The sequence below is a fragment of the Lynx rufus genome, unplaced genomic scaffold (assembly GCF_022079265.1).
Source record: "Lynx rufus isolate CCGP_SWC_20201006 ecotype Redwood Valley unplaced genomic scaffold, mLynRuf1.p SCAF_3, whole genome shotgun sequence".
NCBI classification, from domain to species: domain Eukaryota; kingdom Metazoa; phylum Chordata; class Mammalia; order Carnivora; family Felidae; genus Lynx; species Lynx rufus.
Genome location: NW_025814845.1, coordinates 151,113,967 through 151,185,801, shown reverse-complemented (window position 1 = coordinate 151,185,801; position 71,835 = coordinate 151,113,967). Strand labels below are relative to the sequence as shown.

At 46.8% G+C, this 71,835-nt stretch overlaps 1 protein-coding gene across 1 annotated transcript; it reads right to left on the bottom strand.

Moving 5' to 3' along the window:
- Positions 1 to 33,637: 33,637 nt before the first annotated feature.
- On the bottom strand, positions 33,638 to 51,188 carry RP1L1 (RP1 like 1). Its single transcript, XM_047092304.1, has 5 exons — positions 50,580 to 51,188; positions 44,526 to 44,667; positions 38,674 to 43,286; positions 38,260 to 38,430; positions 33,638 to 33,790 (listed from the first exon to the last, which is right to left on the bottom strand). The coding sequence occupies exons 1-5, from the start codon at positions 51,186 to 51,188 to the stop codon at positions 33,638 to 33,640; spliced, it is 5,688 nt and encodes a 1,895-aa protein (XP_046948260.1).
- Positions 51,189 to 71,835: the final 20,647 nt, after the last annotated feature.

Genomic DNA, 71,835 nt, shown 5'->3' with positions numbered 1-71,835 from the left:
ATAGCCCCAGGAGTGGTTCCCACAGGAGGAGGAAGTAAGCGCTCACAAAAGCCTGGGCCTTTCCCTGAGGAAGTAGCAGTGGCTTTTCAGTGACAGACTCTTGCAAGGATGAGGGACAGGGCAGGCTGGGGGCCCAGGGGACCAGGGCCAGGAGAGGAGCTGGCTCTTGGAGGAAAGGAGGGCATTGTGAGCCCTTGTTTACGGTGCCTGGCGGGGGCCCTGACCTTGCTGCTTGTCAACAGACCCGCAGCTCCCCCCAACCCCACATCTTCAGTATTGTTGTGGAGGCAGCCCATTCATAATTTTATTTGGGGGCGGTTGTTTTTGCCTCCAGCCCCTCCCCCCAACTGGCTCACTTTCAGCATTGTAACCCGGATAAAAAGGCAAGATATCCTTCCCCTTTCCTGGAGCCCGCTTCCTATCCTGACCTTGTTGGCTGGGGACTCTGTTAACCCTTAGGAGAGCAGGAGAAGGGGGCTCTCCTGCAACAACGGGCCTCCCAAGCAGGACTGACACCCCCCACCCCATCACCCCAGTATTGTTGGAGACATAAACACATGGTTCCAGGAAAGGCCAGGGAGAGAAGCAGTTTGGGATCACGCATTTAGACACTGAAGTGCCAGAATGCTGGGACATGAGGATGGGATATTAGGGACTGGGGCTATCCTGAAAAAGGGCTGACATGTCACCCATCACAGGACTCATGAGGAGAGCACACACACTTTCAAAGGAACACTGACTAAACAGGGCAATGCAGGAAGGCGCTGCAAACTAAGAAAGGCCTGGAAGTTGTGTCAAGGGCAAGGCAATTGAGTGGATATGGGACTTCCAACCTGGAGAAGACTAGGGAGCCATTTCAGGGTTCTCTGGCATATTGGGGGCTGTCACAAAGCAGAGGGGAGAATTTACTCTAAGGAAAGGGCAGAATTTGGGTTAGGGAGGGAACTACTGGAGGTCTACTTTCTGTGAATAAAGGACACTCCCCAATGTTGGAAGTGAGCCCTGGGAAAGCAGTGAACCTCATCACTAAAAGCACAGCCTAGGCCAGGGAAAGACAGAGGGTGCTGTGTACCATCGAGACCAGGCATCATGGGGCCAAGAAGCAGAGGCTCACCCTGTACATGGGCCACACGGGGAGCACAGGGCACAGGGCACACAGGGAGCTCAGGGCCACACGGGGAGCACAGGGCAGAGTCAGGACCCAAAGTGAAGGCTCTGGACTCCTGGAGCAGAGCTCTGCCTCACACATGTTCAGACTGAGGCTGGCTGCCCTTGTGAGGTGCAAGCCTGCAGATGAAAGAGAGTCCCAAGGGAGCTTAGGGCTCCTTCCATACTACGATCTGTAGCTTCAATGACTCTTTGGCTTCACCCTTTTACTCTGCTTGCTCTTCCTTCCTAACACCCTGCACATTTATATCCATTCTTCTCTGACCTGGTCACTCATCCCTCATACCTTCTCTCCTTGCATCTTGGCACCAGCTCAGAAAATGCACGGGCTTTGGACTCACAGCCCACTTGTTCCACTTTCCACCTGCCAACACTCACACCCCCCAACCCCCTGTCTGAAAGGCTCTGAGAATTTCTTACCTCTGTGCTCTGTGACAATACAACCCCCTTTTGCAATGTATTATTTCTCCTGACTGAGATTGTGTCCCTGGTGCTCCTGAGCAGTTTCTGACATTTAGGTCTCAACTCTGCAGTTGAAGAGAAAGTTTTCAGAAGATAGAGCCTCACTTCCAATCATGCATTTGGGGGCTGTGACAGGACACAAGAAAGACAATGGCCCTACCTTTATGGAGTCCACAGATCAACAGCATCCTCTGTGCTCCCCATAGAAGCCTGCACAGTGCTGAGCACACACCTCAACAGCTTTGTTCCTCACATGATGGAGTGCACATCCTGAGTCGTCCATGCATTCCGGGGTGTACTGATCTGCTTGGGCAGCCATAACAAAGTACCACTGTGGGGCTTAAACAACAGACATTTATTTCCTCACAGTTCTGGAGGCTGGACATCTGAGGGTCAGCAGGGTTGGGTTTTTCTGAGGCCTCTCTCCTTACAGGTGGCTGGGTTCACTCTGGGTCCCCACATGGTCTCCTTTCTGTGTGAGTCTGTCCTGTGTGTGTCCTGATCTCCTCTTCTTATAAGGACACCAGTCATCTTGGATTAGGGCCCGTCCACATGGCCTTATCTTAATGTAATCACTTCTTGAAATGCCCTATTTCCACATATTGTCACATTCCGAGGTGTTGGGAGTTAGGACTTCAACATACAAATTTTCGGGAAACACAGCTCAGCCCATAACAGTGGGATTTGGAGTGCCCTTTTTCTTTAAGATCATCTCCAGGAGCTCACTGTTTCTGTGAATAGTCAAGTGGCAAGAGAAATAGAACAATAAATAGAAAGAAAGGACAGTGGGATCTGAAATTGAAGAACAGAACCCTCAGAGAAGCATGTCTCACCACCTCAGCTGTCTCTTCAAGCATATAGCCCATTGGCATCATGGGAGCCCAACATGGCCATCCACAGACTCTCGGTTAAGGTCTCTTAAGGTCTCTTAACATTCATGTAAGTCAGTAAGGCCTGGGTGCAAGGATAATGATATTTGTGACTGTGATAGAAACAGGCTGAATGGAGGTCAGGGCCACTTTTGGGAAATGGATAGTACATTGAGAAAAGTAGCCTAGCTGGTGGCAGGGAGGGACATATGGGGTTGGTACATTTAGGGATTAATGATACCCAGAAAGTCTGCTAATTCTGACCCATAGAGGCCACACAAACCATAGGGTAAGCAAGATTTCCCATGAATGCCCAGATGCCTGATGGGGAGCCAGCCTCTCCCCCAAAACCCTTGCCATGGGTGTGCATGTATATGCCCACATATGTGTTTGTGTGTGAATGTGTGTTTGTGTGTGCATGTGTGTGTGCATGTGTGTGTGTGCACATATATGCGTGTGTGTGTGTGTGTGTGTGTGTGTGTGTGTGCCTTTGTGCACTACGAGTGGCCAAGTGCCCTGGATGAGGTGAGGAAGGGACTTGGGCCCAGCCAGAATTGGGAGGCTGTAATTCGGGACACAGGAGTCTTTGCCACTGAGTGGCCATGGCACACCAAGTACCTAGTTTTACCCAGGAACAGGTAAGGGCACCCAACTCCCCACATTCCATTCTTTCAAAGGTTTCCTCTGGCTCCTTGTTGGCCTGTTTGATTTTCTCCAGAAAGCCCCTGTTTTACAGTGACCGAGACCATCTGTATTTGAAAGAAGGACTGCATTCTTCTCAGGCTCAACATGAGGGATTCTGAGAAGCCCTTACACACAGCACATTGCTCTAGAGCTCAAAGACTCACTCTTATGAATTCCTTCATGTGATTTTCACAATGGTACTGAAAGTGGACTACAAAATCATCCCCATTTTGCAGCTGGGCTGGGGAGATGTTGGTCTAGGACTTGGGATCCAGGGGAACCCAGGCTAGGATCCTGCTCAGTCACTTAGGACATGTGACTTAGGACAAAGCCAAATTTCCTGAAATTCAAAGTAGGGATATTAATACTCACTGGAGAACTTTTGTGGTGGTTGATGAGTTAAAGCATGCAAAACACAAAGCACAACTCATAGTAGGTAGAGTAACCCCTCCTCTCCTCCTTTCCCCATCAAAGGTGGCACAGGGCTGGCTCAGGGTCACTGAGAACACAGCTGGACTTGACTCAGCAGCATGTATTTTCCACTGTCCCTCTGTCTGTCCTTAGAAATCTCTTTGCCCAGCTGTCCTACCTCAAGGCTGCTTCCTTTCTGATCTTCCAAAGGCTGAGAAGTTGGGTTGACCAGCATATTGTTTCCAACTTTTCTTCACTTCCAGTGATCCCCAAACTAATAAAATCCCAGATCAGAACTAAGAAGACAAGACAGTGTAACTTGGATCCATTTCAGAACCCATGGTGGGCCGAGGGTCTCTCAGCCTCATAGAACTTCACCTCCCCAGGGGTGGGCCAAACAGTGGCTCAGAGGCCATGAATGGCCCACCACCCTGTTTCGCCCTCAACTTTATCTCTGTATGTGGGTCCCTCACATATTCACATATTCACAGATGCATTCACATACTGCTCACTGAGCCCCTACATGGGTAAGCAGCAAGGTCCTGGCACACAGCAGAGAACAAGCCCCACGGCCTCCCAGGCTCCCTGGAGCTAACAGTCCATGTGGTTCCCCACCCAGCCACAAGCAATTAAGTGAGAAGAAAACGATGAAGAACAGCAGCAAAGGTCAAGTTACCCCCGCGCTGCCCTGAACGGAGGGAGGAAACCCAGCAGCCCTATATATGTCATTCCCATGGCACTTCTCCAATTCTGGACTCAGGATCAAAAGGCAATTGAGTCAGGATGTAGACTAACTCCCACTCAATGCAGGGCCTCTGTCCAACCAAGAAATAACAAGGAGAGAAGTCATGGATAGTGGGCCCTGGGAGTCAGGGTCAGTGAGACCCCAAAGAGGAAGACATGATTTGCCCTTGGCAAATCCATGTCCCATGTGCGAGGTACGGTATGATAAAGAATGTCTCCTTGACCAAACTTTAGACAGGTCCTCTGAGCCCTTTTTTCAAGTAGCCCTCATCCTTGTTCATTCTTTCAGAGTCCAGTTTTTGTTAAGAGTCCTTGTAAGTCAGTTTACAAATAATCCTGTATCCTTGGTATCTGATGACCCTCAATATCTGATCAATTCCTTCATTCCCCTCACCCCACCCCAGGTGAAATCTGAGTACCCTGACCTGCCTTCTTCAAGAGTCTTCTTAGGTCTTTTTAGCAATAATCCCCTACCTTGATGTCTCCTCTTAGTAATTTCCATCTACTTATGCCACAGACTGCTCCTTGGCTATTAATCCCCACTTGTTCCAATTGTATTTGGAGCTGAACCCCATCTCTGTCATCTCAATAATCTTGACACCTATCATGGTAGTCCTGAATAAAGTCTTTCTTACCATTTTAACAAGTGTAAGAATAATTTTTCTTAGTTAGTTAGAAGTATGGAGGGACAGAGAGAGAGAGAGAGAGAGAGAGAGAATCTTAAGCAGGCTCCAGTGCCCATGCCCAGCATGGAGCCCAATGCAGGGCTTGATCTCACAACCATGAGATCATGACCTGAACCAAAATCAAGAGTCGGATGCTTAACCGACTGATAATTTTTTCCTTTAACAGGAAATATTAAAAGCAAGCAAACAGATATCTGCTTTTTTCAGGTTTTATGCATATGAGTTTTACAAGCTGCCTAGCTGACCAACTTTTACAGAATAATCGTGAGGATTATTGGCAATACACAGAATCGTGATCAGATGGAAGATTCCAGGCTATTGGATTTATCTTTCATAGAGAAGAACTTAGGGACACGGGCAGAAGTGTCAGCAGCTCCAGGCACCATCCCTGGAGCCAGTCCCTTGGCGGAGTGGGGCCACCATTTGTTGGTGACTGCTGAAGCCAGAGCCTGAGCTCATGGCCACCCTCTGACAGTCTCCCATCATTATGTGGTGCTAGCCAAGTGACTTTTGGAACCTGTGATATCTATAGTTCTGGCTGCCTCTTGCATGGGGAGGAGCAACCACCTAAAGTCTAGTCTTTTCTTCTCTAAACAGAGATTCCCCTCCATGGGCCACGTCCAAGAGGAATGTACACTATTTGTATTCACAACACCTGATTCTAAAAGAATCCTAGATACCTGGCTCACTTTCTCACTAGGCAGTTGGGACTCAAACCATTGGGTAAAATCCCTCACCCACCACCAACCAGTGTGGGCACAGCTGGGGTTTGAATCTAGAACTAGAGATAAGGAGACATTCTTTCTAGTTAGCGGGATCCCACATGATCCATGCCAAGTGAGTCTGAACAGATTTCAGTTATTTTTCACCCTTGAAGTTGGGAGAAAACTACCTTCTAAAGTTTTCTTTGTGGGAGGAGGAAAAAATAAGAACCTGTAATTCAACAGGGAATACAATTTTAAAAATAAGCCTTTGGGCCAGTGTATTTAATGCCCGCCCCTTGGGGATCTTCAGCCCATAACTCAGGAGCACAATGGCTTTTCTTGTTATGAATGAGTGTGAAGTGCCAGCAGAGGAAATAGGAAGCCCCCAATGTAGTCTGAATGGACCTGTGAACAGGGATAATAAAAGTTGTCCTGGATTTCCGTTACCACCAGGTGTTTCCGCTGGGGGCTTCTATTCATTCAGGCTTTGGGATGGCCACGGTGCCAAATCTTCCCGGCCGACCCCGGCCCCTTGTCCATGCCCCTGACCTCACCACAATAACTAGGGGCCACCCAGGCCTGGACTCCTGGGACTTCTTGATGAGCATGTTCTCACTCCTGGGGCACCAACACTGGGATTTATTCTAGAGTAAAGGTGAGGGGTGAGAGAGAAGAAGGGACACCAAATTACAGCCCCCAGACATTTTGATAAAAGAAGCTCATGAGAGGGAATGCAGGTGCACATGGAGACAGGTGATCATGAGCTATGGGTGACAGAGACACAGTGAGGGACTTGGGCCAGGAGCCAGGAGGGCCCCAGCAATGGCGAGGACTGGGGTTAGATGCCGAAAAGGATACCCATCTGTAAGGAAGGGCTAAGAGAGGTACACATCAGAACAGCTGGAGGCAGACCCTGGAAGCCTGCCTTGAAGTCTAACCCTAACTTACCCTGTGACCTTGAGCATATCACTGCCTCACTGAGCCTGTTCCTTAGTTCCCAAACAAGAAGATTGGAACATGCTGCTCATCTAGTGCTACCTTCTGTGATCTGACATCAGACTGTGAGACAGAAATGCTTCCAATTGAAAGGGAAAAGCAGGCTCCAGTCTCAAATGCCCACATGAACTAGATAAGAGTGCAGATGAGTGAGGTCAGCCTGGTGCAAGAAGAGGGACCTGGGAGGGTGGGCTGGAGTCACTTGCCTGTCACATATTCCAACAGGACACAGGCCACAGAACACACACCTGCCCCCTGCCAGATGAGAGACCCTGTCAAGGCAGCCTTCTTGTCTCCAAATGCTGAGGAAGCCATTGGGATGGGCAATGCTTCCCTTTAACCATTTTAATTAAACAGATTCATAGATATGCTGCCATGGCAGGGGGTGGGGGCCTTGTCATTCTAAAGTGGAGAGAAGTATTTATTCTGTTGGGGTAGAGAATATATGATAAATGACTTAGCTTTTTACATGGGAGATGGTTTACAACACACACCAGCTGGGTGAATGAGAGCTCTTGGACCGACCATAACCCTGACCCCATCACAAGTAGGAAGAAGGCCCACCTCCTCCAGAAAGCCTGTCATGGTTTCCCAATCCTGGGGGACACTGTCTGGAACCCATGGATAGCTGACTACATGGTCACTGGAACATATTAACTGGGATTGTTCCTCTTTGGCAATCTCACTATGACAGGTGGAAAAGCTTCCAACTGGGAACCCCAAATCCTACCATTTCTAGTCTTTCTTCATTCCGTCTTCAGGGCAGGTGGGTGAGCCAAACAATAAACATGTACTAAGAACCCGGGAACCTGGGTGGCTCAGTCGGTTGAGCATCCGACTTAAGCTCAGGTCACAGTCTCATGGTTCTTGAGTCTACACCTTGCATTGGGCTCTCTGCTGTCAGCACAGAGCCTGCATCAGATCCTCTGTCCCCTTCTTTCTCTGCCTCTCCCCTGCTTGTGTCCTCTCTCTCTCTCTCTCTCTGCCTCTCTCTCAAAAATAAATAAACATCAAAAAACATGTACTAAGAACCTACTTGGGCAAGAGCAGCCCTCTGGTTGCCATTGTTTGGAGAGCAAGTTCTGACTATGGACAGTCCAGGTGTTTGACTGATATCTTTATTAGTCGCCTAAGGCCTTTGGTAATTAGTAATTAAAGTGTGCATCATGACATCCAAGATAATGTATATCTTCAGTTCCTCAGGCAAGATGATGGTGATAGTGGTGATGTTGATGGTACATAGATAAACAGCTTCAGACTAAATACTCAACTATATACGTTTTGTATCCCAGTTTGCATTTTTGGGTCTAGTAACTAAATGATGCAAGAAGGGTGTATATTATAATACAAGTAAGAGCATTGAAGCTCATCAATGTCAGAGATCTTGTAACTAGTAAGTGGCAGAGAAAATCTTGTTTTCTCAGCTAAGAAAGCCAGGTCTGCAAAGCACAGTCTGCCACAATGGCATCACCCAGAAGATGCTGAGTGGGCTGAATATTGCTGTCCACACTGGGGAAACACCCCTGGGACTAGATGACTTTAGTTTTTCTTACAGCAGACATGAGAACCCTGGTCCTGCTCCAACTCCTAGGGAAGCCAAGTGGACCCACAGCTTCAGCTGGACCTTGAAAAATGGTGATATCCATCCTTTAGTCTGTACACACATGCTGGGCACAGGACTGCCAGGCACAGAGCAGATGAGAGGTGTGGGTAGTAAAATGATCACCAAGCTAGAATCCAGAAATCTACATTAAATTACAAGGCATTCACCTGCTAGCTGTGTGATCTTAGGTAAGCACCTTCCCCTCTGACCTTCAGTGTCCTCATCTACAAAATGAGGGAATTAAATTAGATGCTCTTTTGTAAATCCCCTGTTGTATTATTGAACAATTCTACAATGGCTCCCATGCCCTTTGGGACCCACTAGCACCTTCCAGAAGCCCACCCAATGGAGGCTGCTAGGAACCCATAACTTTACCTGGAAGAAGAGAAAATTGAGAGCAGGAAGCAGGTGCTTCTCTGAGTGGAGGTTTTTTCCATTTGCTCTAGCCATCCAAATCCCAGCCACCCTTCAGGTCAAGACTCAGGTGTGAAACAGCAAACGCAGCAGCCACTGCCTGTCTTTTCCCACCCCCACGTCCCTACTGGCCCCAGCTCTCCCTCCTACTTCAAGGGCACCCCCTCTCTGAACCTACTACTAAACCATATCACTTGCAGTTTTGCAATTTCCAAACTGAGCTCAGACTCTCACTTTCCAGAAATCCCCACATGCAGAAACTTTCACCCCTTCAGGCTCCCCTTGGCCTAGAACTTACCACCCTACTTTGGGCCTAGCTATGTTGGTCATGGATTTATTTATGATGCTCATGCTTCCTGGAAGGGTGCAGGAATGGAGGTGGGGGAAACTGGAGGGTTAGGATCGCTGTGGGTTCATGCAGATTTTAAAGTTTTGCACCTGGTCTCTGACTTGGCTCACAGTTACTGCCAGGGCTGGGAGGTGGCTGAACCAGCAACATAGCAACCATGCCCAGGGCTAAAAATCCAGCTATGGAATCCCCTTGGAAGGAGGGCAAGAATATGACCACCAGCAAGACCACCATTTACATGCCTTTGGGGCAGGGGGCAGCAGGCAAACAGAAGAAATGCAAAGTCTCAGTCATTTCAGGCTGCTATAACAAATTACTACAGATCTAGTGTCTTAAACACTAAAATTTCTTTCTCACGGATATGGAAGCTGGAAAGTCCAAGATCAAGGTGTCGGCAGATCTCATGTCTGGTGAGAGACTGCTTCCTGGTTTTCAGATAGCCTCTTCTTACTGTGTGCTCACATGGTGGAGAACAGAGAGAGGAAGCCAGCTCTCTTGTGTCTCTTCTTATAAGGGCACAAATCCTATCATGAGGACTCCACTCTCATGACTTCATCACCTCCTAAAGGCCCCATTTCTTTTTTTCTTTTAATTTTTTTTGTTTTTACTTATTTTTTGAGAGATAAAGACAGAGCTATGAGCGGGGAAGGAGCAGAGAGAGAGGGAGACACAAAATCTGAAGCAGGCTCCAGGCTCTGAGCTGTCAGCATAGAGCCCGACGTGGGACTCGAACTCACAGACCATGAGATCATGACCTGAGCTGAAGTCAGACACTTAACTGACTAAGCCACCCGGGTGCCCTAAGGCCCCACTTCTAATAGCATCCCATTGGAGGTTAGAATGTTAGCATATGAATTTGGTGGGGGGACATGAGGAGGCAAATAATGGTACAGTTATGGAAGAGTGCTCTCCTGGCTCCTGCCAAGGCAGAGGATAGAGTCAGTAGAGACAGACCCCTTCATTCCTCTCTCTTTTTTTCTCTACCTTGTTCATATTCTCCATAACAGTTATCAAGTTATCACCACCTGAAAGGATCTTGTGTATTATATCTTCACTGTTTCACTTTCTGCTTTTTCTCATGAGACAGAAAGTTCCTTGAGAGTAGTCCCTTGGTTGTCACGTCTGCTGCTGTGTTTTCAGAGCCCAGAAGGGTACCAGTTGGTACTCAGTAAATGAGTTAGTGAACAAAGAAATAAACACTTGTTATTATTAGCATTATCCCCAAATTATAGTTAAAGGAAATGGAGGTCCAGGGAGGTTAAATTACTTGCTCATGACACACAGCTAATAAAAGAGGTGAGAACCCACCCTAGGTCTTAGAAATTTCTAGTTGGTTAACAGTCTCATACATTATATGAATTGTTTCATTGTCCCTGAAAGCAGTCACAAGCCCAAGTCAGATGTCTAGAGGCTTTCTCAGCTCTCAAGTCCAGAAGAGTCAAGGAGGTTGCAATACCTTTAGGGCTTGATATATACCACTGATGCCATACATCTTAGTTGGGGGAGCACCACCATATTTTTATCTCTACTTAGGAGTCTAGTTCAGTAAATATTTTTTGAGGTTACCACACATACGTGGTATCAGATAGATGTTATTCAACTGAGCCCAGCTGTGGTTGACTTACTGACCCTTCCTGAGAGTTAGCACCCTATGGCAGGTTCTGAGTCTCTCTCATTCCTCAACCACCATGGTTTCCAGAACAGGCTCAGTGTGGAATTGTGTGTGTGGAATTGAACCAAATTATCTTCATCCTTTATTGGTGCCCCTCTTGTCTAGTAGGCTCCTTATGCAGGGGATCCCAGCCTGAGCCTGTTTCCTTGACAACAAAGTTCCCACTTTCTTGCAGGCCCTAGGCACAGTTAACACCTGCTCTAAGAAAGGTGTAGAGAGAAGACTCCCTTTCTCCAGGAGTCTTTTCCTTTGCTTCCCAAGAAGTAGAGGCTAGAGATCGGCTACTGGTGTCCAGTCAAGGCCCTAACTTTTACATGCCAAGCCTGAGAGCACACTTGGTGAAATTTCCCATCTGAGGGAATGTTCCCTTCTCCACCAGCCTCCTCCAGCCTACTCCATATCTCCGAGCACCAGAGCCTCAGTCCCTGGGCCCACACAAACTCATCTTTACCTACTGCTCCACATGAGATCTTTCCCCAGAATTCTCTGTTCTCTAAATGGGCACTGCACCTGCCCTCACCTTTCTCATCCTTCCTCTACTCCATTAAACAGTGGGAACCACATTCAAGCCATACGAAGGTCATAGTTACTGATGAGCATCCAGTCAGAGCTCCTGCCTGGAGGGTCTCCATCTCATCCTCCATCCACGGGGGCTGAACTGCCCCAGTTCCCCAGTGGGACAGTTATCAGACCTGGGCTTTAACCCAGCTCTGCCATGTTCAATGGCCAGTGGCTGGAACTCTTTGAGCTCCAATTATGCCAACTGTAACACAGAAGTAAACACACTTCACACAGTTGTTATAAAAACTAGTGGGAGGGGCGCCTGGGTGGCGCGGTCGGTTAAGCGTCCGACTTCAGCCAGGTCACGATCTCGCGGTCCGGGAGTTCGAGCCCCGCGTCAGGCTCTGGGCTGATGGCTCAGAGCCTGGAGCCTGTTTCCGATTCTGTGTCTCCCTCTCTCTCTGCCCCTCCCCCGTTCATGCTCTGTCTCTCTCTGTCCCAAAAATAAATAAACGTTGAAAAAAAAAAAAACTAGTGGGAAAAATGCCTAGCTTAGGTGGGTTTTCTAAACACCATCTCCTTAAGAAAGTGGAATAATAATACCTAACTTAGGGGGGTGGTGAGGATTAAATGAAGTGCCATATTTAAAGTTAGCAGAGTGTACCATACATAGTTGTGTCTCAATAAATGACAGCTAATGTCATCAATATTGTGGTCTCTAACAAATGGACTGCCTTAACACCCAACCTGGGCTTGACCTTATTTGCATCTTGTGCTTCCTGACTTCCAGCAGAACCTGTAAAGCTTTGGCACCTCATTCTTGGCAGTGCATTAAGTATGTTATCCCATGTGTTCCTCCCAGGAAGATAGGATTCAGTAGAAAGACCCTTGATTTTGGAGTCTGACAGGCCTGGCTTGAAATCTGTATTTCACCACTCACTGGCTGTGTAAACTTGGGCAATTAATTTAATTCTACTGATCTCCTATTTCCTCTTTTGCAAAATAGGATCATTAGGAAAGGCTTTGCAAAGAAGCCATCATTTGAAATGTGCCTGGAAGGACAGGTAAGATTTGGAGTAATGGAGGGGAGGGGAGAGCCCATGATGGGACAGATGCAGATGAGTGGGGGAAACAGAAGGAGGGGGACAACAACTCTGTGTCACAGGGCACAGGGGAGCCAAATCATGAAGGCCTTGACTATCAGGCAGGCGGGACTTTACTCTGTAGGCAAAGAGGAACCACGGAAGTTTTGCAGGACAATGAGGCCACCTGCACTGCATCTCTTGGCCTGTGTTAGAAGTGAGCTCATGCTACTGGTTTCTGGGAATATGGAGATCCCACTTGTAGCACCTGCAATGGGGGATCCATTCTTGGCAGAATGAGTAAGGACCCCGGGCTTGTCTCATGTTCTTTCATGTCTCTCTACAAGTATGTGTAGTTTGGACACATGCTTGCTAAATGGGATTTTGTTCTCATTACTCCTACCATGTGGATGATGCCCAGAAAAGTAGAGGAAGGGATATGAAGTCACCAAAAGTTGTACCCGTGAGAATATGCAAAGAGTGACTACGAGGAGTGAGTGAGTGGAGTCTCTAGTCCAGGTGGAGATATGCGATTTGGCCATTCTGAAAGGTGGGTACCAAAGCTCATGAGAGAAGAAGAAGGCCAGGCCAGAGGTCTGGCTGAGCTGGAAGGATCAAGAGCTTCCTTGGGCCAATACCAGGATGGACCAAAAACCATGGAATCAGGCCACATGGTGTGCTAGAAAGAGCACCAAACCTAGAGTCCAACAATTCGGAGTTCAGCTTCTGTTCCAGCCATTGATTAGCTATGGAATCAGCGTGCAAAGTGAAGTCTTTATGAGCTTTAACTTGCTGCTCTACATAATAACAACATTGCCCTCTCAGGGCTGTTATGAGAAGCACATGAACACACCTAGGTGGTTGCCATAGGAGGCACTGGATTTAAACGCCTGATATGAACAACACAGAAGAAAACATAGGCCAGTTGTAAAACTGGAATCTGATGTCTGTGATTAGCAAAATCAAGGAGCAGCACACACATGTGGTGTCCAGGCCCTGTCCCATCCAGGAACCCTACAAAGAAAGAATAAGACTGTGACACCCATTTCTACAGCAGAAGCTACTTGCTCTGTCTTCCAAGTCACAGAGCTGATTGTGGCTAATAAAAGATCAGAAGCTAGGGTCCAGCAAATGACCTGCTTGGATGGGAGGGAGGCATGGACAGAAGTGCTTCTTTTTCCTCTGGTCCCTTGCTCAGGGACGACATCTTTATTATTCTATATAGTTGAAGGTAGCTGGCTTCTCCACCATGGAGAAAAGTGGACTAGAGTGGGTCATGTCAATTCACCTTGTTTGGGAATGAAAACAGCACAGATTTTTATTTTAGGACTCTTAAGGACTTTAAATTAATAGGACCACAGATTTGAGTCTGAACCCACAGCAGTTGAGCAATGGTATCTAATATAGGTTCGAAAGTTACCAATTGTAATGAACATAGGCAAACAAACGCTCATCCCTGCATCATTGGATACTATGTTGTGTTTAAGCAGAAGTTTTGTGGATTCAGGGCCAGGGAGATTTGGTGGAACAAGCATTGGGCTTAGAGTCAAAGGACCTGAAAGGATCCTGAGTACAGGACTCACCACTGGGTCCTTGATTGTAGGGAAGTTACTTAGCCTGTGGGCATTCACTTTTCTCATTTGTAAATGGAATAATGGGATACTTTATGCACAGGGAAGTTGTCGCAGTTGAATGGGATGTAGACGTGAATGTGCTTTATATACCTTGAAGTGCTATAGAAGTGGGAAATGTTTGCTTGTTGGGTTCTAGAATTGATTTACTTGGCCTGAAGATTTTCTTGCTCAAAGTGGTCATCCATTGGCCTTGGCTGTCATCTTCCCACTCTCCTTGGGTGTAGGGAAGGCAGAGCTGCCTAGAATGATGTGCAGGAGTAGGTCAGAGGCTTCTCCACCCTGGTCAGGTCTTGCTCTTAGGGATTGGAGAGAGTGCCCAGGGAGCCTGGCTCCCCTCCTTCCCACTTAGAGGCAGATAGTGCCAGGTGAATGCAAGATTCCTGAGCAGGACCCTCAGTCAGGCCTTCCCCGCTCTTGAAAAGCCCTGTGGATCACAGGGCATCTACTACCATGGTGGTCTCTATGGGATGAGGCAGTGAGGTGTGGTGGGAAGGATAGACTTAGGAAGTTGAGCTTCTCACTCCTGCATTTCAACTCTTCTGCAGCCTGGGTGAGTCACACCCTCCCTCTGAGCTATGTTTTTGTCTTAGAATGATCTCTAAGATCTTTGCCATCTCTGAAAAGTAAATTCCTGTTCTTCAAAACTGTAAATGTATTACAATGCCTTTGCTCTTAGATCTTGGAGTTTATTGATCACTTTTTGTCCTGCCCTCTGTCCCACTGAACATTTCCAAAAGTCCGCATCGTCATAAGTTAGCCTTCTTTGTACCTTCTGACACTAGAACGTCCCATCCAGGCCCTGACAGTACTTCATACCACCCTCCAACCTCCCAGGCCTGTCTTTCCTGCCCTCTCTTCCCAGATAAAGAAATTCAGGCACAGAGAAAGCCATGGGATACTCCAGTGGCCCTCGATCTCCTTCTCAGGATATGTCCTCACTGACATGGGTCTCCTGACACAATGTCCCCACTCACAATGCACCCCAACTTTTAGATTAACCCAACGAACTTAAACAAATGACGGACACTTCCTTTCAGATAGAAACCGGGTGATAAGTGAAAGATTTCGGAGTCAGGAAGACCTTCCAGGGTCCTCCATGTCAGAACACATGGGGTCATGATCACCCAGCCTACCTAGTTGGAGGGTGATACCTAATTGTATCATGACCAGAGCAGGTTAATATGGGCATGTGTTGAGTAAGGATTGATAGAAGGCCAGGATGCCTGTGCTGATAGAGCAGTTTGGAGGGCAGAAGATAGGTCTCACTGCAAACAGTTTTGCAATTGCCCAGTGCTCAGATACTTTATAAAACAAAGCCATTTCTGCTACTTCTTCTGTAATCTAAAAGCACTGCCATCTATATAGCCCTCAGAGGAAACAGAGCAGAGTAGTCAGAATTCATTATTAGGATGGCCTTTTATAGATGGGGAAACTGTAAAATTTTCCAGAATTCCAGGACTGGCTTGGATGAGCTTACTTTTATGAGTGGTAAGACCTGGAGTGTGACACCAATCTCAGTGTTGGCAAAGACAGGACACCTGTCCTAGCACAGTGCCCCAGGCCTCCGGAAGGTCACCCAGGGAACCAGACACACAGCTCCCAGCAAGCCACCTAAAAATAACATCGAGATCTGTACCTGCACACTCCCAGCCACCATGTGCAGGGCGGTGTGCACAAGCCCAGGGCACAATGAATGGGGATTGTTAAGCAGGAGATGGCTTGTATTCATCTGCATTGCTTGGGTCTGCGCCAGCCCCTTTTCTCCAAGTAATCCCATTTTGGCTATTGTGCCCATTATGGCTGATCATTATCTTGGTTGTTTATCCAGTTGCTGTATAGATTGACTTTCTGAATGTTAGGGTTTGGCTGTTTCCATAACAGGAAGCTGCTTGCTGTCTTACTGTGTTAAGAGACTCCAGTCTACACAATAGAATCCCAGCAAAACCCTAAACACTCCATTTGCTGGGGAAACCTCATTGAATCTAGCTTATTGTTTCTTTTATAGGCTGAATCCTGTATTTACAGTCAGAGTGCTGTGTGTGTGTGTGTGTGTGTGTGTGTACGCATGCACAGGATATTCAGTATTCAGCCTGGCTTTTCACTTTCCACCTGAGCCTCAGCACAGATTAGGGTGTGAAGATTCCCCAGCGCAGACCTACTAAAGTTGAGGGTGTGGGGAACACAGGCAGGTCCTGTTCCTGCAGAGTTTCTCCTGCTTCTCCTCAGGTTGCCTTGTACCCAGAAGGAAGTTGGCGTTTGTGTTGTCATATCAAGACACAAACAGAACAAAACACTCAAGTCTGCGTTGAACCCAGGCGCCAAGACCCCTATGGAGGAAATAGAAGATCAAAAGGGAGACATTTGGTCCTTGTTGCTGTGTGTCACTATTATTTATTATTTTCTGAGATGGTTCCCATGCCCATGAAAGTTTTCAACAACTCCACTCTGGGCATCTGGTTAAATATAATGAATTCATTTTTTATTTGACCAGGTTCCCTCCTCTCATCTCACCTATCAAGGAGCTTAGAGAAGAAATCAGGTGGAGCACAGCTGGAAGAATCTAGATTTCCATGGAGAGCTGCCTCCTTCAGAACAGAGACTTGGCACATCAGAGAATCAGGTGTATAGAGCTTGGCTGGACACTCCCTGAGAACACAGTCCTCAGCCTGCTACCTGGTGGGGTAAGCCTGCCAACTTGACGTTTTAAGGACCTTTATGAGCTTGCAGTTCTTTGGGATGCAGTTCTAGGTAGAAAATAAGCCTAGATCCCTTAGGGTACCTTTAAACCTTGTAGATCCCATAAATACAGATGATTTTAGCATTTTACCTGATGCAACCAGTGAAGCTAGTGAAAAAGCCTGTCAAATCATCCATAATGGTTAAGTGAGTATGCAAACTGTAAAGAGAGTAGTAAGTATCACAGATTACAGAGGCTACCTGCAGTCAAACACTGCCAGGACCCTTTCTCTGCTTCATCAGTAGAGTGCAACTGGTTTACCCATAATGAGCCAGGCAGAAGCTTGAGGTAAAATGAAGTGAGATTACTGGGTCTCAGAGGAAGCTGGCAGATAATGCAGACATCACCTAGTTCAATCCACTTCTTCACTTTGTAGTAGAGAAGAGTGAGGTCAAGGAAGTCAAATACTTGAGGTCAAGTGACTAGTTAATGGCACAGTATCAGGGGAGGATGCCCTGCTCCCCAGTCCACAGTGAGGGGCAACAGAGAGAGTGATCATTCCCCTCAAAAACCCAGGTGGGAAGGGATGGCAGCCACACAACCCAGAAAGCCAAGGCACCAAGAGAATGTGGATACAGGGCTTTGTCTCAAATGATTGGGCCTGGGTTACTTTATTTTTTTTTAATTTTTTAATGTTTATTTATTCTTGAGAGAGACAGAGAGAGAGAGAGAGAGCACAGGTGGGAGAGAGGCAGAGAGAAAGAGAGAGAGAGAGAGAGAGAGAGAGAGAGAGAATCTGAAGCAGGCTCCAGGCTCCAAGCTGTCAGCACAGAGCCCAATGTGGGCTCGAACTCACGAACTGTGAGCCTAAGTCAGCTTAGATGACTGACCTGAGCTTAAGTCAGATGCTTAACCGACTGAGCCACCTAGGCGCCCTGAGCCTGGGTTACTTTAAATCACTACATATATTGTAGCTTCCAAATGTCTTTAGAAGAAAATGCAAGAGAAGGAGAAGGAGAAAGAGGAAAAGGAGGAGGAGGGGCAGAGGAAGGGAAAGAGAAGACAAAAGGAGAAGAAAACTCAAGTTTCCTGGGGAGATATTTCAAGTTACATAAAGTATGGGAGTCATGGTTTTAGCAACTTTTTAAAAAAATTTTTTTAACATATATTCATTTTTGAGAGACAGAGAGAGACAAAGTGTGAGTAGAGGAGGGGCAGAGAGAGGGAGACACAGAATCTGAAGTAGGCTCCAGGCTCTGTGCTGACAGGCTGACAGCAGTGAGCACAATGTGGGGCTCGAACCCACAAACTGTGAGATCATGACCTGAGCTGAAGTCGGACGCCCAACCAACTGAGACACCCAGGCGCTCCTAACCACTCTTAAATAAAATTGGAGGCCCCAGTGGCAGAGGCCTCCAGTGGGGAGGGGTGGGGGGTTGGGCAGGGAGGGGGAGGAGAGAAGTGCTTTAAACTCTTGACTCTTAGAATAAGTTCTGAATTTCCAAAGCCTTCTGTTCTGCTTGCAAAGAACTGATCTGGTGAGATAGCTATAAACACTAACCAATCCATCTGATCCAAAGAGGTAGAAAAAGTGTTTGTGTGTGTGTGTGTGTGTGTGTGTGTGTGTGTGTCTACTCTTTCAAACAAATGTGAAAATGTGAATATTCTTGTATCTGGGTGCTTATAGAATTCTAAGGGCCCCATAATCTAACCTCCACTGGATGCCTGAATCTAGATATTAATCAGAAACCTCTCTTTTAGTTGAAGGCTCTTGGTGTCCCATGGATCTAACACTATTTCCACCTTGTTCCACTCCTCTTTGGGGGTTCCTGTAGACAAAGCCTCCTCGGGAAAGCCATCACCCAGAGAGCTGTCATGAGAGCTGTTTAGCAGTAGAGGGCGTTGTTTACCTAAAATCCAAGCATGAACTTGTCCTACAAGACAAACTTCGAATTCTGATGCATTAAGCATGGTCCTCTACTCATCTAACTGGTTCTCTTGTCTCCTCCAAACCATGTACAAACCAGCCCAACAGATGAGAAGGTCGTAAGTTCACAAAATGCTCCCTTGTCTTACTCAGGAGTTCAGTCCTGTGGTAGCAATTCTCCTTGTCTGCCTGCACCCATTGTGTTACATTTCCTTTTGTTCTGTTCCACTGACTTTGAACCTTTTGTTCATATTGCCACGGATCGAATTACTTCCCCAAGATGCCTTCCCTCTATTATTCTTGTTTAGCTAGCATTCAGTACCATGTTAACATCCTTGGGGTGGGACACAGGGTAGGGTTGGGCAGTGCAAAGTGGGCCTAATCTGAACATGAGCAGATTAAATCTAACATTGTCTGAGAGTCTAGGATAAAGCTAGATCTTGTAAACAGTAAACAAAGAGCATTTGCTTATTTACTGGGCTCCCATGTCAGAAGCCTGGTTTCTGTAAAACACATATAAAAACCAGAATCATTCTTACAGGACTATGCTTCTTGGAAAAAAAAAATGCCCCCAAGACATTCGGAACACTGGAAATAACCAGACATCCACAGTGTTTTTCTCTAAATATTAGCCATATTTCTGTGGATAACATTAACTTTACTTGTGTTGAGATTTGGCCTTGGTATGTATAAGGTTAAGCCTTGGGGCCCCCCATTCTAACCAAAGTGACTTAATACAGCCATGTCCTTTGTGAAATTTGCAAACGTGAGACATTTTAGTCACAAATTGGTTAAGACTATTGATTTTTTCCACTCTGCCTTCTCCTCTGTCATACTTGCCATGTATATACATACGTCAGTCACTTCTGTGTAGTTAATCATTGCTAACCATCCAGGTATAGAAATGGCTTCCAGGCAACACCCAAGGGACCCAACAGTGCCATGAGGTGAAGGTGCAAGGCCAGAAGTCTTGCTTCAGTGAGCACATGTCTTAGGGCTCCCAGCACTGAAAGTATGTACCAAGCAGAAGAGACCCAAGATTTGAAGTACACAAAGCCAGAAGCTTGTGTACTTTTCTGGTTTTGTGATACTTGTTGAGTTTTTTTTTTTTTCTTTTAGAACTATGCTATTTGGACAAAACTATGGAGGACATAAAAAGATCTGTGATTACCAGGGGTTAAGGAATAAGGAGGGTTGAGTAGGTGAAGCACAGAGGATTTTTAGGGTAGTTAAACCACTCCATATGGCTCTGTAAGAGGAGATGCATGCCACTATACATTTTTCTAAATCCACAGAATGTACAATACGAGGAGTGAACCCTAATATAAACTATGGACTTTGGGTGATTATAAGGTGTCAGTGCAGGTTCATTGATTGTAACAATGTACCTCTCTAAAGGGGATGTTGATAGTGGGGGAGGCTGTGCATGTTAGTGGGCAAGGGGTCCATTGGAAATCTCTGTACCTTTTGCTTTATTTTACTGTAAATATAAACTTGCTCTAAAAAAATAAAGTCTATCTTTTAAAAAAAATAGATAATTTTTTGTGATTCATTTACTCATTCCAAATAAATATTCACTTTTGAGCTTAGATATGCATTCACAATCTTGTATTCTATTTCTTTAAGAGGCTTCCAAATTGTTGAGTCCCCTAAAAAACCTGCTGCTGCTCTGGTTATAGATAGCAAATCTTTGCAGCTGTATTAGCTCACACTTAATAACTATGTCATTTTCCACTCAGATTATAAATATCTTTTTAAAATTTTTTCACACTTTTATTATTTATTTATTTATTTATTTTTAATTTACATCCAAGTTAGTTAGCATATATATAGTGCAACAATGATTTCAGGAGTAGATTCCTTAATGCCCCTTACCCATTTAGCCCATCCCCCCTCCCATAACCCCTCCAGTAACTCTCTGTTATGGTATACCGTATTTAAGAGTCTTTTATGTTTTGTCTCCCTTCCTGTTTTTATATTTTTGCTTATGTTTATCTGTATTGTATCTTAAAGTCCTCATATGAGTGAAGTTTTTAATGTTTATTTATTTTTGAAAGAGACAGAGACAGAGAGTGAGTGGGGGTGGGGGGGGGCAGAGAGAGAGGGAGACACAGAATCCAAAGCAGGCTCCAGGCTCTGAGCTGTCAGCACAGAACCCGATGTGGGGCTCAAACTCACGAACTGTGAAATCATGACCTGAGCTGAAGTCAGATGCTTAACTGACTGAGCCATGCAGGCGCTCCCAGATTATAAATACCTTGATGGTGAAAAAGTACTATTTCTTGCATTCCATACATGAAGTAAAGCTATTCATTGGCTGGAGTTAATAGGCCCCTCTTAGTATACTCCACTGGCTGTTATCTGTAGGAATTGTGTTACTGGCCTGTTGAGTACAGCATAGGAAATTTTGTCCTGAGATTTCTGGTCTCTTGGAAGTATCTTGAGCTAAAACAGAAGAAGTATCACAGGAAGCATCTAATTATCCATGTCAATAGAAAGGAACAGAAAATTGTGAACTCCACAAGCCAGTGACTTTAGAACTGAGTTCGTGGTACAGTGAATGTGATAATGGCATCCTGCCCTGGTGAGCTAGGTCAAGAGGAGATACAAGCCCCTTCAGTGTGATCATCCCATACTCCTATTCTCACCGCTGTTAATGACACTGAGAGACATTACTTCGCAGAATGTTGCATACTTTTTTGTTTCTAGAATTTTCCAAGTTCACTCCTTATGGGAGACAAAACTAGTGAAACTTTAGTTTGTTTTCTCCAAGTTCCTTCTTGGCTAGAGTGGGAAAAATTTTCTTCAACAATAGAGATTTTTTCAACAATCAAGATTCACAAGGGTGAATTTTTCTTCACAGGAAAGCCACAATTCAGATTCTCCCAGAGCAGATAAAGAACTGAAGATAAGCTGTAAATTTGGCTTATCTGGTTAATTCTCCCAGAGACCAACTCTGAAGGAAAAATCCTGTCATATCTGCATGTGCCAGCAGAGGGCGGGACATCCCTGCAGGTGGGAACAAAGTTGGCTCACCAGCTAGGGGTCTTCGCTTGGTCCATCTCCATTACTGGGCCAGTTCTGCAGACTTCCCCTTATGCACCCACACCCCCTGATGAGATGCCCCCACCTGAGGAGGTTGCACAGAGTCCTGGGCCTGAACATCTGGCCGGGGCTGTTCTAGGGGTCATAGACTTGGAAGATCTGTCCTGGAGATCCACCTGCAGGCTACAGGTCTCCTCTGGAAAACGTGCTCCAGAGAAAATTTAGGGAATGAGACAGATATGGGAAAACCCTCCCCCATCTTCCCAATCCTGTCTAAACTTTCCAAAGAATGCCATACAGCATTCTAGACCCCACACTGGGGGTCTTAAGTAGCATTGCTAGATAAAATACAGGACATCCAATTCAATTTGAATTTCAGATTTAAAAAAAGAATAGTTTGGGGCACCTGGGTGGCTCAGTCACCGACTTCAGCTCGGTGTCATGATCTCACAGTTCGTGGGTTCAAGCCGAGCATCAGGCTCTGTGCTGACAGCTCAGAGCCTGGAAACTGCTTTAGATTCTGTGTCTCCCTCTCTCTCTGCCCCTCCCCCACTCTGTCTCTCTTTGTCAAAAAAATGAATAAACGTTAAAAAAAATTTTTTTTTAATAATTTGTTTAGTATAGTTATGTCCCAAATATTGCATGGGACATACTTATATTTTACAAATCATTTTTTTATCTGAAATTCAAATTGAATTGGGTGTCCTATGTTTTTACTTGCTAAATTTGTACCACCCAGCTCTCCTGAGATTCCTAGAATATTCTACCCTGGTGCAGACCAAAAGTAGAAGTTTTTTCTCCTTTCCCCCAGCCCCATCTCCCCCAAAACTCTAGATAGGAGCTGCTTTATTGGTCCTGCTCTAATCTAAACCCCTCACTTCAGAAAGGGCCCAGGTACTGTGGGCAAGGTGTGCCCTTCACACTTCCATTTCCTGGGCCTCATTTGATCCTGTTAATAGAACAGGCAGGCCTGCGCTTAACAGAGTAGGAAACAGAGACACAAGGAGAGAACAAACAGGTTCTGACAGATGCGGGACATTGATACTGATGGAAAGAGATAGAGAGACTGCATGTACCTCCTGACATCACAGCTGAGCCCAGGGTCTCCTGCCCCCTACCTCAAGCACAGAGAACCAAGATAACCATAGAGAGCACAGCACGTGCCATGTTCTCCAGCAGGCCAGGACTCTGGCAGCCCCCGCCAACAGGACACCTGGGCCCTGTCAGCCGGCCTCAGCAGCAGCCTCAGCGGCAGCCACGCTTTCCTGTGCAGCCGCTGCAGCGTGTAGGATGCTGATAACGGGAACAATGCGGCAGAGGAAAAGTGGCAGGAGTGGGACAATGAGCCGGCCATGGGGACTCTCCCAGGCCAGGCGGGATCAAGGAAGGATCTGCAGGTCCCAGGGGCCCAGCTGGAGACTGCTATATGGCGGGGTGGTTAGGGGGGTGCCCAGTGCCCTAGGAAGGAAGACTGGGGGCAGCTGTCCCTCCTCGGGGCAGCCCTGGCATTGCTCCAACCCCCAGGAGACCCCTCTCTCTTTGTGGGTGGGCCAGGTGCAGATAAGGAATCATTAACTCCAGACTACCCCAGGGAGAAGGGCAAGCATCGTCCAGCTGGAACAAGGAGAGAGAGGCTCCCAGGATGACCACAGCTCTGATGACTAACTTACTCTCCGGCTCTCCTGCCTGTTTTATGCCCAGCAGCAGGGGCTCTTCAATACCCCCTAGCCCATGCAGAGAGGCTGGGTACACACACAGGACACCCAGACAGACCTGCCAATAGCTCAGGAAGACCAGCCACCAGGGACAGCAGGCAGACATTTGCTGCGGGGCTGGCCGAACAAAGCAAGTTGTCTTGGTGGCTGAGTGCCTAAAGGTGCTGGCGAAGTCATCCTAAGAGCTGTTGCTGAGATGTCTCAAGTGCCACCATCACTTTGTCTATGGCTCATGGCATATGTGGTAGGTATGGAGCTAATGTGTATAGAATATATACTCGGATCTCCCCAGGCCAGAATTGGAGACCACAGGAGGCAGGCCCAGGAGATCAATAATGAGCTTTGAGAAATATTTGCCTCTTTCCTATACAAAATCTAGACCACAGGTACTGAGGCTGTGTCATTGCTTAGTCCACCTTATACGGTAAAGGACTTACAGCAATCTGTTAGATGCAACAATATAACAGGATAGAAAGAAAACAAAGGAAGGGAGGTAAAATGGAGCCAGGACTGGGGCTAAGCCCCAATGGTGCTTGTGGCCAAAGGGAGCCCTGAATGCAGCAGTCCCCATGACCTGTCACAAGTTACCTTTTGAGAGGAGCAAAAACAAAACAAAATACCAGAATATTATTTCTGATACTAAAACCAAAGACCAATTCTTGCCCAAAGTCCTCATGGAGAGAGCTCAGAGCAAGGCAATGGACACCTTCCCCTGCATGGGGAGCTTGCTTCTCAAAGCTTCTCTTGGTGTTGGGCAGGGATCAGTCAAGAAAGGCCCCACCTAAGCGGTTCAGTCAGTTGAATGTCCCACTCTTGGTTTCGGCCCAGCTCATGAGCTCATGAGCTCATGAGCTCATGACCCTTTGTGAGATCAAGCCCCATGATGGGCTCTGCACTGACAGTAAGGACCTGCTGGAAATTCTCTCTCTCCCTCTCTCTCTGACCCTCCCCCACTCTTGCTCTGTCTCTCTCAAAATAAAGGAACTTAAAGAAGGAAGGAAGGAAGGAAGGAAGGAAGGAAGGAAGGAAGGAAAAGAAAGAAAGAAAAGAAAAGAAAAGAAAAGAAAAGAAAAGAAAAGAAAAGAAAAGAAAAGAAAGGAAAAGAGGAAAGAAATGCCCCAGAAAGGAGACCACTGTGGTATGGCCCATGTATCCAGCTATCTGCTGTTTCTGTTTAATTTTAAGGCAAGGGTTCAGGGGCAAATTTTAGTGTATCAATAGAAGTGGATGGATGTTTCTCCAGTCCCCAGCCAATCCTCAACTAACACTGTTGACTGTTTGTCTCGGTGGAACTCTGGTTAGGGATTGGATCACATGGAGCAGGAGGTGTTCCTCTCTGGCAACACACGCGAGGGCCCTTATATGTGTTCCTGGTTCTGTGCAGCCCTCTCTGCTAGCTGTGTGCCAGGGGTGGGGCTGTCACCCTCTTGTGAAAGAGGAGATGTTTGAGAGGCCACTCTGCCCTCTCCACCCTGGAGGTCAGAAAGGCCAGCATGGCCAGATTGGGCCTGATCTAATGCAAGTTCTCCCTGGTCACGAGCAGGTGACCTGGCTTTTTCCCACCTAAGCTCAGCCCTCTCCCAGACCCTGTTCTGGCCACCACTTCAATCTGTATTTATAGATGAAACTCATTTAACCTTAGGTGTGTCATCTGTACAGGTAAAGGATAGCAGCTTTGCTGGCAGGAGCCGGTGGACCTCTCGAGGGTCTCCACCTCTACATCACCAGGATGCTGAGCAGCCATGGACTGCACTGACCAGAGACATGTGTGTCAGGCCCCAGGTATAGACTTGGAGGTGAGTCATGGATCCCAAACACCAAGCTACATCAGTTTAGAAAGTTTCTAGCACATTCTCCAGGTTGGAGCCAGGATACTTTTGCACATGCTCCCATCTAGTCCAGCTGGGCCAGCTGCCTGTCTCTGGTTACCCCCAGAGAGTTTGGGGGCCACACAGGGTCAGCTCCTGGCAATTCCCCCACCCACACAATCAAGGGCAGCCACTGGAGCTCTCTATTATGGACTGTTTTGTCAGCACTTGGCATGCAATCAACAGAGGTGACACCAATTACTTGTGTCACAGCTTCTGGGGAAGACGGAGATGTATGAAATCCAGCACAGGAGCCATCCATCAAGGCCTGAGAGGGGGCCGAGGGTCTGTCACCATGACAGGAAGTTGAGGGAAGCCAGAGTCTCTCAGGACAGCTGGTTGGCAAAGTGCATTCTATCATCAGAATTGACACCCCAGCAGTGGAGCGGAGCCCAGTGTGAGGCACTGGGCCTTTCAGAGCCAGGCATCTGGGCCAGAGTGCCCACCCCTCCCCCACCCACCTGTATTTGGTCAAGCTGGGCCCTCCCTGCCTGATAAACCTCTGAACTTTTGACTATTTGTCCCCTGCCCTGGAATCTCCCCTACCCCAACTCCCAAATCCTCAAGTTAAAACCCTGCTCTTTCTTCAAAGCACTGATCAAACGCAAACTCTCTTGTGAAACCTTCCCAAATTTATGCTCCTCCAGTTTGAATGTGCTCTCTCTCCCTGGGCTGATCTGCGGTAGCTTTCAAGTCTTCTCAAGACAATTTCCCACCCACCAGGGTAGTAAGTAATCTATGAAATATTTACTATGGCATGTCCACATTTATTACACCACTTCATTCTCTCAAACACTTAGTCAGCTAGGTGTTGGGCCTATTTTGATACAATGGTAAACTGAGGCTCAGAGACATTGATAACTTGCCCCAAATCACACTGTTGGTAAGCAGAGTGTGGCAGCTGAACAATCTGTAGGTACAAAGGAAGGTACGACAGTGGGGGTCTGTGAGCAGAGGCTTCAAGGGCTACTGATGTGCCATTGGAGACCCTGAACCAGAGGGAGGCTGAGAAGGGGAAGCCAGCCTCAGGAGGGCACTGGGCTTTAAGGAATGCCTGCCAGCAGAGAAAGAAGCCAGACCATGTTTGTTGATTGTGGGGCTCAGGCTCCTTTCTGGCTGCTGGGCCCCTGCTGCACGTCACCCCTGCAGAGTCAACCTAGGATGGTACTCATAGGCCTAGGGAATGTGAGTCTGTCTTGCAAAGCATGATGTCTTTAGGCTCTCTGAAACCCCCCACTGGCTATCACAACCTGAGGCTCTCGCCACGTGAGATCTTTTACCAGAGGATTTCTCCAGTCCTCCTGTTCATTCTTCCATATCAGTTTCCCCCACCATCAAACAGGTAAAGCAGACTTTGCCTTTCTTCTTCACTGGGTTGTTCTGAGGGTCAAAGGAAACCAGGCTGTGCTTTGTAAAATGCACAGTGCCACTCACATGTGAGGTGCAGGCTGGGGGATTACTACTGTCTGCTTTGTGCAATTGCTGGGGACAGGAACAGAACTCTGAGCTATGGAGAACTTTATTGTCCTAGCCAAGGTTGGAAACATTTGAGGCTGGTGGATCCCAGGACCTAACCCAGGACTACCCAAGAGATTTTACAGAACCACCAGCATGTGGCTCTGGGTCTGGATGGGAAATTCAGGGAGGTGACTCAGCCCCATAGTTCAGAGCTGGAAGGGACTCTAGGAATGTCGTAGATGAGGAAACAGGCCCAGAAGAGTGAAAGGGCTGACCTGAGGTCACCCAGCTCAAGAAAGGAGAGCTGAGGCTCAGACTCCTTCCCCCTTCCCCACACTGCCAGGACAGTCCCCCTTCTTCCTAGGAGGCAACAGTTAGCTAGCCCAGACTTCAGTGTAGATCTTGCATCCAAAAAACCACTTAATTGTGGCAGCTTTAGAAGCTGCTCAATCCACGTGGCCTTCAAAGAATTCATGGACAGTGGCATGTGACTATTCCCCAGTCTGTCTTTTCTAACTTCTGCTTCCCAGCTGAGGAAGCTGACGTCAAATATAGGTGACTGGGCCAATGTCTGGCACTCAGGCCTGGGAGGAGACTCCCCTGGCTCTCTGCCTCATTGTCACCATATCCCTGTGCTGTCCCATGTCACAGGCCACTAGTCAGCTGGCCTACCTTCTTGCTTACTAATTTTCCTTTGATCCTCATTCTTGATTGGCTTGATACCATAGGTTACCCTCAAATTATAAAACACGTGTAATGCACCCAAATCTTAGAGCCTGGCCAGCTAGACTGGGAGCTCCCAGCTGCCTCCTGCAGAGCACAGGCACACCAGGGACTAGAAAGTGCAGCCATCAGCATTTTTCTTATTTAAAGTGACACTGTTGCATTAATTAATTAAACCTCCTTAGCCTCTGAGAGAGAGAGAGAGAGAGAGAGAGACCACAGTTATTCCTACTTAAAGTTGTGGGTGAGGGGCAGGTAGGCAAGCTCCATCCTATCCATTAAAAGGGGAAGTGGAAGCAGAAATGTAGGGTCCCAAGAAAGGGACCTAAAAGCCTCCCCTTTGGTCATCCCTCCACAGGCCTGAATAGAACCACAATGGCTAATGGTAAATCTGCAAAGGTTTCACACTCCCATCCTTCCAGGCTCAGCGGGCTGTGGGGGAGGGGCTTCAGAGCTGCAGCAGAATGTACTGGAAAGGGAGGGGAAAAAAAACAGCCTAGAAAATGCGAATCGGCTCAGGGAGCGGCATAATGGGAAGATTTCAGCGTGATGTATGGTGCTGGGGATGTTATTAATGGTTTGCTGATTTTTACCTTTAAAACCTTTGGGCAGATTATTTATTATGTCCTTGGCGTGTCTATGATCTATGGAGGGGGCACTAATCTGCGAGCACGGGCCCCCATGTCCCTGCTCCTCTACAGCTTCTAATTAGGCTGGGATGCTGCCCTCCCTGCCCGCCACCCTCTCCGCCCACATGAGCAGAGGAGGCAGCCCTGACTCTGAGGCTCAGGTTCAGGCTGTGGAGCAAACTCAGGCCTGCAAATCAGGGAACCCCATTTCTTGGCCTGATTCTGCTTTGACTTGCTGTGTGACCTAGGGCCAAGCCAATACCTCTCTGGACTTCTGTGCTCTTATCTTTCAAACCAGGCCACTGGGCTACATGAGCTCCAGTGACACACGGGTATAGAATGCAGAGCCAAGAGGTGGTAGGTGCATGGCTCTCCTGGTCTGAAAGACTCATGCTTCTGTGACACAGAGAATAGGAAACCAGCAGCACTTTCCAAAAGTTCACTGTTAACTGCCCCTAGAAGCCAAGTGTCTCTGGGTAAAACTGGCAGTCATCCTTTCTTGTTCTGGCTCCCCTGTTGTGACAGGTAACCACAAGGAGGTCTTGACAAATCCTGGCTCCCATAGCTAGGAAGGGATGGCTGGGCCCTCCAAGCACATGGGTGTCCCGAGTCATTCTTCTGGTTAGGTATGGAGCCAGGACTAGAAGTTAGGTGCAGCAGGAAGGCCATCTTTATGGTCAGAGTACATGGCCTCAGGCAGAAACACCTGGAATAGAGAAGACCACAGTCCCCATGGTGGCCTGGCCCCCATGCCCCAGGAACCCAGGGGTCCTGCTCATCCTGGCTTCTCTCTGTCATGTCACCATCTACTCCCCAGCACAACATTATCCCTCACCTCTCTTATATTCCCAGTCACTCCTTCCTGGATCTGTGGTGTGGGGCCCTGGTGGCTGGGTGGTCTTTGAGCCAGGGCCAGCCTTGAGCTGCCAGATGGGCTGGCTCAAGCCTGGTCCTCCTTGAAGCATGAGGAGAGACTGCTTCCCATTGGCCAAAGCTCCATCCTATTTCTTTGAAAGTGCCTGAGGAGGTTCAAAATCTACACGCCCATCCTCCTCCATTGTAATGAGTCTCTTTTGTCTTCCAGAACAGCGGTCTCTCAGGTCACACTGGCCTGGGAGTCATCAGAGCCCCCTCCTCTCTCAGCTCCTTCTCTGCCCTATACTCACTACCCACAGAGCACCCCACACACATACCACATGACTCCCTATGGTTCTTTCTAATTGCTGTCACCCCCATCCTCCAGTCCCCTGATCCCCAGTCTCAGCTCATGGGCTCACTTACCCCATCCTGGCTCCAGTCCTTTCGGCCTAGAAGTACCTATCCCACCACTGCCATGAGTCAAACTAACACATGCAACCTGGCCTTTTTGGTGCCATAGTTGCTCTTGAGGCCATTCCTGTTGTACCTCCCAGTTTTCTCAATTACCATCTGGGTTTTCTGCTGTTGCTGCCCCAGTGGCCACACAGAGTAGAAACACTGCTTTGTTATTCCACACTTAGACGTTAAGAGGGCAGCACTGCTAATCGATAAACCCCAGGGAGGGGCCACACAGTCAGGTGCAGGGAGGGGGCACATCAGGTGCACCAGTTTCATCTCTGCATCCTCAGCAGCTGGCACATGGCCTGGCATGAATCAGCTGCTCAACACATGTTGGGTGAAAGAACTAACAAATGTCAATCATCCTGGTGTGTAGTGTGCTCTAAAATGCTGGTGTAAGTAATGCAGGAAAATTCCATCATAATGAGTCTTTGTGATGCTGTTGTGACATCCGGTTGCAATGAACCCATTGGCAGAAAATCATAACTTCCATCTGCAAGACCAGGATGAACCAGACACCATCTACTTTCATAGTAGGGGCAAAGAAAGGAGCCCTAAGCCCAGGAGGGAATAAAGTCATTTTATCCTGTAGATGTTTTAGCTCCTTACCCCTATCCTTTAAACTCAGAACTTTTTACGGGTTTATTCAGGTATGCATTTGGGAAGTTCAGGTGTGCTTGGAAGGCTGAGGTCAAAGAGGGGAAAAAGGATAATTGCTCCTTGATCACAAAACAAAGGAGCTATAAAGCATTTTCTTTACCCCTGGGTCCCCAACATTTTCTGGAGCTGCCTGTCTTGTCAGAACCTGTCTCCCATAGGGCAAGAAAAAGCTCACCATGCTGGGGCAGAACAAAAGAGGATGTGGGGCTTAGCCTTTTCCAAGAAAATGAATCACTTTTCAAGTCTTACCTTTCCCATCATTCCATCCATTGAACCCAATGGATGAGTATCTGTCCCTGGGTTTGTCCTTTCCCGGAACAACTATGATTGATGGAGCATTGAAAGGTCACCCAGTTCATCCCTTTGCCTTGAGGCAGGGTGCTCCCAAGCCAGTCTGGAATGTTAGCAGTGATCTCATTCTTTATGGGATAGAGTGGGAAGAGTCAGAAGTCAAGAGAGCGATGTTCATCCACTCTTAGCGCTGCCCCCCCCCCATGCTTCTGATGAAGCCACTGTGCTCGTGGACTTCAGTCTCCACAACTGTAAAATGCAGCAATAATAATACCTGTGGCAGTCAATGTGAGTCTACCCATCTTTGTGAGGGACTGGCCCACATGTTGCAAGACGTTCAGCATCCTGGCCCTGCACCCTAAACTTCACTAGTGCCCCCAGTCATTGTCACTAACAAAAGCATTCAGTGCTTTTCCAAGGCTATCCACCTTTGGAAAACCATAGGTTCCCTGTTCCTTATCAGGGACAGGCCTGATGAATGGGGCTGTCAGGGAGGCTATGAGGAGCGTGAGCCCTAGGGTTGGGAGACATCAGCTGGGACAAGATGAGACAACCTGGAAGGTTTAGCCCAGCAGACCAAGGCAGGACTACAACATGGCCAGAGGTGCAGCTCAGCAGAGTGTGGCCATGCTGGCCTGCCTCCATACTGAGGCTGCAAGGAAAGATGGTGGAGCTTGAAGCCCAGCCTAGGGGATGTGAGGCAAGAGGATGCTCAGAGCATGGAGTTCAGAGCTGGATTGTGTGGAAGAGGGAGCCCACGCTTGAGAGATTCAGATTCGAGTTCAAATCACAACTCCCACATCTACCAGCCATATGTCCTTGGCAACTCACCTCTGAACCCATTTTTTCATCCACAAAGTGGCAATACAACAGCCTTGTAGGGTTGTGGCAAGGATTAAAGGTGAGAATGTACATAAAAACCTCTTCCTGATACACATTAGGAGTGCACTAAGAGATCCCAGATTATTTGGGGAGAGGGGGAAGTTGTACCTCCAGAAGCAACGTAGACCCTCCATCAAAAGGTGCCCCAGACAGAGCTGAATTCCCAAGGCAAGGACTCAAGCGTAGCTGAAAGACAGCAGTCCAGTTACCAGAATGCAGACCTAGAGCAGACCCAATTAATCCAAGGGCTGCTTCAGTGCCTCTGCGAAAATGTCAGGGCTGTCCAGCAGCTGAGGGATTCAAGTCGCCTCCACTATGGGGCTGTATACATGACCATACTCTCTCTGTTCACTCATGCTTGACTCCAGAGACCCTGACTATTCACCATTCACCATTCACCATTCACTATTCACCATTCAAACCCATATCTGACTTCTCTGTTCCTTTTCTCCTGTCATCACCTCCACCTGGAATGCCCTTCTCTTCACCTCTCTACACTACAGCTCATCCCTCAAGATCCAGAACAAGTGTCAGTGTCCTTCTGGTGCTTTTCTGGACAGCCCAGCTGGAAAGGACGCTTGCTCATGTCAAGTGTCCATAATATTTTACCCACATGGGGTTCTCCTCCAACTGCACTGTGACAGCCTCTATTTTAGGGGAAGCTCCCTCACCCTTCAAATAAAAACGCCTTAGGTTGTTTTTCTTTGACCAAATAGATGACTCTGCTGAATAAAAAGAACAAAATGGTGGTGAAACAACTGAAGGTTTTTATTGACAACTTTTGGTTGAGTTGGCACCACCATGCTGATTGCTTTGTTTGTTCTCTCTGAACCATCTCAACAACTCCAGGAGGGGAGTACTATTATTTCCTCAATTTTCACATGAAGGAGGTTAAGTAAATGGTGACTGATTGTGGAGGTGATATGAGAGCCCCTCAGTCCACCACTAGAGCCTATACCACTAACCACTGTGCTCTGCCATTTCTCTGGTGCTGCTCTCCTTGCAAGGAGAGTCCAGACTAGGATGTGCTGTGGTCACAATCCTGGGAAAAGCAAATAAGAAGAAAATGGCCTTCTCCCAAAGCTTTAGCAAACTATTTTAGTAAAAGCATAAGATTTTTCCAAGTTGTTGACCAAAAGGCCTTTGATCTGTGATCTGTGGCATAATTTGTGAGCAGTCAGGAACATCATTCTGGGTGATGAGAGACTCTTGCCTAGTTATAACTGGAAGCAACATGGTGCCCTGTTAGATAGGGGATGGCGGCCATGGTGAGGATAAACTTGAGTGGAGCAAGGTGAGAAATGGGGACACCCTCTTTGGAGGCAAATGGTAGTAATGGTGAGGACTGAATAACCAGGCCTGGGGAGTTTTAATAGAATAAAGAGAGAGAACTTGATGGGATGAATAGAAGAAGAGATAAATCTAGTATGGATAATGGTTGTGCCATGGGCATGGTGGGGGAGAGATAGTCTAAGATGGATGGTAGTGGTACCATGGGCACAGTGGGGGAGAGATGTGTCTAGGATGGGTGGTGATAGTACCATGAGGGTGGTAGGGGAGATGTGAGTCTAGGATGGATGGTAGAGGTGTCATGGTGTGGCTGGGGAGAGAATTGTCTAGGATAGATGGATATGGTGCCAGGTCTGAGCATGTGGTGAAAGGAAAAAGCTGAGAAAGAGAGATGAGTTCTGCTCTGAATGTGTTGCTCCTGAGGAAAATGTAGGGGCTGGAAGCCCAGCGAAATACGGGGTTTGATGATTTGGAAGTCATCAGCCCAAAAGTTGGAGCAGAAACAGCAAAAGTGAGTGAGATCATCCAGGGAGATGAAGGGGGAAGAAGTCCAATGGACTTCTCCAGTTCACATGCAGGCCATGGAGAAAGCACCAGAGCTGGACTAGTGGGGGACCATGAGGATGAGACATTGTCATGAGCCAGGGGGGCATCATTAGGAGAGTGGGCCCTACCAGTCAGGAAGTTGATGACTAAAAAGTACTACATTGTTTGGAAAACAGGCCACTAGCTGTGATTTCAGGGTCAAGAGTGAGGTGCTAGACAGTGAGTTGAGATGGGAGGGGGGTATAGATGAAAGTGGGGGAGGAATAGCAGCTGGGGCTATGGTGACGCTCCTGACCTGTGGGGGCTTTGATCAGTCTTCTCATCAACAAACTTGACACCTTGGGTTATGATCACCTCCAAACCAAATCTAAAAATTTAAAACCCAGGAGGCTCTGGGATAGGACTCGGTAGACCCAATGAGGAATGAAGGCACAGGTAAGGGTGTTATAAGTGCCTCTGGGGTGAGCATGTGGAAGCAATGGGAGAGTGGAGCCTCCAGAGGAGGAGCATCAGGAGGCAGTCACCCTCTCCCCCTAGATGCTGGGGCTCAACACAAATGCTGGGAATGGTTGCTGCACAGAGGTTTAGAGACCCGAGGCTGATTACCTTGGGAAGCCAGGTCTGGGTGGCTCTAGTGGAAGTCACAAAACAAGTGTGGGTCACTTGGCCTGGGGTAGTGAGAAGGCATGAACTTGGGGACCTTTGCTGCCCAGGTCTGCGTCTGCCCCAGGTGAGGACTGTTGACAATCAGGGGGCCACGGGCTGCCAGCTGTGCCTCTGGATCCTGGGGATGGGTGGGACGACCAGCAGAGGGAGATTTCTCTTTACCCACCCTAATTGCTTCTCCAGTGAGGGAGGCAGACAAAGGTTGCTGTGACTTACCCACACTGTCCCCTGGGCAGACTACATAATGAGAGAGAAAGTGTGTGGGGGTGGGGCTGGGGAGCTGGTAAGGCTGGGGAGAGGTGCTCAGCCTCTCTGAGGAAACCCAGTTCTGATGGGATGGCCAGACCACAGAATGTAAGAGTCAACTCGGTGGGAGTGGTGGGAGGCGGGTATGTGGGGTTTCTTCCAGGGGTTTGTTAAAATGCATATTCCTGAATCCCACCTCAGACACACTGAATCAGAGTTTTCTGAGTAAAACTGTCCATTTTAATGAAGCTCTCTAGGTGGAATCCCTGGTCTATGATTTCTTTGGAAATCTTTCAGGATGTGTCCCTTTCCAAGCTGCACTTGCCTGGAGAGTTTTGCAGAGGAAGATCAGGTTACTTCTCCCCTGAACACCTTAGAAGGGTCCTTCTGGACATATAGCCTGGGTCTCAGGTACAGACTCAGATGCATGGAATTAGGGAGCAGAAGGTGGGTGGGTGGGCCTGCAGGTGACATGAGCACAGGTCTGGGTGACAAGGGAGTGGGCTTGCTGCTTGTCACCTTCCTTTGCAGGGCCTCTCTCAGCTCTGGGAAAGAGGAGTCTGAAATGAGATATGGCATCTGGTCTCAGCATGGCCGCTTACCCTGCTGTGTGATTTAGGCAATTCCCTTTTTCAGGTTTTCTCACCTGGAAAAAGGAAGTTGGACTAAATCAGTGATGAGCCACCTGACTGAACATTGTATACATCTGAGAGCTTGACAACATAGCAGTGCTAGAGCTCTAGCCAAGACTGATAAAGTCAGAATCTCTGGGCAAAGGACCTGGACATGGAGGTCTTTGGCTCCCAGCCACTGAAAGGCTGTCTTTTGAGCTGGAGCCTCTGATCCCCATCAGCTAGCCACAAGGATAGAAAGGAGAGTTTGGTTTCTTTTTACTACTGCTCACTTGTCTCTCCAACTTACTTCAAGGAGAAATCCCTAGATGGAAATGTTTGCATTACCACTGAGACTATAAGGACTTTGGCATCACTTTGAGTGATGAATGAATCAAGTTTGGAATCAGGGATTTGGACTAAGACTACAGGAATGCCAACATTTTCCCAAGGTGCTAAATGTCAGAGGCCTGAGCCAGGCTGTGCAATACGGTTGTTATAGAGAAGGGGTAGGGAGGAAGAGACACAAATATCCCCACTTTAGGTGATGGCCCTGAATTCTTTATCTCCAAGTCAGAAGAAAACACAGAGTTTTCCATTAACAGCGATTTTTTAAATGTAAAGGGCAGAAATATTTGGGAGCTTAAAGCAGATGAGGTTGTAACTAAAAGGAAAATCCCATGGAGAGATAACTTTCCAGTTTAACTCTTAGCTTTATGAAACCAGCTTATCTCTAGCTCCTGATATCTATATATACGCACAACATTCCTAAGGACATAATGCAATCAGTTGAGCAAATCAATCCCATCTAATTTACTTTTCTAAGTCTTAACTATTTTGCAGTAAGTTCATCCAACAAAGTGTTGATCACCTTTAGTTGAGTTATTTATTTATAGGGTCTGAATCGAAATGAAGGAAGTATGATACAATGGAAAAAAGACAGGGACTTTAGACTCTGAAACATCTGTGTTTAAATCTTGGCTTTTCCCCTAACTAGCTGTGTGAGCTTAGAGAAGTTTTAAGCCTTCTCTGCGCTGGTTACCTCATTTGTGAAAAGGGGATGACAGTGTGGTCTTGCCTACTTCACAGACATGTTGGAAAGAATATACGGGGTCACATATGTCTAATATGGTAACCGACACATAATAGGCACTGAAAATGTAGCAATGCTAATGAAAATATTGATATTTTCCCAACATAAGAGTGTAACAAAGTTTCATATGCTATCTCATTTACTTCTTAACAATGCAGTGAGGAAAGCATTACTTTCACAGATGTTGAAACTGAGGTGCCATCCCTGGGACTAGAGCCTATATAGGTCATAGAACTCCAAGTCCTGTGCTCCTTCCATTGCATTCTGGTGATTAGAGACAGACAATGACACTTCAATGAAGTTCCAGGTCAGTGAATGCCAGGATGGCTGTCTCTCATTTGGGGAGGTCAGATTAGGAATCAGAAAGGTTGGAACATCTCTTAGGGGATGACTGGGGACCTCAAGTCACAGAAAGAGGTGCATGATGTATGCGTCATGTCAACTAATAGCAACAAGTTCCAGACAACCTTGCATATCACCGTATTTAAACTAAGCTCACAATACAATCTGTTCCACTGAGGGCTCCTGGCTAGGACACCAGTGCATGTAGGTGTGTGTGTATGTATATATATTTCTAATGTAAAAACTTCAAAGAATCATCTTCACAGAAAATTTTACAACACATCAAATTTTATTAAGAATATCTCCAGCACTCAGAAGCAGAATAGATGACTACAGGTGTGAGGACACAGCCCATACCCAACATTCACTTATTTTTTATTTTTTTACTTATTTTTAAAAATTGTTTACTTTAGAGAGAGAAAGTGAGTGGGGAAGGTGCTGAGAGAGAGGGAGAGAGAATCGTAAACAGACTCCATGCTGCCAGCACAGAGCCTGATGCAGGGCTTGATCCCATGAACCATGAGATCATGACCTGAGCCAAAATCAAGAGTTGGATGCTCAACCTACTGAGCCACCCAGGCACCCCTTTTACTTATTTTTATTTTTTATTATTTTTGTTATTAATATTTACATTTAAACAACCAGGGGGAAGTTCCATTTTAGTAATTCTGAATACACAAAATGGTCCTGTATGAGTGGAACACTGATGAAAACCAGTCAAAGAAAGTCTGCCTCATCAGGCAGCTCCCCGCTCAGACAGGGCCCCGTCCTAGGCTTGCTGTGGAAGGATACAAAGAAAGGGTATTTTTTAAATCTCAAAAATGATGAATAGAATGTTAAAAAAAATTGTAAAGGGCACAAGTAAATCAATTTCTCAAAAAAAAAAAAAAAAAGCTAGGATCCCAGTTGAAAATGGGTAAAAGGCATACACATAAAATTTATATGCAAATAGCTTTTTAATAAACATAGAAAACTCTTTAATCTCACTAGCAATCAAACACATCAAAAATAGTACCACATTAAAATCAGGTACCATTTTTTGCCCATAAAATTAGCAAAAGAGTTCTCATCTTTAATGGCTATACCAAACACTGATGAGTGAGTGGTGGGCCAGGTGATGTTTATTAGTACAGACCTTTAGAGAAGCAATTTGGCAGCAAGATATCAAACCCTCAAAAATTCTGGTAGTTTTGGCTAATTCCATGCCTGGGAATCTATTCTAGAGAAATCATCCACAGTTCAGGAGGGAAAAGGTTAAGAAAAAACATGAAACCTATCTAAATGGTCCATGCTAGGGAAAGGAAATGGTGAAGTAAAGTATTTTATATTTGCATAATAAATTATTTAGGCATTAAAAATAGTTTTATGAAAAAATAGTTTTATTAAGATTTTGAGATAAATACAGGAAATTCTTATACTGTTAAGTCAAAAAAAAAAGGAGCATATAATGATGAGCTCAATTATCAAATGGTTAGGAAAAAAAGGGGAAGGAGCCGTATCAAAATGCTAACATGAGTCAACTCTGAGTGATGGGACTGTGGGTGACTACTTTTCTTTCTTCCTGCTCTTTTTGCATTTTCTGTATTTTTCCATTACCAATATATATATTCATGAATATATATACATACGAATTAAGGAAATACACTTGGACTTTTGGGCTGAGAACAAACTTTGTCCAATGACCCTGAATTTATTCATTTTTTCCAAGTATTCACATCTGCAGAGTCACCAAATACATTCAAGATTAGAAAAAAGCACCTCAAAGTCAAATGAGGTGAATGCCAAGAGAGGCCAAGGAGAAAAATAACTGGAGATCAATAGGCAAAAGAATGAGAGCAAAAAACAAACACATAAACAAAATGCTCCTGGAACATTTCCAGTCAGGTCCATCTTCTTGGACTCAAACAGGAAAATGGAAGAGTCCAGTGGCCCTCAGGTAACAGGGCAGGTCTGAGATAAGCCTTCTTCACAACGTGCATGGGATTGGCCAGGGAGGCCTTGGGAAGCTCCAGAATTTAGAACCCAGGGACAGCGTGGTACGACCATGTCCTTGGCAAGCCCTGATCGTTCTCCATGATCTCTGTGCATCTGTAGGGGACCCAGCCACGCTCAGATTTGTAGACAAACTACTAATAAAAACAGACTTGTGACCACCTTGCAGCTGGATCTCTAGAAATCTAAGTCATCTCGGCCAAAGCCATCTGTCCTGTCCTTGGTGAGGTTTTTAGACCTCATTTCTGTGAAAGAGAGACTTTCAACTACATTCTCAACTTCTAGGCCAGAGGCCTCACCTACCTCCTGCTCTGGAGTCCTTGGGCCCAAGGGTGCCACTTCTTGCTCAGAAGTGGAGCGTTCCAGATACATGCCTGTGACTTTTCTCTCTGGACTGGGGATTCCCTTGGACTCATCTTCAATGCTCCTCATGTCTCCATTCGAAGGCTTTTCTTCAGAGCCTTTCTGAGAGAGCTGAGAGCAATTTCCCAGAGAAAAGGTGCTAGAGGCGGCAAGGCCTGCTTTCCAGCCTGACCTTTGGCAGGGGGTGTCTCCATCTGGGGTAGGGAGCATTGCTGGCTTCCCCTCTTGGTCTGGGCTGCTGTTTCCAGAAGTTTCACCTTGTTGGCCCTGTACCCAGACAACTTGTGAGCTACCTTCTTTCTCACCTTGATCTCCTCCCCCTGACTCTGGCTTCCTGTCTCCCTCTGTAGTTACAGCACCATCATTCTGTCCCTCTGGACTTTGGTCACCTTCTCCCCAGGCTTCACCTTCCAAACTGCCCTCAACTCTAGAGCCCTTCACTGTGTTTTCATCCTTCTCACCAAAGCCCTGCTCCTCCCTGCCCACTCCCTCGAAGACACTGCCTTTCCCGGGATCTGTTTTCTCTTCTCCATTCTGAGCAACTTCACCCTCCTCTCCCACTTGGGGGTCTCCATCCCTGCCAAGGCTCTGGCTGCTCTCATCCTCACACCCCTCTGTCCCAGGATCCTGGCCTAACCCCAGCTCCAGGCCTCCATTGTCAATAGTCCCTATCCCTGAGGCGTCCCCCTGGAGAAGCTCCATCTCTCTCTTCTCTGGCACTGTCTCTGCTGCCTCCCCATTAGCACACCCTCCTTTCTTCTTTTGCAGAATGTGCTGCAGGTCAAAGGCCTTTTTGATGGGTGCACTGGTTACCCCCTTTGTGTCTTTCGGGGATGTAGGGATCACTTTCTTTCTCATGCAGGCCTCACAGGGACAAAACTCCTCCCCCCCAGGCTCCCCAACCAGCCAGGTCCCCAGGGCTCCATGGAGGGTTGGCACATCCTCCACAGGGAAGGACAGGAGCCCCTGGCTTCGAGCCTGCTCGGAGAAAGCTGAGAGGTTGCGCAGGTCCCGGAGACGACGCCTGCGCTGCTCTGTCTGCAAGGACATCTCCCACCTGAGGGCTTCCCTCGCTGGCCCTGGCATCCTCCCTGCTGCCCGGCTCTGGATCTTGTGGAGTTCTTTCTCAGTGCTATCCTGAAGCCGCTGGCCCACGTCCTGCTGTAACTCTGCCACCATTTGGTCCAGAAGGTCATTGCTCTGCAGGCTCCAGCGGGCTCGGATCTCAGCTGTGGCTCTGGCAAGGTCAGCCATGAAGGCTTTCTCCATCCTCTTTAGCAACTTGGTCACCCAGAGGATGTCAGGGTCCAGGGACACTCTGCAGGCTGTAGAAGAGCTCTTCTCCCCAGGCCCCTGCAAGAACTTGGTCTGGGTTTGCTCATGGCTTGTCTCAGTTGTTTGGGGTGGTTTCTCCAAGCCAGGCTCATTGTTGGGGCCGCTATGACTTTCGCTGGCATCTGGATCCCTCCTGCTGGGGCTCCTAGGGGGCTCTGGTGGTTTCTCTCTTGTCCCTGGAGGGCAAAGTGTGGTGGAGACAGGGTCTCCTCCTGCTTCCTCTTCCTGCACACTCTTATCTTCCTGTGCACCTTCCCCATCGTCAGAGTCAGCCTCTGACAATTCTTGTCCCATAACTCTTCCCTCTTCTGGAGATCCTTGGACACTCTCTCCTGGCAGTTCTGCTATTTCTTTTTCTTCTTTAACTTTCTCTAGTTGTACCCCCTCTTCTTGCATTGCGTTTTCAACTACTTGATCCAGGTTACTGCCCAGCACCTGCTCCCCACTGTTTCTTTCTGCCTTGTCTTTCCTGGTGGCACAAGCCCATTCTTGGGAGTTTGAAGAGGCTGTAGAAACACTGGACTGTTGCTTTTCTGGATCCTCTTGGTTCTTGGAGGTTCTAGAATCAGGCCTCTGGGAGGGGATTTTCAAGGGCAGCTCTATCCTCTCAGGGACCAGGGCGCTGTCCATGGCACAGGGTCCACTGCCCTCCCCTGAGCCTCCAGAGCCACTGCCAACATCCACACCAGATGAGGACGTTGGTGTGAAGTCCTCAGTCATGACATGGGACCTGAGGCCTGGCAGAGCCTTGCACCAGCCAAGCTCCCAGAGGCCAGAATCCAGCTCGCCTTGCCTACAGCCACACCCTGGCCACAGAGCCTGGAAGGTGCTCAGGAGCTCCTGGTACCGAGGAGACTCTGTGAACCTCACTTTGTCAGTAGGAGACCTAAGGTCTTCATCAAAGAAGTGGAGCCCAGCAAGACAGGTGATAAGGGCCCGGGCAGAGTGGCTAAGCCTCCTGCCCACTGCACTGGACACCTCAGGCAGGCTGCTGGGCCGGCCCTGCTTGGAGCCCATCAGCACCTTCATGATCTGTATGGAGGCAGAGACCTTGTGAGGAAGCACACACTGACCCACACCACAGGCCACAGCCATTCCTTTGCCTGATCCAGTCTCCCTGGGGACTTCTGAAACTCTGCTACAAGGATGGCCCTCTCCTGACTTGGAATGAGCATCACTAGTCACTGGGAGGGCTCCATCTGATTCTGCTTTCTCACTGGTGGCCCCTTCATGGGACAGTTGTCTGGCCAGAACTGGCTCTCCTAGACCTTCCTGGGAATGTTTGTCAGCATTGTCCTCCTTGGGGCCTTCTGGATCACCCCCCACCACAACTGTACTCTCATCCACCGTCTCACATTTCATGGGTATGGGCTCCTCTGGGATGTTGCTCAGCCATTCACGGACCACAGCATCTGGTGAGGCTCGGGGTAGGGCACCCAGCATCATTCTGCCATCTTCCTCTTGCTCCTCCAGGCTTTCCTCTCCACCAGCAACCTTCCCCTGTAACATTCTCCCAGACCTGGGACCACAGCTAGAGCTGCCCTTTCTCAAGGCTTTGACTGCTTTCCCCATGGCCCCTGACTGAGACCCCGGGGGCCGTGGGGGCCGTGCATCTAGCTTTTCCTCCTCCAGCTTTCTCCCATCTGGCCCCCAGTCAGCACCAAGGCTACTGCTGCCTGAAGGGTGTTTCTTGACAAAAGGCCATGTCCTCGGGGGGGTGGGACAGTACCTGCTGCATACCAAGGAGACCTCAGAGGAGGGCCCCTGGCTGCCTGATGGCTGGGAGGTCTGTAGGGTCTTAGTGTTATCACTGGGGGTCTCATGGAACAGGGGTGTGCTGATTGGTGAGCAGCAGCAGTCTCGGTGGGCTCCTGGCATCCCTCCCTCAGGCTCTCCAACTGGTGGAACTAAAGGCCAGGAAGGCTTGGGAAGGTCATTCCCTGCCTTTTTGTCCAGGCCATCAGCTTGGATGCTCAAAGGGTCTGATGTGTTGGAAGGTGAGGGAGCTGGTGACTGTGCCCTGAGCTCAGAGTGACCTTCAGTCTCAGCAGAGGGAGAGTATGGGGGATAGAAATTGGAAGTACAGTCAGAATTGCTCACAGGGGTCATGAGAGCACTGCTAATCCCCTGTACATCCTGGGAATGAAGAGAGGCAGAGGAGGGGGGCCCTGCGTCCCAGGAAGCCTGGTTCCTGGCACTAGGTGAGCTTCCAGAAAGGTGTGGTGCTGGGTTATCTGGGCAGGCCCTGCCTCCACTAGAAGGCCCCAGCACTTGCCTGGGAACAGCTGAGTCAAGCGGGCAGTGGATGTCCCTTCGGTTGGGGTGCTGCCTGGGGTGGCCTATCCGGGCCCCTTGGCTGTGGCTGGAAATGCTGGGAGAGGACACAGCCCTGGATCTGCCCTTCTGCTTTCTTCTGCCTGGGACTGAGGCACAGGCAGAAGGCAGAGAACAGCTTTCTGCAGTATCCCCAGAGCCAGATTGATCTGAAACCAGGGGCGATCCCATCCCAGACCTACCCCTAGCCTGGGGGCACCTGGAACCCTGTCTACTTTCCTCTGCCTGTGAGTCCTTGTTCCTCAAAGATGAGGGGCTCACCGTGGGAGGACTGGGGCCTTTCCTCTGAGTGGCCTTTGGCCGGGAAGTAGTCATGACACTTGTCTTGCTTAGGCAGCCCTGGTGCTGCTCATCCATTTCACTGGACTCCTCATGAGACCCAGCACTCCCTGAGGACTCACAAGTAGCACCTGCCGTGCCTCCACTCCGCTGCTTCAGGCATCTATGGTGCTCTCTGTCCTGCCCTGTTCCCTGTGGACCTGGGTCTTTACTAGTCCTGCACATGCTGCCAGCTTCCCTCCCTGCTTCTCTCTGGGAGGCAGCCCCAGAGGCCGCATGTAGGTCACAGCTGTCCACGCTGCCCTCCAGAGACCTAGAGCAGCAGGAGGAGTTGGGCTCAGAGTCTTTGGGGGGTCTGTCACTGGAGTCAGGGCTGACACTGTGTTTCCTGCTTCGTTTCCTTCCGGTAACCCCTTGGCTCCAGGGCCTCCTGGAATAGGAGTGTTGGGTCAACCTGGATCTCCTCTGAGAGGCCGTCCCCTCTTCCTGGGCAGAGTACAGGGGGTTCATCCATATCTCATATCTAGACCCTGGCTTCCACCGGCCTCGGCCAAGGGCTTTCTCACATCCTGCCTCACAGGTCCCTAGTCCTTGTGCTCCAGGTTCCGAGGAGCCCCCAGGGTGACTCTCACACACACAGTGGAGGGGATCCACCTCCCCCAGAACAGGGACCTCTCCATTGGCTCCCGTGAGGACACTGGCCCTCCCCACCCTCCTGGACCACAGAAGTGCATCCTCGCCAAGTAGGTGGAAACGGACTTTCATCTCTACAGACAGGCTGCCATCCTCATTCATGTGGACCTTTTTCTCAACATCATCACTGGCCACCAATGGGCCAAGCTGGGCGGGCGTGTCCTGAGGATATCTTTCAGAAGGAGGGCCCATCTGGGCGTGATGCAGGGACACTGGGGGGTCACTGAGACCAGACCTCTCCGACAGCAAGGAAAACCGCCGTGGCCGACTGCCCGACCTGGACCTTGAGTGGATCACACTCTGCTTGGCCTTTGGCCCCCAGCTTCCTGGCACATAATAAAAATAAGAAAAAAGAGGAAAGACAGTGAGCTACTAGGGGGAGCTTCAGAGTAAGAGAATAAAGGCTGGTCATGAGCCTTTCATCACCTCAACACCCCTACCACCTCCCAAAACACAAAGTAAGGGCAGAAACCACTCTAGAATGAATATCCAGTCTGCAGTTTGTGAAACAGCAAAGCCTAGTGAGATGAAATTGAAGTCTGAATTCAATCTCAACTCTGCCACTTCCTTACTGTGTAGTTTTTGGCAGAGCGTCTTTACTGAGTTGTAAAATAAGAATAACAGTAGGTTTGTTTTGATGATGCAAGGCAGTGCCTATAAAACTTTCGGTAGACGTTCTAGCACAAAGTAGGTTCTTGGTAGATAGCAGAGTTGGTAGGCAGAACAGCAGTGCCCAGAGCTAATTCCTGGCCCTGCTCATGCCCACCCCCGACACAGAAAGCAAAATCAATAAGCTGCTGCACAGGTGTCTGACTGGAAACTGTAAAATGCTTTTCAATTATTAAGGGTGATTTATCATCCTAACACTCATCAAGCTTTGGGGTTGATCCATGATTTCAAGGAAAGACCTGGACACACAATAGCAAGTCTTGATAGTCAACCCTGCACCCTAGCCTTGAAAAGAGAAAGAAAGGGAGCCACTGAGAGAAGAAAGAAGGGATACCAAGAAAGAATAAAGCCCTTAGTACTTTCTCATTTCATCTCTTGAACTAATACATGGCAAAAGGAAAAGACTAGTGGGGGCTGAGGCTACAGCCAGCAAAAGAACAGATCTCCCCACTTGAGTCCATCTGGACGGAAGGTTTTTCCAAGCTTTCCTCTTCCATAAGCACCTAATGAGACTGAGGGCTCCTCCAAAGGGGAGGTCTGTGGCTAATAGGTCTTTGTACCTCTAGCACCTGGCATGCAGTGATCACCAAAATCATTATTGTCATTTCTTAACAGATTTTCACAATGGATATTATTTTGTTTATTCACCAAAGATCTCCTAATTCCTGTTTTCTTAAATACCAGACTCCTTTCTCCATACCCCAGTCAAATGTTCAGCCTGATTAAGGTTGATGATGATAATAAAGAGGAAAAGGCAAGAGTTACCCCAAAAAACTAGGATACTCCAAAATTGGGGCCAAAAGGCAGGTTTTTAAAATTATCTGGAAGGGATATCTTCCCAGTCCTACTGAACCACTATCCAGTGAAAAATTGAGGAAACGCCAAAACTAACTCACCAGTTTTATTTCTTGAAGTCTGCCCAGATAAAGTTTCAATCCCATATCTTCTGGAATCTTCCATTGCCAGAGGTTTGAAAGACTCATAACCAGCACATACTAGCACCGAGGGGCTGTGCAGCAGACCGTTCCAAGAGTCCACCTGAAGAAGGAGAGTGTTGAGTTTTAGGAAGCTTAGCTTGCAAAACCCACCTTCTTCCCGAGGAGACATAGGTACCGGAAAAATCCCCTCACACTGGACCTTTCCTGAGGTTTGCACATCTCACCCCAGAATTCTGATTCAAGGAAAGGATCCTATCCACTTGCCATAATACCTCCATAACTAGCTAGGGCCTGAGGTCCTACCACTATGACCTTCCTTTCTACCTACACCCTCTCCCTCCACCTCGAATGAGGCCTGTGGTTTAGGGACTATTCTGGATGTCTCAGGTGGGAAACACTTCAAGAAATCTTTGGCCCACTTCCCTGCTTGCACTTGCACCCTCCAGAATACGTATTTTTTTTAAAACAACCAGAAGGTCCTACATCTTCCCTATGGAGATCTGATTTACTATCTCACTCTTTTCCCACACAGAGTTCTCTCCTGGGTCCTATCTGTGCTTTCCAATATAATCTTGAGGCCATTGCTTCTATCTTCAACCCTTCTGGAGTGGAAAAGGGCAAGGCTGTTCTCTCTACAGGTAGTCATTCTCTTCCAGGCTTTTCCATTGGTTTTCTAGGCTCCTGCCCAGAGGCTTGTGTCATCCTTTCCCACCCACCCCAGGACATCCTGGGCTGGGTACCTATCAGGCAATATTGCATTCCAGGAAACAGGACCCTGCTTTTAGAAAAATCTCACGTGGGCCTGAGGCCCCTGCGTATGTGAGACGTTGCACTATTTATGACATTATATTGTAAGTAGCAGTGTTGGGGTATTTAGTTTCATCTTCAAAGGGCTGTATATGTTCTTTTTTATTTTCTCAAATTAGAAGGGTATGTTCATTAACAAGGAAATGGAAAAAAAAAGAAGACCTTTTGCATCCTGTCTCCACAAATGACATTAAATTAGCTGTACATCAGATCTTTCAACCTAGTTAATTAGAAGTTTGTTTCAAACTACTGGGTGCATTTCTTGGTTGATTTGGAGCTCTAGTCAATCACAAAAATACAAACATGACCCAAGTCTATAAATTTATAGATGTAGTCATGTTTCTAGGAAATCAGACTTTTCTAAGGGGAAAAAAATAATTGAGAGCTAAATGATGCTCCCATTCTGGAAAGAGGTTGAGGTTTAGGATACACACACACAAAAGGAGAGTTATTGAGAGTGTTAATCCAGTTGAGGACCTGAAAACTGAGTTATGACCCAAGCCTGTGCTGGGGAGATACAACATCCTTTTGTTAACAGAAACTCTAATAGTTCTGCAGTAATTCTATATGAAATTACACTAATATTTTTTTCTCCAACTAACTTATGTTTGTACCTCTCCCTCTCACCCTTCCCTCTAACCTGTTGCTAATTGAAAGCAGGGACCTAGACTTATTTTCTGTGTACTCTGCATGTAGCACATGCTAGTGCATAGCAATGTGCCATAATTTAAAAGTTTTCTTACATGATAACTCTTCAATCATTAATGATGACTGTATCATTTGCCAGCCATGCAACCATGAGCAAACTACTTAGCCTCTGTGCCTCAGTTTTCTTACCCATGCAAATAAAAGAATGGCATTAACCTCCTCATGAGTTTGTGCAGATGTCATGTCCTAAATTAGTCAATCTCTATTTTACTCTTTCTGCTATAATTTCCAGTACTGCAGAGCATACAAAGCTCCCTAGACTCCTTTGCAGCTATAATTCTAACCACGAAATAGTTCCCAACAATTAGATGCACTTGTACAAGGTATGGAAAATGACAATGTAGCAGAGGCCATCTTTCTTTTGATTTTGATTGTTGTCACAAGAAAAAAAAAAAGTCAAAGGTACAAAGGAGCATGTGCAGCTGAGATGGCAAAGTCACACTCATTGTTCCAGTACCTAGTCACCAGCTTTCTGGATACCAATAGACAGTAGTGGTATATCACCTGCCTGATTCTGGACCACAGCAGTGGTGAGCTGATACTGAACTCAATTATTCTAGTGACAGCCCCCCAAAAACCCACTTGCTTGATTGTGTGAGAGGTATCTACCCAGATAGGTCAATGATGTTCTCGGAACTAGTTCCAGAAATCAAATGTATGCTCCTGCAGCTTCCCAATCTTTAAACACAAAACTCTCTGTGTATAATTTCTTCGTGCTTACGATACCTACAGAGGTTTTTGTTTCCTGTACTGAATCATAGCTGATTAAAAGTGCAGTATCAGAGATTGTTACATGCAATAGACACTCAAGAATGGGAATCTAGGGGCGCCTGGGTGGCGCAGTCGGTTAAGCGTCCGACTTCAGCCAGGTCACGATATCGCGGTCCGTGAGTTCGAGCCCCGCGTCGGGCTCTGGGCTGATGGCTCAGAGCCTGGAGCCTGTTTCCGATTCTGTGTCTCCCTCTCTCTCTGCCCCTCCCCCGTTCATGCTCTGTCTCTCTCTGTCCCAAAAATAAATAAACGTTGAAAAAAAAAAAAGAATGGGAATCTAGGATTAGTTATCTGATTATCTGACGTGATTGGGTTTAAAGGCAGTGATACTCTGGTTACAATGGGACACTGGTGGCCTATGGCACAAAGTGATAAAACAGATTCTTGAATGATCACCTCTGATAGTACAATGTAGTGCTTACTGAGAACAGGATTTTGACTATCCCTGGCTGCCTTGATAATGAGAGCTGAAAGGATTATACAGTAGGCTGACTTCTCTGACTTAAAGAAAATGGCAAGCTTAAGGTCTAAGCTCTCAGTTCTGGGATGGCCAGAGGACCTGGGTGCTTCTACTACTACTGTAAAAGAATCTTTTTCTCTTGTAGTCAAACATCAGATGCAGAAACTGATTCTGCTAGTTGTTGAAATACAAATGAAATGGTTGTTGTATGATCCATCAAGCCACAAAGCAGGTATGTCAAAGCAGCACTCCATCATCAGGTGGTGGTGACATGTACTATATCAGGCTCCAGATGTTTGCACTGAAGGCATATGTAAATTGCATGAACCACACTCTCAGTTCACGTGCTTCTGCTGCATTGCCATCTCTCCTCCCCACACACCTACAACTTCCTGGGGAAGTTCCCTATGACCAGTTAACTGAAGATGAAAATATTTGATTCTGGCTTTCAGATGGTTTCACAGGGTATGCTGACACAAGTCAAAAATTGACCGCTGAGCATGACAGACCCACTTAGGGGGGCATTAAGGGCAGTGGTGAAGGAAAGTACAAGGAACAATGTTGTTGATTGGCTACTTTTCATGGAAGGAGCAAGGGAAGGAGGTTCTATGGCTATTTATGGGCAGTGATTAGCAGTTCAATATGAGAATCAGGGACTTGGAAGGAGTAGGACTGGAGGGTTAGTGACAAGGAACTCTGGAGAGGAATCTGTGCCCAGAGAGAGAGAACATTTGTGTCCCATTGTATGCTCACCAGAAGGTTATAATCATATGGACAAATGACCTGTACAATAGATGTTAGTCATTATCTTCCTCCAACCACCCCAAGTTGTGCTCAATTGGCTCAAACAAAGTGGCAAAGTAAACATGAACTAGAAACATAAACTACCTTATTCATGTGAATCTGACTGCCAACTCTGCTGAGGCTCCAATCTGCCAAGAACAGAGATCCATGCTAAACTTATGCCAAAATACTTGCAATTTGCAACATACCTTGAGGTATTCAGCCAGCCATCTCTTGTGAAGATAATGACATTGAATCCACCCCTCCCCCTCCATGATGGAAATGTGTACTCATTGGAATAGACACTAATTGTGCTTATATATTTTCTTCCTTCCCAACATCCTTCTAGTATCACCATCCTTGGACTTACTAAATACCTTACTCATCATTGCCATAATCCATGAAGATTAGTTCTATCCAAAGAACTGATTTTATAGCAAAAAAAGTGAGCCAATGCACTAACACACATTTAATTCACTGTGTAGACATATATACCATTGCCCCAAAGTAGCTATAATTTATAGAACAGTGGATCATTCTACGGGAGGCTCAGTTTGAGCACCAGCTGAAAGGTATCACTTTACAATGTTGAGGCATTGTCTTGCAGGATGTGATACGTGCTCTTGACTGGCAACCAATATACAGTATAGTGCTGTTTCTCCATAGGCAACAGATGCCTGGGAATTAAAGGTGAGAATGAGAGCAGTTCCTCTCACTGTTACACCTATGACCTAACTGAAAATATTTTGTTTCCCATCCCAACAACTTCAGGCTCTGCTAGTTTGGAAGTCCCTGGATCTAAGGGGAAATGTTCCAACCAGGAGACACAACAGTGGGTCAGTGAAGTTGAAAGTTGAGACAGCGCAGTTGAAAGTTTAAAGGATCCCTTACCTGGCCATATGGTGATTCTTGCAACAATGAACCACAAGGCAACAAGGGGGTTTCTGTGTTGAATGGGATGATTGATTCTGATTATCAAGGGGAAATAGGGCTGCTGTAATGCAATAGGATTGGGGAAAAGTCATCTATTGCTCAGGGAATTCCTTGGGTGCTTTCTGTAGCTGTCATATTCAGTGGTAAAAGTTAACCCAGAAGCTCATGAAGAACCTCCAAGGGCTCAGAGTCCACAGGAAAGATACAGCACATGATAGCAAATAGTAAATGCACCATAATTTAGATTGTAGAAATGGTTCAGTCACTCTACCACATCCATAACTACATTAAGCTGAGGTGCTGGCAGAGGTCAGAGGGAACACACAAAATGGACAGTAGAAGGAAACCTAATACCATCAATGGCCTTGCAGTAGATAACCTGGTTTACTTCACAGCTTTGGTAGGTGTGAAACAATTTTCTATGTTTTGCCTTTGCCTCCATCTGGCACTTTATACAAGGTATTTTGGTGGTTGTGGACTTGATAGCTAAATCTTAACACAAAGGCTACAAGGTGGGCTTGTGCCCAGAGGATGGATGGTACAGTTCTAATGTGACCCTGATGTGACTCGGAGTTGGGGAGGAAGTGCATATGTTCTGACTGTAGGAAGGACAGCTACATTCTTAGGTGAGAACCTGCTGCTGTAGCTGCTGCTTATAAATTTAAGTAGTGGCAGAGTAGTATATACAGGTGTTAAATAGTGATAGGAGTGGATTATGGGGAGACTGTGGATTAGATCAATCCACCTCCTTCCCCCATCACGCCCATCTACAGTGCACATTTATGTTCTGCAAAATCTGGAAAGGCAAAAATTACATTCACTAGCCTTCTTTAAAGTTAGGACTGTATGAAGATTGGGTTCTCCATCAATTAGACGTACTTGATCAAGTCTGGGAAAGCAAGTGAGACAGACACTATCTCTTCTTGATTCTTGTTGTTGTTGCAAAGCAAATGTGTGGGTAACAGACGGCTACAGTAGCCCAGACAGCAGTGCCTGGACTCGGCACCCCAGTGTTCCTGCATGTCAATAATGTCAACATGCAGCTGTGGCAGTTTCCTGATCCCAGCTTTACAAACTTGGCTGCCACTGCAGAGAAGTACTCTTCAATTCAATAATCACAGTAGCTTCAAGCAGGGTAGTAGCTTCCTGCAGACCAGCTCAGAGCTCATGCCTCCAATTGTTCAAAGATTTGGAAATCCCCTGATGCCCTGTATTAGATTGCTTTCTGCTAAAGGTACTTTGAGTAGTTTTCATGTTTTGCACTGAATTCTCACCGAAATAGGTGGGATTGGATAACAGAAGGATTGGATGAGGAAATAATAAAAATGTGCAAGGCCTGGTGTCTGGCACTTACTAACTGCTCACTAAATGGTAGCCAGAATATAAATAATAATTGCTTGTTTAACTGACTGCATATTTCTATTCACCTTTAATTAATAGCAGGGCAATCTGTGCTTCATTTTAAGGGATAACTTCCCCATTCCATCAAAGCATTTCGATCTGAGGGCCAAAGAACTTTTTAGAGGAAATATCATACCCAGACAGCCTACCTTTTCTCCACTGGTCGTATACACCTGTTTCACAGGAAAGTGCAGAAGATCTGAGGCTTTGCCGAGAAAGGCTGTCAGGTTCCTTGTATTTCTGTGACTGAGAACCACTGTCTTCTGGAACCTAGGGTCCCCATTCTTAATCAGCATTATCCTCCTTGGGGCCTTAGGACCCTTGCAGGAAGAGGATGTTCCTGGCGCCTCACCCCGGCTTTCAAATTCCCTTGACTGCTGAGCAGATGAGGTTCCCCCTTGTGGCCATCCTGGTCCACTGGGTGTTTTGGGGGGCTTCTTATCAGAGCAGAGGTAGCAGCCACCATCTTCCAGCTGTTCCAGGGCACTGAGGCCATGCAGGCCCCGGGGTGTAGTGACAGAGCGTACCCCAAAGGAGAGAGGCATGCGCTGAGAGAGCTCATCCATCAGAGCACCGAAGCTCTTGAAAGCGCGCTGGTCAACAGCCAAGCGAACCCCAGCAAACCGGGGATCCCCTCTCTTGAGGAAGGTTATCTTCTTGGCTGGTGTGATCTGGGTGACAGAGGGAGTCCGGGCCACAGAAGGCAGTAGGCACTCCCGGTGGCTCGGGGCCTGGGCATCTCTCAGGGTGCTGTTCATGGCGTGGAGGTCCAGGCAGCTGAAAGGGATTAGAGGAAGAGGAGAGTCAGAGAGAAACCTGCGAGAGTTTGCATTTCTCTCTCCTTTGTTAGAGAGGCGCCTCCTGGCCATCCCAAATGTGTTCCACTCAGCTACATAGAAGCTGGTTAACCCATTTTGACAGGAATAGAAGGAAGGCCAAAGGTTTGGCACCAGACAGATACGAATTCAAATCCCAACTCCCCACTTAATACCCAGGAGGTTAATGACATAATCTTCATCTTGGTGGATCTCACCTCTAAGATGCAGCCATGTTCACTCTGCATAGTGACTATAATGATTAACTGAGTTTACACATACAGAACACCTGGCATAGAGTAAGCATCAATAAATTCTTCTTCCTTTCCTTCCTCTTGCTGTTTCTCTTACCCTCTTCTACCACCTTGAACTCCTTTAATACTTTAGAGCTTGTCTCCTAAAGAGGTGGGTAAATAAAGAGAAGACCATATAACACAGGCATAAGAACATGGGACGGGCACTCAGGAGACTTGGGTTCCTTGCCTGCTCTCTCAGTGCAAGGTTTTGTGTGTAACCCTGGAGGGATTCCCAGCAATCTGGATTCACATCTTCTAGGTACCAGGTGAGCAGAATCCCTTGGTCACAAACCACTCGGAGATGGGAGGGTAGACGAGGAGACTTGTAGCCCAAAGAGGATGCCACCGTGTCTTTTCTTTATTATATGGTAATGTTTGCATTAATGTAAAAAGAGTGTCCCCCTCCTTGCATCCCTCCAAAGTCTTTGGAAGATGTGTAATAAACCCTATGGGAGAATACCCCAGCCCACTTCCATCAATGTGGAAGATTGGTGGCTTAGCCTAGCTTTGATAGGATCAAGCCCATTTGTCAAACTGTTCATTTCTATTCCCACCTCAGGGGGACCCCCATTGTCTTGCCCTGGACCCTTGGAAAAGCCTCCCACAGGCTCTTCCTGTCCAGATCACCCTGCTCTGTTCTGTGCACCTGCCGGTCAAGTTGTCCTAAAACCTAGTTTTTACCTAGACATTTCCTATGCTCCAAATCCTTCAATTGATTCCCCAGTGTCTGAAAAAGAAGTTTGGGCCATTTACCCCCACAATTAAAGGGCTTCTCAGGCTTGCTTCTGGCTGCCCCTTGAGCCTCAGCTCCTGTTTCTTTCCTGCAGGAAAGAAGCCACTCCCATCAGGCTGCCTGGCTCAGAGGCTCTCCCTGCATGGCAGCCCCTATCCTTCTGCACCCTGCCTTGGCTTACCTCCTTTGTGGAGCCTGCACCAGATCCCTAGTCCAGGGCAGTATATCTCCCCCCGATATTTCCAATATTCTGGGCCTGTATCCCTTCTGGCCAAGTACCCCAAGCCTGGGAAGCAAATCTGTACTGCCCAGGGCTCCAAGCCCCATGCTTGACACAGATCAGAGGCCCAGGAAATACATACCAATTAATAACACCCATATTTCACAGAACTCATAACAACGCTCAATCCTGTCAGTAAACTGATACTTGATGAATCATGACCAAGTGAGGAGTCTTCCCTGCTTCCACGTGGTTCAGACCATAGCAGGATCCTCATAAATGTGCACACGGCAAGTAAACATGATCTTCCCTGCTGCAGCCATTAATCTTACTTACGGCTCAGTGGTGCCCCCATCTCCCTTTCTTACCTTTACTCTCTATTTATCAGCATTCATCTTAGGGAAAGAACTCTTCTCTCATTTTCAAAATCTTGGAGCACAAAGAGGCCTTTTAATCCACTCTCATCTCTGGTACAAACTTTGTAATTAGGTTCTTCAAACTCCTCCCTCCCAGCTAATCCCTTTAAGCTGCTTTCTTAGGCCTCCCACTAACATCCCTGCAGTGGTCATAAGCTGTTACCCAGACATGTCTTCCTGCAGGACTAACTTTTCTTCCTACTTGATTTCCATTTTTGCTTATGATAATGCACATCCTTCTTGGCCCTTACGAAGGGACTGAGAGAGGGGCAAGGAGGGTCACCGTGTCCCCCAGCATCACCATGTCCCCAAGGTCAGTGTTCTCCGCTGTCACTGCATTCTTCAATGTCACCACGTCCCCCAGCATTGCCACGTTCCCCAGCATTCTGCTGCCTCCAAGGGCTTTTCTGCTTCTTGCAGCCTATTTCTGGGCAGAGAGAGCCTCTCTGGAAACCTCTGAGACAGCAACTCTGCAGTGAAAAGGGGAGCCTTCAAGCAGAACCTGGCCTGCAGCACAGGCAAAGACCCTTCTGTCATTCCTTGAGGACCCAGGCAAAAGCTTAACATTGCAACATATGCTCAAGTGGCTGACTGCCCCTTTCTTCTGGCATTCTTCTAGAAAATAACATCTTTTTGAGTTAGAATTCTCAATATCCAACTGGGTTTTTGAAATAAAAAGAGAAATGGATCCTAAGTACCGAAGATCAGGCTAGCAGCAGTCACAGTTCACCATGAAGGCTCCTTCCCAGCATGAGACCAAGCGCACATGAGACCAAGAAGCTGAGGGAACTTACTGGTCATCCCCTGCTGAATGTACCTGCACTCAAATAACTGGCAAGATGCTGCATATACATAAACACACACACACACAGACGTACACACACATGTGCATGCACACATATACATGCACATGTTAGAAAAAAAATTTAGGACCCAGGAGAATGAACTGAAGGACCCAGGGTGGCCTAGATATGTGGACTATGAAAGGTGAGGGCATATATGACTCACACTGCTCCTCGCAGGAAGGTGAGGCAACTGCTTGCTTTCCAGCCTCATTGATTGAAACAAACAGGTTCAACTTCATCTCTTGGCAAGTCTCTGAGAAACATGACCTTCTCTTGCAGCTACGGGAAAGGGAGAAGCAAATCGATTTTCCTTTTCAAGGAGGCTTAATGAACTTTTGATTCATTCACCTTCAAAACAACCTGGCCATACCAGGTTATTCATTCATTCAACCACCCATTCCTTCACTCATATGTGTACCCATCAAAGATTTCTGAGCATCTAGTGGGTACCAGGGTCCATGTTGGGTCCTGGAAATATGAAGATTGCAGCGACATTTCATGAACCTTCAAAAAGTTCACATTTTAGTGTGACAAGCAAGGACATCATTAAAATGTAACATAAAAAATGTTCTGAGATATATAGATATAGATATATTATACACAGGGTGTGACCAAAAGCAGATTAAGAGGAACAGCAAATCAGGGAAGACTTCCTGACAGAGGTGACATGCAGCCTCCTGAGTTGAGACCTAAAGGACAATTTAAGGATTAACCAGAGAAGGAAGAAGTTAGGACCAGCATGACAAATAGATATGGCCTTGGTGCCAATTCTGAACAACCAGGTGGGCAGGTGGAAGGACTGGAGGAAAGGTGTCCAGGCTTCCTGTGTGTTGCAATCAGCTAGCAATGTTGCCATAGCATCAAGGCAGAGATGGGCCAGAGAAGTACCAGACACTTGCCGTCCCTGCTCTGCTCAGGGCATTTGGGATGGGGGAGTATGTGCAAAGTTGCAGCAGAGGGAGAAAGCTTGGGCATTCGAGAAGAGCCTTTGAGGATGTCATCCTAATATTTTAGAAAGACCCCTCTGGCAACAGTAGGGAGAATGGGGCCTGGGAGAGCAGGACGGTAATTGGTAACTGAAGGTCAATTGCTGTGGACTGATCCCGCAGAGGCTGAGAAAGCACCAGAGGGACTGGTGACCAACAGGCGGGCTGTGGAGGGCGCTGCAAGGGAGGACGAGGTCCTGCGTGGTGCTGGGGGTTCAGGCTCAGGGACTTGGGTGGGAGGTGGCACTGTCTACTCATCCAGCGAGGTTGCAGAGGGAGGAGCAGTTTTGGAGGAAGGGGTGAGGGGGCGGTGGGAAGGGTCATCCTCTGGGCGGGAGCAGGTGCACCGCCCAGGAGTGCATCTGACATGGCTTTATTTAGGGAGCCGGTGGATGCCCCGTGAGGATAAAGCGGCACAGACACAGCTCTGGCACCAGGTACCTCAACAGCAGAACCCAAAGTCCCCCTCCGCTGAAGCTTAAGAGGCCAAAAGTGGCAAAAGCAAACTCGGGTTCCCTACGTTAGATCTAAGAACAGGTAAGTGAAGAAAAGGAGGACAGTATCCCAGTCTGGCAAAAATAGTGGGGAAATAAGAAGCAGATGTCATTGCAGGCCAAGGTGACCAACTGTTCCAGCTTACCGAGGACATCTTGCCTAGTTTTATTATTTTTTTTAATGTTTTATTTCGAGAGTGAGAGCAAACGAGCAGAGGAGGTGCAAACCCTGACCATTCAGAATCCTGTAATAAATACATCCCATGCAACATTCTGCCAACACCATCCCCTAAAAAGAGGGAAATCCCACAGGGTTTTTTTTTTTTCTTCCCATGCTGTTCTTTCTACTTGAAATGCTTTTCATCTATATTTACCAAGTTAAATGTCATTTACCTTTTAATATTTTTTTAAGTTTATTCATTCATTGTGAGAGGGGGGACAGGCAGAGAGAGAGAGAGAGAGAGAGAGAGAATCCCAAGCAAGCTCCACACTGAAGAGCTTGACATGGGGTTCAAACCCACGAACCATGAGATAATGACCTGAGCCCATGCTTAACCAACCGACTTAACCAACACCCTGGGACTGTCTTGGTTTTAACATTGAACCTGCCCCCTCAAATTCTGGGACCCATTTGCCACCCCCTATCCCCCAGCTAACCGGACAGTTGGTCACCTTCAGTGTGGGGCCTGTGCGGTTTCCCAGGAGCAGATGGCCTCTTCCTGGCACTGGCCCTGTGTCAGTGAGGCCTCGATAATCTGGTCTTGCCATGAGTCGACTGGTGGAGCTGGTTGAGCCCCTGGATTCAGCAGGGCCTAAAACCAGAACCCAAACTGGAAAGCCAGACTCTTTAGTTATGTGAGCCAAACATTCTCTCCTGAGCTGAGGTTTCTATAATTTGAAATAGAAAGGGACTTGGACCCACCAGGGAGCAGGACCAGTGAGTATCTTGCATTTTCTGGATTCCAAAGCTGGGTTTCTGAGTTCAGAAGACCCCTTGGGTGGGGAGGGTGGCCCTCAAGCCCCTCCCAGATCCTCCCACTCTACACCCAGTATGGGACAACTGCCTCATTCCTACCTGCCGGTGAGGGTTGGAGAGGGGAGAATGTAACACAGGCCCTCAGATGTGGGACAAAGGATTAATAATCAGCTGATACACATAGTTGCATATATCAGTTTGTCCTTCGTTGCTTTCCTCCTGGTAAAATCATGAGGTTTCTCTCCCTAAGTGGAGGGGGAGAGGATATGACCTCCTAAACAGAGAAGCAAGGAAGGACTCCAGACCTGGCCCGGAGACAGGGTGGCCTGAGTCCATTAAGGTCCTCCTTACCACATGAAGCAGACTGGCCACACAATTCTAAACCTGCGTCATGGTAGAGGGAAGACAGCCCTTGCCCCAATACTTGATAAAAAGGGTATAAAGGAAGAGAGGAGCCTGACATTTCTGGATGCAAGGAATAGTGGGGGGAAAGGGGCAGAGAGAGTAAGGGGGCAGAGCTGGAAGACAGCAAATAAGGCTTGCTTTCCAGCTTTCCACATTCAGTTCCTAGCTTGAGGTCCAGTGGAAGGAATTCTGGTGGCTGAGGGGGTGCAGCCAAGATAAGGTGAGAGACACTCAAGTCAGCAGAGGGCTTCTGTCCAGCCAAGCCCCATGACCGAGCTCTAAGAGAGACCTCTTCTTGGACTCCCTACCCCACTTCCACTGGGGAAGAACCTCACCAAGGTATACTGGGCAGAGTGTATTGGAGGGGACTCTGAGTCAGCTTTCCCAGGTGACCAAGCTGCCATGCGTATAGACAGGATCATGCAAGAGCTCAGGCCCCAGCTACCAAGCTATGGTGGGTAGTCTTGGTGAGCACAGAGACAAGAGGGTGAACCACTTTTCTGGCCCAGCAAACCCCAGGGCCAGACAGCACCAGTCAGTGCTATTGTGGGATTGGTTTGGGGCAGCAAAGGATGGGGGAGGGGTGTTAGGGGATTTCAGGAGGAAGCAGGGCAAGAAAGCAGAGGAGGCATTCCAGCTGTGTGTGGGAGGGGGAGGGAAGCAGGGAAAAACAGATTAAGGGGCAAAAGGAGAAAAAAATAGAAATCACAGGAAACGGTGACAGCCCTGGTGGACGAATTGGAAGGGCGGGCCTGCAGGGGAGGAAACAGTGTTGTCTGCAGTCCTGGAAGCAGGCTATGCCAGGGTGAGGAGCTGGAGGCAGGAGCAGGCAGCAAGAGTGATGGATTCAGGAAGAGGATAAATAGGGTGAAGTCTGCAGGCAGGGTGGAGGCTGGGCTTTGCAGGAGAAAAACTATAAGTGGCAAGGACCCCAGAGCTAGATCTAAGAGGGAGTGAGCAGAAAGCAGGGAGAGCACTGTGGCCGAAGCCTTGAAGTGTTAATTGATATTACAATCAACAGCTCAAAGAAACAACAATGACGTCAGTAGTACATGTCCCAGAGAAAAGTGTTTACAGCACGTAGCCTCCAGAGAGAATAAGAGCCACCGATATTCCAGGCAGCTAAGACCTTCATAGGTTCCTCCAGGTCCACAATGGGTCCATACAGGGTGTATGGAGTCTAGAGCCATTTTCAACACCACCTTTCAGTGACTCCAGTTTCCCAAGGAGCAGCATTATTTTGAGTCAAGAAGGAAGGAAGAAAGGAAGGAAGGAAGGAAGGAAGGAAGGAAGGAAGGAAGGAAGAAAAAGAGAGAGAAAGAGAGAGAGAGAAAGAAAGAGATTGTGAGAGACTAAGACAAAGACATGCTATTAATTGCAGGATACATCCTGATTTCAGAGATATTAAAACATGGGAGAACCTCTGTGTATTAAAGTCAGTGAAATACAGTATGACAAAGAGCCACACATGGGTTGTACACATAGTTGTGATAAAGCCACAGTGCTTACTTGAGTTTGATTTCTACTGATTTGAAGTGACAACAGCATCAGGGAGTCAGTGTACTAAAACCTGATAGTCATGTCATGGTGCTCAGATGGGCAAATGTGACTCATAAAAGAAGGAGGGGACCACAATGACATATACCACCTCACAGCCATTGGGATAGCTATTATCAAAAACAAACAAAATCAAAAATCCAGAAAACAAGTGTTGGCAAAGATGTGGCGATTTTGCTGGTCAGAATGTAAAAACGTTTAGCTGCTATGGAGAACAGTGTGGCGGTTCCTCTAAAAACCAGATATATGGGCACTTGGGTGGCTCAGTCGGTTAAGCGTCCAACTTCAGCTCAGGTCATGATCTCAGTTTGTGGGTTTGAGCCCCACGTCAGGGCCTGTGCTGACAGCTTGGACCCTGTAACCTGCTTTACATTCTGTGTCTTCCTCTCTCTCTGCCCCTCATCCTCTCTCTCTCTCTCTCAAAAATAAACATTGAAAATCATATATAGAATTACCATATCATCCAGCAATTTCACTTCTGGGTATACACCCAAAAGAACTGAAAGCAGAGACTCAAACAGATATTTGTATACCATGTTCATAGAAGCATCATTCACAATAGCCAAAAGGCAGAAGCAACCCAAGTATCTATCAACAGATAAACAAATAAGCAAAATGTGGCACAGACATACAAATGACTATAATTCATCCTTAAAAGGGAAGGGAAAACATTATGTTAAGCGAAATAAGCCAAATACAAAGGGAATAATCCTTTGTATCATATACATATCACTCTACTCATATGAGGTACCCAGAACAAATTCATAGAGACGAAAGTAGAATGGTGACTGCTGGGGCTGGGAGGAGGAGGGATGGGGAGTTTGTGTTACTCGGGATGCAGTTTCAGTTTGGGAAGATAAAATGAGTTGAGATGGATGGTGGTGATGGCTGCACAGCAATGTGAATGTCCTTAATGCTGCTGAATTGTACACTTACAAGTGGTTAAAATGGTACATTTTATGTATATTTTACCACAATAGGAAATGTAAAATGAAATAATAGAAAAAATGTAGAGGAGGTGGTGAGGAGAAAGGTGATTTGGTGGGTGGAGACTTCCCAAATCTGGTGCTGAGGTGGAGAAGGGTGATGGCAAACACCACACTGGCTCCCCAGCAGAACAGGTCCTCTCTAGAGGTGCTCAAGGCTCTGAGTGCTGGATTCAGGAAGAAAATCAACAGTGCAAGAGGGAAAGCAAGTGTAACAAGAGTGGTGGTTGTGATTAATGGCAGTAAAGCAACCCAGAGGCAAATGCTGAGATCTGCTATGTGCCAGAAATTTGGTTAGACACAGACTGAGGCACAGCATAGAGACATGGGTTTATGTCTACTAAAATTTATAATGCAGGGAAGGAGACAGAACGTCTGCACCTGGGTCCTCACCCTTGGGCACATGAGTGTCCTTGCTGCTTCCAGGGGTACCCAGGCTCATGAGCCCACCTTGGCTCTTCTAGTAACTAGCTGATGGCTCTGAGCAGATTGACCTCTCTGAGCTCAGTTACTTTAATCATAAAAAGAAGGTGACAAACTAAAGGGCCACTGAAGTTACACGAGTAGTTTGTAGGAAAGAGTAGCACATAATGCTATGCTATGAATGAGTTACCTTGAATCATGAAGACCTCTTGAAAAACTATTGGACTCATTAGTTCCTAAAATTGTCCAGGTAATACCCTCCCCTTTCAAAATTATGGTGAAAACCGTGAAGAACACCCCAGAAAAAATGAGTACATCGCCATATTCCACATGTCCAATAATTATATGCACATAATATTGCATACAATTTCAGGGGACATGGGCCTCTGAAGCCCACCCATAGAAGCCCCCCAAAGATTCACAAAGTCCAGGATAAAATTTTCTGATCTAGGTCTGAGGATCTAATGTAAAACATGGTGATTATAGTCGATAACATTGTATTTGTTTCATTTGTGAATTGTAATTGTATTGAAATTTGCTAAGAGAATAAAACTAAAATGTTGTCTTTCATACACAAAGAACCTTTGCCTAGTTACTGGAGATGAGAAAACTGAGGAGAGGAAGGATAATTGACAGAAACACTGTGGAGCTCTGGATTGACCAGTATATGCTGGTGGTGGGATTTAGGAAGAAGGAAAGAAATTGTGTTTGTGAATATAGATACTCTTATTCAACTTGTAGCTACAGAGAAAAGTTTTCTAAAGATAGTTCCCTTTCTGCCTGATGATAAAGGAAAGACACATTCATGACAAGTCAGGAAAAGAGAGTTGGGATGGGAAGAGCCCTGATATTGACATAGGAAGTAAAATCCTTGGAAACTGAGTTTAAAAAAATACAAACAGCATTAGAATATGTTCCTGCCCCCCACCTCCCACGTACACACTTGCTAATATTTTCTAGACAGCTTATCAACAAGGGAAGTAGGCTAATGAGATGGCCTGGATTTATAGGGCTTAAAATGCAAAGTGGAATGTGCAAAGTGGAGTTTCTGAGCTCCGAAGAAGGCAGGAGGTGCTTCTGGTTCTGTCCCTGCTGTCCCAGGCAGTGCTTGGTACATCACAGGTGCTTGACAAATATTTGCAGAATAAATGATTCTTGGGAGACCATGCAGTGGTAAGAGTACAGTCAGCAAAGAATAAGATAACTATATAATAGGGGCAGTATAGCCCAAGGTCAGAAAGCTTGCCTGCCCATGGGCCAGTGCATGGAAGAAACAAACAGCCAAAAAAAAGTGTGAGTCCAACAGATACCATGGGCTGGAGACAGCTGTGGGGGGGGGGGGGGTTGCACAGACAGGACAAACCCAGGCAGCTAAGAAATGAACTAAGGATGCCTGTGATCCAACAAACATATAATCTCAGGTAAAAGAGATGGAGTAAGGATCAAATTTAAAAAAATCAATGGGAAGGAACTGGGCAGAAGCTGGGGAGAAGGAAGGGATAGACTTCTTTGGGGGCAGGCCAAGAAGGCAGAACTAGGGGTTGAGAATGGCCAGAGCTTTCCTAGGACACTGAGGCTACTCTCAGCTGACTTAGGAAACAACTTTTAAACAAATGGAGTCATCAACAAGATGACTGTAGTATCAGAAATTGCATTTGGCTCCTAATAACAGAGACCCTCATCCCCAAATGACTTTAATTAAGGTAGTTGTTTATTCTCTCACATAAAAAAAGTCTAGAGATGGACACTCTTGAGCCAGTACAGAATGTCCCTGACAATTTCCACATGTCTGCCTTGTTACACTTACTCCTGACTTCTCTCTTCAAGTTCCCTCATAGTTACAAGATGGCTGCTGTCGTTTGACCAGAATCCATTCAGCCCAACACTAATGGTCTGCTTCTTCAGGCTCTGTGCTCACCAAAGCCACCTGCCACAGCTTTACTACCAACCCCTGAGCTCTTGTGTCGTTCTGTCCATACCCCAAGGCATACAGGTAACTCAGAAAAGTAAACATGAGAGTGCCTACCAATCCACTCTACCCAACCTACCTTGGTGAGGCCCTACCCCAAGTGGGAGTCAGGTAGGGAGTCCAAAAGGAGATCTTCTTTAGAGCTCGGTCATGGGGCTTGGTTGGAAAAAGGCCCTTTGCTCTTGACGTGTCATTCACCTGCAGAGAGTAGAGAGCTAGGAACAGAGCTAAGAACCCTGTCTTGCTTTGTTCCAGCTCTGCACACTTCCTTTCTTTGCCACCCATCCACATTTTAAGAGGAGGAAGGGGGAAAGTCAGAGGCACTTACCAACTGAGTTAACCCCTTAGAAAATTGACCTGAAGCTGTCATCTAACAACTTCTGCCTACTTCCTGTTGCAGAACTTCAAGGGCCATTGTGACCTGCATGGGGGCTGGCAACAACTGTAGCAGCAGGTGGAGAAACCAGGTCTGGCAGCAATGACCGACCACTCTGGGCCATCTTTGGCTTTCAAGTGGAGAAAGAGGATGTGATATAAAGTTTGAGAGCTATAAAGGACAGATTGAGAGAAAACTTCAAGACAAGTTCTGGAGAATGAAGCATTTTGGTTTTGCTATATGTCCATATTGTTTCCCAGGAAAATAAATGCCTGTCTACAGGGTAGCAGAGTGGGTCAGAGAAAAGAGCTCTACACTATTTGACAGGCAGCCTGCAAACATGGGCTTGACCGCTGCCTAGCTATCTGACTGTGTGCAAATCACTTGCTACCTCTGGGCCTCACTTTCCCATCAGTAAATGACACCTCTATTCACTTCCAAATGCAAAATCCAGTGGTTCTTGAATGGCCCATTTCTGGGGGGGAAAAAGTGCTCGCCTGGGTGTGATGGTCTTGAGCAACAAAAGGTGTGTGGAGGTGAGTGAGCCCTTTGGCAAGGTTTTCTCCTGCATTCACAACAGAAGAAGTGAACAGAAGGATGAGCCCAGAGAGAAGGAAGCTAGTCCAGGCCAGTAGCATTCTTGAATAAGATTCAAAATCCTACTGGAAATGGCAAGTCATTGGTGCCAGTGACAGTTATCTAACCCAGTAGACCAAGCATAGGCCACATAAAAAGGTCAGAAAAATCAGATGTTTACTCAAAATAAGAGAAAATATTAAACATGCCAACAAAGGTCAGGCTCCCTGGATTAGAAAAAGGCCTTTTACAGAAAATCATAGATGTAAAAGTGGCCAAGATGATAAGCAGAATATCACTGTTAAAAAAAAAAAACTTCAAAGCATCTCTAAGTACAGTGGGGGCATAAAGAGTAAAAAACCAGAAAGAGGGGCACTCAGGTGGCTCAGTCAGTGAAGCATCTGACTCAGGATCAGGTCATGATCTCACGGGTTTGTGATTTCAAGCCTAACATTGGGCTCTGTGCTGTCAGCAGAGATCATCTGTCTTCTGCTGTCTGTCCCTCTCCAACTCGTGCATGCACTCTCTCTTTCTCTCAAAAATAAATAAACATTTAAAAAAAAAAACCATCAAGAGATGCACACAGAAGCCACGTTCTATGATATAATGAGCTGTTACCAATGGGTCAATAGCCAGGTATTATACCAAGGGAATCAAAAGGTACAGTTCCACCACCGGCCTCAGGGAGATTATGATCCCACTGGGGAGGTGGGAGGTGGAGGGACATGAGTGTGGCTAGCGAAGGGCTGCACTTGGATGTGCAACTGAATCACCTGGGTATTTTCTCCAGCTGCTGTAATCTGGTACCACAGATTGGGCATCTCCAAGTACAGAAACTTACATTCTCACAGTTCTGAAGTCCAAGATCCAAGTGGTTGGCAGAGGTGGTTTCTCCTGAGGCCTCTCCCCTTGGCTTGAAGGTGGCCACCTTCTCCCTGTGTCCCCACATGGTGTCCCCCCTATATGCATCTGTGTCCTAATGTCCTCCTCTTTGCCAGTCATATTGGATTAGGGCCCACCTATATGTCTTCACTGAACTTCATTACCTCTTAGAAGACCTTATCTATAATCATATTCTGAGGTACTGGGGTTAGGATTCAACATAAGAATGTGGGGGGGGGGCACAATTCAGCCCATCAGCCCATAACCCCTAGAGAGCTTTTGAAAGTACTGATGCCCAGACTGCACCTTCAGATATCCAGAGTCTTTGGTTTGGCCTGAGATCCAAACAATTTTTTAGAATTTAAAAATGGTGTTCAATTTCTTTGGGGAACAACAACAAAAAAACTCCCCAAGTGATTCTCAGCCAGTGTTGAAAACCACTAAGCTAAAGTAACACCTGGAAAATAGTGTATGGCAATTGCAGACCAACCCAAGTGGTGTTAAGTCTAGGCACAACAGAAATTCACAGGGACAAACAAACCCTGGAACTGCACCTGGAAGAAAATCACTGTTAAAAAAAATCTCCAAAGCGTCTCTAAGTACAATGGGGACATAAAGAGTGAAAAACCAGGAAGAGGGGCGCTTGGGTGGCAGAGAGTTGGACCAAGACTTTCCAGTGGCCCTTTGGGGGAGTGGGAAGATGTGCACTGACAGAGCAGGGTGAGCCCCATAGCAACTTTGTGGGTGGGGCCTTGTTTGAAGGAGTGAGCCTGACTCTCCAGAGTGGTGACATTGCTTGGTGACATTACTCGCCCTTATTTGGGGGAGGAAGTGTTGTATATAAAGCAGCTGCACTGGCAGGAGCCATGGGGGACTTCTGAGTAGGGGCATGATGATCACCCAAGATGAACCAGCAGGATGAATTGGAGGGCCTGTGGTGAGGATATTGTCATGGCAACAGTACCTACATACACACACACACACACACACACACACACACACACACACCACAAAATGGGCAAGGGGCACTGTACATAATGAATATACAAGCACAGCTCAGCAAGAGTTCACAAAACCTAAAGAACCCTTAACTGTACACAATAAATCATACAGTAATCTTTTATATAGTTCAGAATAGACTTAATGGCTGTACTGTTAGAGGACAGTGGTTCTATGTATGGGGGAGGGGATGCAGGATTGAAGATTGGTAGCACATTTGAGGACAATGGCTCTGGAACTCTGGTAATTTCTGATTCTTGAGCTGGCAGTTGTTACATTGGTTTGCTCAGTGATAATTCAGTAAGTATAGCTGGCTAATAACTCCTGATTTATATACTTTTTTTTGTATGTATGCTATACTTCAATAAAAATCAAGTTTAATGTTAACAAATGTTTTGTGATACCCCATTGAATAAACTTACCAAATATATTTAGCCACTACCCTACGGGTAGACATTTCTTACTGTGATTACTACAGACAATACTGACATAAACACCTTTATAAACATAAAAGTAAAAGAAGAAAAGAATGCTTTAAGGCAACATGTATAAAGCTCTTTCCAGTTTACAAAGTGATTTTATATATAGGCATATATGTTTAAATGCATATATAAATATATTTAAATATATACATATATATACAATAATAGTTGTATGTATGACCTCACTGTTCCTACCATAACCTATAAGGGAGAGGGTGGGAAGCCCCACTGAACAAAGGAGAAATCCAAGGCCAGGCACAGTTCCAGGGTTTGTTTGTCCCTTGGCCTCTGGGTCACAAATGACAGAGGCAAGGCTTTGTCAGCCTTCAAACTGCCAACACCACATCTCTCCCTCAGGGCTGCCTCAGCCCATTGATGAGGGTTGGTTGCAGGCAGAAGAGAAGCAGCCCATTCTTGATGAAGTGAAAACCAAGGGCCACAAGCCCATAAATACTGCACCGTGGGGAAGACACTGTGACCGCAAGTGTCTGGATTCAAAAACAGGAAGGGGGAAACCAGCACAGAGCAGATTTGGAATCAGTCCATGGAAGTTGAATGAATAACTCCAAATCCTGCTTTCTCAGACACTTACTGTGGCCTCTGTGAGCAGGACTGCTCATTTCCTTGAGAATGTTTTTGTCATTTTGTCATCATGCTTCACATGGTGGGAGTGGTGGGGGAGGAGCCTTCAAGAGGCCACCAGAGGACGGATCCTACTGAGGAAGAAAAGGGAGCAAAGACAGGGGACAGACCTGGCCCAAGGAGAGGGCATAGTGATTGGCATAGGCCAAGCGGTTTCTCTTCCCACAATCCTATCATTGTGTAGTAGTCAGGGTCCTCCAGGGAAACAGAACCAACAGAACGTATGGAGAGAGATACATAAAGATTTATCTTGAGGGACTGGTGCATGAGACTTCAGAGGCTGAGGAGTCCCACTGTCCACCATCTGCAAGCCTGAGGCCCAGAAGAGCCAGAGGTATAATTCAATCTGAGTCCAAAGGCCTGACACCCAGGGGGAACTGATGGTGTCAGTCCCAGTAGAGTCTGAAGGCCCAAGAACCAAGCATGCTGATGTCTGAGGACAAGAGAAGATGGACATCTTAGATCTATTGATCAATTAGAGAGCAAATTCTCCCTTCCTTTGCCTTTTGGTCCTATTTGGACCCTCCATGGATTAGATGATGCCTACTCGTGTTTGTGAAGGTCTTCTTTATTCAGTTTACTGATTCAAATGCTAATCTCTTCTAGAAACACCCTCACAGACATACTCAGAAATCATATTTTGCTAGCTATCTGGACACCTCTTACCCCAGTCAAAGTGACATGTAAGTCAACCATCACACACTGGTCCTAACAAATAATATAAAACAACATGGGGTAACCCCAGTGTGCAAGAACAACAGGCAATCCCTGTCTTTCCTACTTAGGTTCAGTGACAACTGGCTAGCACTCCACTTTACAACCCATCATCAGATGCAGATGCAGACAGAACCTTCATTTCTTCTCTGGGAAATGGATAGGAGCAGTTGTTCTGTGATGTGTGGATGTAGAAGAGACTGTGCAGATGCAAACCTTGAGTCTAGAACCTCCTGGGCAGCCATCCAACCCTCATAGCTGTTTCCTTCCCTGCACAGTGAAGATAATCGTGTTTACCAAGAGTTTTGAGATGATGGTTGTGAAGCCCATGGCACTTGGTAGGTCTCTGTTTTGGCTTAGCTTGTTGGTAAACAATCATCTCTTGGCTATACAATCCAATGTATTGATTTATGGGGTTATCTCCACCCCAGATCCAGAGGAGGTTATGATCTATCTTATCCCGATTTCCTCTCTCTTGCCTGAGCTCTTGCAGTGCTTTATCTCTTCCCCCTCATTTTCATGCTGACTGTATCATTGACGTGTATGCATGCAGCTTATTTCTCCTACTACACTAGGAGACAGGGTGAGAGCTAGGTTACTTATTTTGGGGTCCCCAGTGCATAGCACATTGAAGGTGCTCAGGAAATGTTTGCTGAATGCCTAAATGAGTACAATTGTTCCTGCTCCTTACCATGGTTTCTGTTATCCCCCATCAGCAACCATCCAAAAATAGGTGATCTTTCTTCTGACCTATTATTGTCAGAAAGTCAATAGTAGCTTAACACATTGCCTGCATTAGTCATCTCACTTCACCTCATCGTGTAGGCATCTTATCATCTCACATCATCACAAGAAGATGGGTGAGTACAGGACAATAACATATTATGAGAGACAGAGAGAAAGAGACCACATTCACATAACTTTTATTATAGTATATTGTTATAATTGTTCCATTTTATTAGTAGTTATTGTTGTTAATCTCTTATTGTGCCTAATTTATAAATTAAACTTTATCAAATGTATGAATGTATAGGAAAAAACAGTATATATAAGGTTTGGTAACATCCATGGTTTAAGGCATCCACTGGGAGTCTTAGAACATATCCCTTGTGAGTAAGGGGGCACTACTGTAAATAGGTGAACATTCATTGGACAGAATGGTCATACGATTCTCAATCTGAGGCTGACCTGATACATGGTCAATGAGGTCGATGTTAGGATTTAAAAGCATTTGAGGACCCTTTGATGTTCTGACACTATTTGGAGCCAGTTGTGACCTACTCTTTGAGACTGCTCAGCCAATACTCAGAGTTAAAATAAATAAAAGTTTATAATCACTCCCCCTTGGGCTAAGACTGATGTATAATGAGTGGCACCCCAGCCACTTCTCTTGCTTATCTGTTATGCTGGGCTGGCCCCCCACCAAAGCTCAGGGCCTGGAACCACTGAACCCCAGGAATCACTTTGAGAAAGAGGGTCAGCATCTGATGGTACCCACCTTCGTCAGTCAGGGTTGGGAAACACAGAGCACAGTCAAAGGGTTGACTGAAAGAGTTGAGAGAAGAAACATGGGTAGAGGGTCCAACAAGGGACTGTGATGTGCCTGTAAGATGACAACAGTGGGAAGTCATTATTGCCCCTGTGCCTGAGGGGTGATGGGGAAAAAGCATTGCTGGGTCAGTAAGAGGTGAATCTACAGAGCAACCACCCATTGGCCTTGAGTAAAAAAATGCAGATGTTGCCAAAGGTATAGGCCTGGCAGGGGATGGGAAAACAAATAGCCCAACCTCTCTCTTCTCACCCTCTGATCTGCTGCTGGTGCCTGCCATTGGCCAAACCCAACCAGAAGACAGAGGGTGCAGGGGTCTATGAGGCAATCCTTATAGGTCAAATGTCTAAGAATGGATCTGGAGGGGCAGACAGAGATTTAACTAACCAAATACCCCAAATGACATCTGCTTCCAGCCAAAGGAAACCCTGGACAGGGGCACTGGTAACATGTCTGAGACCTTAGTACATTTTTGCTCCAAAAACCCTCTCCACAACCCTCCTATGTGCCAGGCTCCAGAGAGTCACTGGGGAGTCATAATCCTGCCCAGAGGAGTCTACACTCCTGGAAGAGAAACAAACAGTCATCTTTTTTTAACCTTCTTGAATTTGGTATCACCTAGAGCACTGGAGGGGCTTCAAATCTCCAGATTGTGACCCAAGTTACTCCAAAATGTTCTCTAGACCCACATAGAATTCATATGAACTTCAGTAACCACTAGTTCATGGTGGGTCACTGTTTACAAAACATTTTCATAGTATTGTATATAATCTTCACATTGTATCATGAGGAATGCAAGAACTAATATTCCTTTTTATACTCCCTACTTTTTTTCAAATGAGAAAACTGACAGACGTAAAGGGAATCCAATCTTCATGACTCTAGAAACCCTGCCCTCTTACTGTAAATAAGGGTGGCTAAAGGCCTAACCAGGCTCCCAAACTCACCCTGCCTCCTAATCAGTCCTGAGGCAGCCTCAGGGCCTGGAGGTAGAGAAGACAGGGCTCAGGGGATCAGGCCAGACCATACCACAGTTGTCTGAGCAGAAAGAGAGATGATAGGGGCATGAAATGGGGTGGAGTACTCATGCCACAGAGCACCTACAGAGGGAAGAAAGTATCTTTGGCTCCTGTCTAACACCTTAGTCACTCACTCTTGTGCAAATAGTTCAGAATACATGCTCTTCCAGTATCCAAGAAAGAGAAACCACCATGGTGGGCAAAAGCAGCAAGATTCTCAGCACATAGACCACAGGACAAGATGCACCCTACTGTACAACCTCATCTTCACTGGCAACTTCAAGATTTCTACAAGCATGTGCACTGATCCTTTGTGATTGCAATGAGTTGAGGAAGATCAAATCAAAGAAAGCAGAACAGTCAAAGCATAGATGCAAGGTAGTGGGTCTGGGGAGAACTTGGTTTCCATGACTGTTCAGAGTTACCGGCATTGCTCAGGTACTGCTGCTGGAACTGAAGGTACTGCTTGCTGGAGCTGAAGGCGGCTCTGGGTTTAGCAGGGAAGCTGGCAGAAGAGTACCAAGTCCCTGGGCTCTTGCTTAACTAGGAGGTCATCCAAATAATTGGGGGACATCCCAACAGGAACTGAGTCTATAGACACAGTGGTGGCTGCTACATTTGCTACTACTATCAATGTCACTGAAGTCCCTACATAGGACCCACCTGGCCAGGGGGCCCCACCCCATCTATTGGCAGAGCAAATCTACCTCCAAGCATTATGTCTCTTTCACCTGTGAACTCACTAACCCCCAAGTAGGATTCCTCTTCCTCAAGGGACACAATAGGCATGGCCTCTCCAGTTTCCTTGGGACCCTCACCACCCAGAATTAGGGGCCCCACCTCCCTCAGGAATACATCCACCCAAGCCTTAGGTACTGTTGAGTCTTCTTAGTCACTTTTTCTGCCATGCATAAGTAAAAATATGTAGATTGTGAGCTTTTTGTCTTCTCTTGGCTACATTAACATGAGCTAATAATAATAAATGCACAGAACAGTTGAACTGTGGAATGGAGGGAGACAAGCAAAGGCTTGGGAGTCAGTAGACTGATTCTTCATCCTAATTCTGCTATGGACCAATATTTAGCCTTGAGGAAGTCAGTTTACTTCACTGGGTACAAGTTGGTGAGGGGATAAAAGCCCATGTGCTTTCCAAGTGACCCTTGATCCATAGTAGCCCATGATTATTATCTCCTCCAAGAGGAGCCCCTTCTAGGCACCCAGAATACTCTCATGTTAATCTCTGGGTTTTGTTCACCCTACCATGCCTTGTTACTTCCAAACCACCCCCAGATACCCAATGCCTCATGTACTTTCTGTTTTCTCTTGGATGTCCTAGGGAACATAATTAATAAAACTCATGTTATTCTATGAGACCAATTCATTCCTTTGTTCTGCAAATACCTATTGAATATCTATGAAATCCTTGGTGTTGTCAAGAAAGAAGACTAGGTAACCTTTTGGGGCAGGGTTCTTCAATGTTCTCACTGGGTAAAGGAAAACCCTTTGATTTACACAGTAAGATGTCCAAGATGAACATAGGGGAAGGGAAGGAAAAATTAGATAAAATCAGAGAGGGATACAAACAACAAGAGACTCTTAAATACAGAGAACAAACTGAGAGTTGCTGGAGGAGAGGGGGGTGGGAGGATGGGCTAAATGGGTGATGGGCATTAAGGAGGGCGCTTGTAATGAACACTGGATGTTATATGTAAGTGATAAATCACTGGGTTCTACTCCTGAAACCAATATTACATTGTATGTTAACTAACTTGTATTGAAATAAATGAAAAAATAAAATAATAAAATAAAATAAAATAAAATAAGCAACACTAAAAGCTTCCCATTTCCTCTGCTCTTCTCTTCCCTTCCCCTCCTGGCACAGAGCTATTGGTTAAGGGAGTAGTTGGTAAGGGTGATTGGGTGCCTACAGGGATCATGGAGGATTTGGGAATTTTTTGTACTGTTCCTGCAACTTTTCAGTAGGTTTGGAACTACTTCAAAATAAATATTAGTTACTTAAAAAGCATGAATAGTGAGTGGAGAGTCAGGAACAGCTGGAGGCCAATAGATGGAATGCTTGGAGGCAGCAGAAGTCCCCCCAGGTTAGGCCACTGCATTGACCTGTGGACAAAGTTCCATTTGAAGAGGCCAGCACAGACTGAGAACCAGATGGGGATGGGGCTTGGGCTCATGTCCTGCTCTGCCACTAATTCCATCATTTAATCAACAACTCCCTATGGATGACCTGTCCTCTGCCAGGCACAGTGTTAAGTGCTATGTGGGCATGGAGGAGTTGCTTCATCTCTCTGGGCCTCAGTTTTCTCATCTGTAAAATGGGTTATTTGGACTAAGTGATGCTTTTGGGTCCTTCCAGTTCTCACCCTTTCTGAGTCTGTAACAAGAACTCTAGGATGCCTTGTGTCAGGGCCTTGAAGAGGGGCACTGGGGGCATTTGGGGTAGGTTAAGTCTATCAGTATGAAGATGGCAACATGAGGCAAAGGGAAGAGAAGCAGGTTTGCAGTCAACCAGAACCCCTCAAAGTCCCAGTGCTACTCTTTAGAAGCTGTAAAGCCTTGAATTTGGACTAATGAATTAACCTATCTGAGCCTGGTCACTGCTCCTATGTAATATGGAGACATCAACACCTGCCCTGCACAGTCAAAGCCTCTCTTCTTCCCCTTCCCCCTCAAACTGCATCTCAGGGCCCCACCAGCCCCAAGGAGCCTGCTTCATAATGACCTCCCTGGATGACAGGCACTGAGGCAACAGGAAGGACTGTTGTTTTAACTGCTCTGGGTTTCCTCCTTTTGTCTCTGGCATTATAAACAAGCCTATTCCCCAAAGCCACATCTGATAATCCAGCTGCAGGAGGTCAGCGGTCAAGCAATCAGAAATGCTTTTAGCTGGGATTAGGTAATTCAGAGCTGGACCTGATGCCCGCAGCAGGTCAAAACTAACCTATCCTCGCTGTCACTCAGGCTGCCTGGGCATAGATGCCCTTTGGGAAGTTGACTGCCGCCCAGACAGAGTGGGAGTGTCCAGGG

Bases quoted from the DNA above. Each gene is read 5' to 3' on its own strand.
- RP1L1 (XM_047092304.1), bottom strand. From the start codon at position 51,188: ATGAACAGCACCCTGAGAGATGCCCAGGCCCCGAGCCACCGGGAGTGC. The intron at 43,287-44,525 runs GTGAGTTAGTTT...ATTATGTGCCAG, and splicing joins GACTTCAAGAAATAAAACTG to GAAGCTGGGGGCCAAAGGCC. The intron at 33,791-38,259 runs GTAGGTGAGGCC...ACCCATCCCCAG, and splicing joins CAAGGACTCCAGAGCAGGAG to GATCCAGAGGCACAGCTGGC.